A 60948-nucleotide genomic window follows, 5' to 3' on the forward strand; every position below is an offset into this window, starting at 1 on the left:
TGAGGGAGGGGGTGTTGGCTATAAATACACTGAAGTTCTTTTATCAAAGGAGGATATAAATGCAACATGTATTGCTCAAGTTATAGGAGGATATATCAAAGGAGACAAAACCAAGCATATTTCACCGAAGTTCTTTTACACTCATGAACTCTAGCAAAATTGANGTTACATCGTTCAGTATAGATGTTGAGATGAACAGGGTGACTGTGATGGGACATGTATCACCAGCTGTAGTACTTGAAAGCATTTCAAGAGCGAAAAAGGTTAAGTTCTGACGTTAACTTCTTGTATTTACATTCCACTGTGCTAATTGTTTCTTCTTATAGTAATTGATTACTGATGAGGGATGGAATGGAAGCTTGTTTCGTATTCCTTTTTTTACTATTATTAATGCTTCAATTCATAGCCACCTCTACCAGTTTACCAAGCTCAAATAAATATATACGAACTGTTGTAAACTATATGGCCATCCACCACCTTACTTTGAGGCAATGAATGAGAGAAGGTGTGTTGGCTATAAATACCCCATTCCCTTCATTTTTACTATACAATAAATTGAAAAGGCAAAAGAAGTATTACAACCCCTTGAATTTCACTTTCTTAAATTTCAATCCTTCTTAGTCTATTATACTTACACCTTTAAAATCACAACAACAAGGACGATATTCTTTTTTATTTTCTCTTTGTTTATTATAAATATTCATATAAAACCAATCAAATTTGCACAGAGGACCATAGCCAAAAAAGACTTACTCCACTAGTGAATATTGAATATCTATATATCTATATAATCCTGAAGCACTTGCTATTTGAACGCCACAAAGGACTCTATAATTGTTGCAAGTGTTTGCATGTTACCGGTTTAGGCTATTTTGTATTATTAATATCCGATATCTATATAAAAACATATATTTAATGTCTTATGGATGTGTTTAATTAGATAAATAGAAACACTTCACATTCACATTAAATGTTTTATTATTATTAGATCAAGAGAAACTCTTCACATTCATATTAAATGTTTTATGATTATACGTTAGTTTGATTCAATGTTTTTGTGTAATTGAATGTGAAGGGTCGTAGAACGTGAAAGGGTACACATATAATAATATTCATTCATATTAATATGAATGAATAAATGTGAAGATTAATGTATTGATAAGGTGTATTATTGAATTTTGTGAATGTGAAAAGATACGCTGTATCAGTTAAAGGATTCATTACTTTGAATCATATATATATATTAACAGTTTGTTACATGATTTATCTGAAGAAAGAGAGGTACTCAATTTTTGATTGTTATTTGTAATTGTTTTCTTTTGGTTCGGCCAGTGTATCGTTAAACTTTTTATTCTGATTTGATGCAGGTATATACTTTTAGTCGAAGCATAATGAAGCATAATATAATATTTGTTGTCAACATTGCAAATTACGTGCTATCAAAGGTAATGTATTTATTTGACTACGCCTCTATAATTGCGGTTTAATATTGCTATATATGTTTTGTTAGAAATGTAAAATTTGTACTCATAGTTTGAATGTTTTAGTCCAAATGGTGAACGGTAAATTCTGCTACAGAATTGTTAGATCCATTTGCCGAACCAATAATTTTGTTATTCAAATATAAGAAGACATAAGCTAGACCATTCCAAACCATTTATTTTTCTACTACTGTGCTTAAAAAATCCACGTGGCGAACTATTTGGATCAATGGTTTTGGTGCTATTTTCTGATCCATGTGCTAAACCATTTTGATCATCAAGTTGTTTACAATTGTACTATTGCATTGTAGCCACTGGCCAAACCATGCTGTTTAATTGTAAGAGGAAAGATGGAAATCTATTTAGATTGTACTATAGAATTACAAGAGACCAATTGTTGAACCATTATTCATTAATAATTGTAATATTATAATGTCCTTTTTAGTTAATACTATATGAAAAGTTAATTTCATGGTGTTGATTATAATTTCTGCAAGCAAGTTGCTAAACAATATTTCATAAGTTATATTGTTATAACATAATATTATAATTTAACAATGGTTCATTTTACTATTATAATATTCATAAACGGTTTTATGAACCATTACAATTATAATATTATATTTAAAAAAACAATATGCAACCATCAATTGTTATAAAATTCAAATACATTTAGTTTTGTTCATTTTACTATAATAATGTTCAATCCATTCATTTTGGTGGATTGTAATATTATATTATAATATTATATTGTTATATCCATGTACCATGAATAACGCATATTCATGACGAACCATTCACCATAATTATTGGAATAGAACTGGTGGCTTATTATGGGTTATAGCTTTATGAACAGTTTTAGACATTATAATCATGCTATTGATTATAATTTCTGCAAGCAAGTTGCCGAACAATAATTTAAAGCATAGATCGATTCCTTTAAAGCCAAGATCAGAGTATAGATCATACAGTTAACATGTTAAATCAAACTGAGAAAATATAAACGATCAAGACAAAGATCAAAGATCATACACACGTTTGGAGGCTCCTTCATATTGTCTCTTAGTTGGATTCACTACCGATTCAAAGTAAAATCGAACAAACGGAGATCCACATGAAGATAACCCGAAGAGCTAAAGAGGGATATGCTAGATCCTCTTTAGCTTCAAGAACCAAATTGAATCAAAGGAAATTTTGATTCAATAAACCCAAGGGGTAGCGTGAGTGTAAAGGGAGATAGAGGGTAGCCTTTTTCTTTCAATGATTGAATAATGATTGATTCAATTAATTCTCTCAATACACATGCACTTATATAGTGCATGTGTGAAACCCTAATCCCTTTAGGGAGAGGAATGGGCTCCAACCCAATATAGCCCTGGTGTCCAAACACTCTCAATTTGTATTTTATTTTGATTATTATTATTATTGTAATTAAAATCAATTAATATATTTATTAAAATATATTAACATTTAATAATAATAATAATAATCCATTTAAATGTATGTGTATATATATTTAAATATAATTTCACTAATTTAATTTTAATATTAAATTAAATCCAAGCAACAACCTCAACAAATTTAACTGCACTGTGAGACTACCAAAATACGATTTCGTCCTGAAAAGACAAAAATACCCCTTGCGCAAACTGATTCTCAAATTATCTTCTATGTGTGTGACCCGTAGGCTCCTCATCATACCGGCAGTGAGTAGTATCGTGATTAACACCAATTAATCATCTCACTACACACATACCAAGATTGGCCCCTAGCAAGGCATCATGGCTACCTGATAGATTCAGATTCAGTGAAACAGCGACTTGTCAACGATATGGCTACCGTACAATGAAATCCTTTTCATCATCTGTTATCTCATCAAGACCGAGGTATAGAAAAAGTGTCAACCTCAGTTATTATTGATATGTCTGTATTCAGTTACTGGACCAATGGCCGGAATAACAAATTGGATTGAGTAACAACTCAATCCCACTGTGGCCATAACTTTAGTGTCATCATCATTTACTAAATTGCGCTGTGAGATAACTTCTCTTGTACCCGGAAGTGATGAATCCTCTATCAATCCATCATAGTCTTGATGCACTCCTCGATGCAACAATCACTACTATATTGATAGCTCTGAATAGAACTACGTTAGGCTAGTGTCAAACTACACCAATCGGTGCACAAGGCGCTCCGGTGATTAGAGTAGGTGCCCTAGAGCCAATCAATTATTGTAGAATTGACTCTTTGTAATAATTTTCATTGATCAATTAAAGGTATTTTATTCTATATCCTGTAAATCATATTGTATGTATTGATATATGTCTTTAGGATGGTAGAACCGTGATGAGGGTATCAAGTGCTTAAAATCTTGATAGTGAGAACCCAATGATTGCATATGGTGGCCATTCTAGAAATGTCCGTAGCTCTAGTATTATTCTGACCAAGGGCACAGATAATAAGGTAAGGCTGTCATAGTGTTGAACGACCATATTGAAAGGCAGTGACTGATCTCACTTGTCAAGGTTGTTTGTCGACAACCTGATGTAACACATAGGTGCTTGTTATAGGCAAGTTCATTAGACTGACCCACTAGAGGATTCCATATAGATGGTAACTCTAGTGTCTATAGAATAAATCCTCCAACGAATGGTGGTGCATGTAATCCTTAGACTTGAGATTACCGGAGCACCTTGTGCACCGATTGGTGTAGTTTGACACTAACCTAACGTAGTTCTATTCAGAGCTATCAATACGGTAGCGATTGATTGCATCGAGGAGTGTATCAAGACTATGGTGGATTGATAGAGGATTCATCATTCTCTGGTACAGGAGAAGTTATCTCACGACCCAATTTAGTAAATGGCAATGACACTAAAGATGTGGCCATAGTGGGATTGAGTGTTACTCAATCCAATTTGTTATTCTGGTCATTAGTCCAGTAACTAAATATAGACATATGGAGAATAACTGAGGTTGACACTTTTTCTGTACCTTGGTCTCGATGAGATAATAGATGATGAAAGGATTTGATTGCACAGTAACCATATCGTTGACAGGTAGCTATTTCGTTGAATTTGAATCTATCGGGTGGCCATGATGCCTTACTAGGGGCCAATCTTGGTCTGTGTGTAGTGAGATGATTAATTGGTGTTAATCAGGATTCTCCCTGCTGGTATGATGAGGAGCTTACAGGTCACACACATAGAAGATAATTTGAGAATCAGTTTGTTGAGGGGTATTTTCGTCTTTTTAGGATGAAAAGGTATTTTGGTAATCTCATAGTACAATTAAATTTGCTAAGGTTGTTGCTTGGATTTAATTTAATATTAAAATTAAATTAGAGAGATTATATTTAAATATATGTACACATATATTTAAATGGATTATTATTATTATTAAATGTTAATATATTTTAATAAATATATTAATTGATTTTAATCACAATAATAATAATTAAAATAAAATACAAATTGAGAGTGTTTGGACACAAGGGCTATATTTGGTTGGAGCCCACTCCTATCCCTAAAAGGATTAGGGTTTCACACATGTATTAGGAGAATTAATTGAATCAATCATTGAAAGAAAAAGGTTGCCCTCTATCTCCCTTTACTCTCACGCCATCCCTTGGGTTTATTGAATCAAAATTTCCTTTGATTCAATTTGGTTCTTGAATCTGAAGAGGATCTACCAAATCCCTCTTTTGCTATTCGGGTTATCTTCGTGTGGATCTCCATTCGTTCGATTCTACTTTGAATCGATAGCAAATTCAACTCAGAAACAAAGTGAAGGAGCGTCCAAATGCGTGTATGATCTCTGATCTTTATCTTTATCTTGACATTTATATTTTTGCAAAATTTTTTATTTAACATGTAACTGTATAATCTATACTTTGATCTTGGCTTTAAAGGAATCGATCTATGCTTTAAATTTTTGTTTTTCCGTTGTGTTGGGTAGATCAGTTCCTAACAGTGGTATCAAAGCCTAGGGTACCAGATTATATAGTTTAATCTATGTTTGATAACATGTATTTAATTGATAACATGTTGTTTTGTTAAATCTATATAAATTATGTCTTGAAAGCATGTTTTGAGAAATCGATTAACTCAATACACTTGATTAATCTTGATTTGTTGATGATCTGCAACTGTGGTATATTATGATGTGGATTTTTGTTGAGATCTAATGTTAAGTTTGATTGCAAAATTGGTTTGGCATTATGTGCAACTAATTGAACTAATCTGAAGCAGATTAGTGTACACTCAGTGATATAACCCATTGCCACGATGATCGTTGTTTGGCGTACTCGCTGATTGAAACTCAGTGCTTGCCATGGCGATGTAACTCATAGCCGCGGTGATCGTTCTTCAGCACAATCACTAATTGAATATCAGTGCTTGCCTCGATGATATAACCTATCGCCGAGGTGATCAAAGTCTAAAGTGAAGCGCTGACGAAAACCAGCGCACGTTGCAGCTATATATCCCATCGCCGTAATGATCGCACATGTTGCATGTACATGACAAGAATCAGCGAACGTCATTGCGACATAACCCATCGCCAAGATGAGTGTGCTTTCGAGTGTGTAGGGGCCTAAATGAAAAGTTTCAAAACTTTTGGACCAAACATAGATCTGCAAATTGTCAGAGGGTAATTAATAATTTCACCCACCCAATTCAAATATTGATTGTTTTTAAATGTATGCAATGTACTTGTTTGAATATTGCATGGTGCCTGATACATGAGCCTTAGACCTATGGTGTATGTTTTAAATTATTTTTTGGAATGTATGATTGTAAATTTTAAATAGGGCCTGCGTGTCCTGCCTTTCTCCCTTCTCTTGATGTACATTCTCTTCTCATCTCATTCCCCTCGAATGTAAATCAAAGTTTCTAAATTTATTGATGTAAAATTAGTTTGAGATTAATTTCACTGAAAATTTTAGTATGATGTATTTTGAAATGTACTTGAAGACGGAGCAAGGACAAAGCGATCATACTTGAAGACTCAAGTTATTTGTTATAGGATCCCTAGGTGACTACCAATTCCTCTAGGCTTGAGGAAATTGGTTTTAGTTGGGCCATGTACCGGCACGTATATTTTTTGTTTAGAATGCATGCTAAGGTTGAATGTTCAATAACATGTCAAACAATGACATTCTAACAAAGATAATAATCTGGTAAGAAATAAAATAAAACCCTCAAATAAAGTATATTAAGTCATTTGTAAGCCTTCCATCACCATGGGTTTAATCAAACCACTATTCATTGGAACCTTGTTCGCCAAAGCGAAGGGTACACTTCTACCAATGGGAGATTAAATTTCATTGGAGTTTTCCTTAATGGTGATAGGTCTACTTAAAATGACGTGTTTTGTTTGTTTGCCAAAGCGAAGGTTGATAAGCATGTCATAGGCATATTAGAGAAGTACACATGTTATGTGTACAAGGCAGCATGTAGTGTCCACTCTACTGATACTGAGAAGAACACTTGAGGACGATGGCTAGGCCATTGGATGTGTGATTGGCTTGTTGGCTTGCTTCACATTTGAGCTTGATAGTGGGAGCTATCAACTAGTGTGGATTAAGTTTGTTGGCCTACCTAATCAACCCATTTTGGCTTGTTCGCCAAAGCGAAGGTTTGAAATGAGCTAGATGGGATCTCAGTCCACTAGGAAAGCCAACGGGCTTTCTCGAGTTAATAGTGAGGGCTATTGACTTGAGGAAAATAGTGGGAGCATTTTTTAATAAAAGACCATATTAAATAATAATGAACATTATAATGACTCTCACTTTTCTGTAGTTGTAGATTCACCAAAATAAGCATTATGTACCTGCGACCGATAATCGAGAAAAAAAACAGGTTGGATGGATCCAATTTCTCATACTAGTACCGTAATCTTCGGATTATACTAAAGCCCGAAAAGAGATTGTATATCCTTGATAAGCCTTATATGGTTAAGCCTGATCCTGGTGCCACTTAGGAAGTAAAGGACACTTTCAAAAATTCTTTGATAATGTTGATGGCGTTCAATGCCTAATGTTCACATTTTAAGTTTGTTATCCTAATCGTCTCCTCTGCTCCACCGGGAGCCTGGCCCCTTCTTTTATCTTATCTACTTCCTTGCTCCTCGGCTCCCTACAGCTCCAACCGCTTGCTGTAATAGGTTGCTTCTCGGGTGGATCGCACCTCGGGTGGTATAGTTAAGCCAAAGTGGGCTCAGCAGTTAGCCTATGTTTCCAAGCGCACGCATAAAGGCATGATTAGTTCCACAAATCTCACTGCACTGACCATAGTAAACTCCTTCTCGTTGTACTGAAATAGAGATCTAATTTAATGATGCTGATGGTGTTCAATGCCTGATGTTAGCATCGATGACACTTGAGTTGTAAAAGTAGCATGAGAATATGGATGCTGTTGCCATTATTCTGCACCTCGAGGAGTTTTTCGAAGTAAATGCTCGATATGAGAGGTACAAGGTGTCAAGTGCATTGTTTAAGAGCTGCATGACTGAGGGAACCCAAGTTGGCCCTTATGTGTTGAAAATGATCAAGCACATGGAGAGGCTTGAGACTTTGGGGTTTGGGGTGGATGCAGAATTACAAGTGGATTTAATTCTGCAATCCCTACCTAATTCTTTTTCATCGTTCATAATGAACTTCAATATGAACATGATGGTGAAATCCCTGTCAGAGCTTCTAAACATGCTAAGGACTGCAAAGCAGGATATGAAAAAGTCCAAGCCTATTTTATTGGTGGCTGCCAGTGAAGGAAAGGTTAAGGGCAAGGGAAAGGCCAAGGCCAAACCTAAACCCAAGCCCAAAGGACATGATGCTCTTAGGTCTGAGAGTGGCATTAGGAAGGGTGGGAAAGTAATCTGGTTCTATTGTGGCAAGTCTGGCCACTAGAGGAAGCACTACAAGGCTTTCCCCGCTAGCAAGAAGAAGTTAGAGGCTTCAACTTCAAGTATGTACATGATTGAGATTAACTTCTCTCCTTCAATATCTTGGGTCATTGACACTGGATGTGGTACTCACATTTGTACTGATGTGCAAGGACTAAGGTAGAGTAGATCGCTCGCTAAGGGAGAAGTTGACCTATGAGTTGGAAATGGAGCACATGTGGCTGGATTGGCTATAGGAACTTATATCTTTACCCACGGGCTTGTTTTTGGAACTTCATAACTATTATTATGTACCTTCTATTTTTGGAAATATTATTTTAGTATCCACTTTGGATAATATAGGGTATCATTTTGAGTTTTCTAATGGATTGTTGTCCTTTAGTTTGAATGGTATTTTATTTGGAATTGCAAGGTTATATAATGGATTATATGTTTTTGATTTAAACAATAAAGATATTCTCAATGTTAAAACCAAGAGAGCTAAACGTAGCTATATAAAGTAGACATACCTCTGGCATTGTAGATTGGGTCATGTTAATCATACTCGCATTGCAAAACTTCAAAGGGATGAAGTTTTAGATCCTTTTGACTTTCAATCATTTGAGGTGTGTGAGTCATGCCTTTTAGGCAAGATGACCAAGTCTCCTTTCATAGGACAAAATGAAAGGGCTACTAAACTGTTAAACATCATCCATAGTGATGTATGTGATTCACTAACAGTTGAAGCTAGAGGTGGATATTCATACTTCATCACATTTACTAATGATTTCAGTAGATATGGTTATGTCTATCTTATGAGACATAAATCTGAAGCCTTTGATAAATTCAAAGAATTCAATAATGAAGTACATAATATGTTAGGCAAAAGTATAAAGGCTCTTTGGTCGGATCTAGGAGGTGAATACTTAAGCTCAGGGTTTTCTGAATACTTGAAGGAATGTGGGATAGTATCACAATTCACCCCTTCGTATACACCCAACATAATGAAGTGTCTAAGAGGAGGAATAATACCTTACTTGATATGGTTAGGTTTATGATGAGTTTTAGTGATCTATCTGCATCATTTTGGGGTTATGCCCTAGAGACTGAGACTCACGTTATGAACCGTGTGCCATCAAAGTCTATAGATAAGACTCCATATGAACTATGGAGTGGGCGAAAGCCAAACTTGTCTTATCTAAGGATTTGGGGTTGTGAAGCTTATGTGAAGAAATTGACTTCAAACAAGCTAGGCCTGAAATCATGTAAATGTATATTTGTGGGGTATCCTAAGGAGACAAAAGCATACTATTTCTACCATCCAGAATAGCGCAAAATTTTTGTTGCTCATACTGGTGACTTCTTAGAAATGGAATTTTTTTTAAGAAGCACTAGTGGGAGAAAAGTAGAACTCGATGAAGTTCTAGTACCACAAGATACATTAGATGAAGGATGGGAAGATGTGCCACAAGAGGTGGTTGAACATCGTGAGAAGGTTACTCCAGAATTTGTGGATCAAAGTGAACCACCTCAGGTAGCATAAGTGCTACGTAGGTCTAGAAGAGTACGTCGTGACCCTGAGAGATATGGTTATCTTGTGACTCAGCATGGTGACGTACTGGTCTACCAAGCCAATGAACCTAGAACCTACGAAGACTCTATATCAAATCCAGATTCCATTAAATGGCTTGAGGCCATGAAATTTGAGATGGACTCCATGTATCAGAACCAAGTATGGTCTCTGGTGGATCCATCTGAAAGGGTAAAACCCATAGAGTGTAAATGGGTCTTCAAGAAGAAGACTAACATGGATGGCAATGTGCATACATATAAGGCATGACTAGTTGCCAAAGATTTCAGAAAAATTCATGGTATTGGCTATAAAGAAACCTTTTCGCTAGTTGCCATGATTAAATCCATCCAGATTATGCTTGCGATTGTTGCGTATCATGACTATGAGATTTGGCAAATGGATGTGAAAAAGGTTTTCTTGAATGAAAACCTTGAAGAGGATGTATACATGACATAGCCTGATGGTTTCGTTCTTGATGGGCAAGTTGATAAGGTATGCAAGTTGCAGAGGTCCATTTATGGACTCAAGCAAGCTTCAACGAACTGGAACATTTGTTTTGATGAAGCCATAAAGGAATTCGGTTTTATTAGGAACGAAGATGAGCCCTGTGTTTACAAGAAAGTGGGAGCATAGTGGCATTCCTAGTGTTGTATGTCGATGACGTACTTTTAATTGGGAATGATATACTGAACTTGCAGTCGATAAAGACTTGGTTATCCAAGTGCTTCTCTATGAAGGACTTAGGAGAAGCAGCCTACATCCTTAGAATAAAGATCTATCATGATAGATCGCGTAGAATGCTTGGCCTAAGTCAGAGTACATACATTGACAAGGTACTAAAGAGATTTAATATGGAAGAATCCAAGAAGGGATTTCTTCCGATGTCACATGGCGTTTATCTCTCTAAGAATATGTGTCCTAAAACAGAAGATGAGAAAGACAGGATGAAGAGGATCCCATATGCATCAGCAATTGGATCCATCATGTATGTCATATTGTGTACTCGAATTGATGTCTCATGTGCATTAATCACTTGTAGTAGATATCAATCAGATCCAGGTGAGCATCACTAGATGGTTGTCAAGAACATTTTTAAGTACCTGAAGAGGACTAAGGACACGTTCTTGGTTTATGGAGGGGAAGATGAGCTCACTATAAGAGGATTCAGTTACGCTAGTTTTCAAACAGATAAAGATGATTATTGTTCACAATCTGGGTTTGTATTTTGTCTTAATGGAGGTGCAATGAGCTGGAAGACCTCCAAGCAAAGCACTGTAGTGAACTCTAGAATGGAGGTTAAGTACATTGCATTATCCAATGCGGCTAAGGAGGCAGTTTGGATAAAGAAGTTTGTCACTGAACTTGGTGTAGTTTCCACGATTGTTGATCCAATAGACGTTTATTGTGACAATAATGGAGCAATAGCTCAAGCAAAGGAGCCACAACCTCACTCGAAGTCTAGAAACTTACTCAGACGATTTCATCTCATCAGAGAAATGGTTGAGAGGAAAGATGTGAAGATCAGTAAAGGGCATACTAATGACAATCTTACAGATCCACTGACAAAGCCTCTATCGCAGCAAAAGCATGAACAACACTTGAGGTCATTTGGTATTAAGTACATGAATGATTTGCTATAGTGCAAGGGGGAGATTGTTAGAGCAGGTGCTCAAGAGCCAATCAATTATTGTAGAATTGACTCTTTGTAATAATGTTCATTGATCAATAAAAGGCATTTTATTCTGTATCGTGTAAATCATATTGTATGTATTGATATATGTCCTTAAGATGGTAGAACAGTGACGAGGGTATCAAGTGCTTAAAATTTTGATAATGAGAACCCTATGATCACATATGGTGGTCATTCTAGAAATGTCTACAGCCCCAGTATTATTCTGACCAAGGGCACAGATAATACGGTAAGGCTATCATAGTGTTGAACGACCTTGTTGAAAGGCAATGATTGATCTCACTTGTCAAGGTTGTTTGCCGACAACCTGGTGCCACACATAGGTGCTTGCTGTGGGCAAGTTCACTGGATTGACCCACTAGAGGATTCCATATAGATGGTAACCCCAATGTCTATGGAATAAATCATCTAACGAATGGTGGTACATGTGATCCTTAGACTTGAGATCACCGGAGCGCCTTGTGCACCGATTGGTGTAGTTTGACACTAGCCTATCGTAGTTCTATTCAGAGCTATCAATACGGTAGCGATTGGCTGCATCGAGGAGTGTATCAAGACTATGGTGGATTGACAGAGGATTCATGTAATGCTTTCTTTCTAGCTAGTATACTCGTAAAATAATCACTAAAACTCATTAAAAATATATATAAGAAAATACACATATATATATACGAGTAATAAAGTATGGGCCCATATTTTATTTTTCTTTATATACAAATATTTACAAAATGTTCTCAAAAATAGCAACTTGACAGTGTAGCCCAACCCTTCCACTGTGTGATGTTCCGAGCGACCGCAACTCACCTATTACCTGCAAAACATTAAAAACAATGGAGTGAGCACTAATGGCTCAACAAGTAAACCCGCTATGCTACCCTTCTCTCTCCGTTGCTTAAATCCTGAATTTTCTTTCCTTACAACTCATTTCCCAAGTATTCTCTATTCTTTCTCTATTCTTCTGTAATGCCCCACCTGAGGTATGTAGCAAATTATGTTGTATGTTTGAATGTTTATTGCTTTTTTCTCATTTGAGCTTGTACGTCGTTATTTTCAGTTGGTTGGCCCTTAGTTGGTTTGGTTGAGTGTTTGCCCTGATTTTGGTTGAGGTTTGGCGAAGTTTGGAATTTCGGTATTTGCCGCGGCGACGTTGACTTTGTAATTGTGGTGTCGGCTCTGTAATTTTTCACCAGGGCGACGGAACTTTCTTCGCCGCGATGACGGGACGGCAGAAAAGTTTACTGAGGTTTCTAGAGAATTCTCCATAGGGGTAAAATGACCTTTCTACCCTTAATTAGTAGGAAGAGGGGGGAGTGAATTGTAAGGAAATTTTATGGAGAATATGTTAGAGTAGAGGTGTGATTGTAATGATTTAAAGGACAATGATGGAGTTTTCAAAAAAGAGCAAGGGCAATATGGGAATGAATGAAGATATTTTGAGCTAATAAGGGGTTAAGCTTAGTGAAACATTCATTCTTCAACTTCCACCGCCTCTTCCATTCTCCATTTCCTCTCAACTTTCCCTTCAACCTTTCAAGACTTTTAAAGGGCTTTTTGTGTAGTTTGAGGTAGAAAATTAATCAAAGGCATCCTAAGGTAAGGATTCTTGCTTTAGATGTGAAGTTTTGCATATATTTGTATGTTAAAATCTTATGGTGTTATTGTTTAAAGGGTAGAGAAGAGACAAGCATTGTAAAGGGAAGGAAAGTGCTAGTGAGATCTCTCCATTACAAGGTAAGTAAATCCAAATCCAAGTTGATATTTGAGAACTCTTTTGAGTAGAAATTTAGTAGAAATTATGTATGCATGTTAGATGATATGTTATGGAGAATTGAGATGGAGATGAATAATTGCTTTGTGGTTTTTAAATACACTTCAATCATGAGAAGTGTGATATGTGATGAGAATATAGTTTGAGATGAAATTGGAGGAGATTGAGAAATCTCTTTGGAAGTGTTATGTTGTGACAGGAATTATAGCTTGGCGAGGGAGTTTTCTCCCTTTTTGGATGGTTTAAGAGAGGAATAGAACCATAGATAAAGTAGATTTTATGTATGCACACTAGTTGTTTGATGAAATGCCTAAGAGAATCATGATTAGTAAACCTTAATTCTTGCAACATTGCATGTTGGCATTTCATGAGTGCATTAGTGGAGAAGATTAATTGTGCATTGAGAAGTGGCTTGAGAAAGAGTAGAGAGTTTTGTGTATGAACTACTCTAAGAGTAGAGAGAATGAGAAAACATACTAAAAGCGGGTTGGTGCTTTGTGATCTCCACCCGGTAGTTACTAAAAACGAGTTGGTGCTTTGTGATCTCCACCCGAAAGTCACGAAAAGCGGGTTGGTGCTTTGTGATCTCCACCCAAAAGTCACGAAGAGTGGGTTGGTGCTGTGTGAACTCTACCTAGTCGTGCCTTCGGTAAGATGAGATCATGACATATAGCAGAAGTTAAGTAACGAGAGCTGTGTGAAAGAGAAAATAATAAATGAGATAAGAAGAGTGTAAGGAAAGAATTAAGAGAAAGAGTTACGGGGACAGTCGAGTAGAGGATTTACTTACTGAGGATTATTTTGTGCTCAACTCGTTGTTTTCTTTATGGTTGTAGGATCTAAGTGAGAACACGATCGGATGGGCATCAGCAAGTGAGGAGCAATAGCTACACTGTCCGCTGTTTTAATGGCATTTTGTAAATGATATTCTATTTTGTATAAAGAATGTTTATATGTAATAAAAGAAAATTTTAGGCCCATTTACTTTTAATAATATAAATGTATTTTACTTAATATATTGCTATGAGTATCCTAGTATAAAGCAGTTATTACAGTTTTGGTATCAGAGCAGAGATTTTGGGATTTGACAGTGTACTATTCTTATCGCTATGACGTCCGAGAACCGACTGTGTGAGTTAATTCTTTCCTTACTATACGTGTTTCTCGAATTGATTAAATGTGATTGTTTTGTAAATGAGGCGTAGTAATCGAAAACGTGGTAAGGGTGTGATGAATGAGGGAGAATCTTCTAACCCACCAGAAGCTACGCCCCCTCCCTTGGATGAAGCTAGAGTTTGGGGGATTATACAGCAAGTTATGGCAGAAACCCAAGGGAGAGTTGTAAACCCCGTTCAGGTACCACCAACTACTAAAGTCAGAAGAGGACAACCTGTACCTCCCCCAATATAGAACAGAGTTTAACCGATTTATGGTCTTCCCAATTAACATCAACCCTCAGAGTTTAAGGGTACTACAGACCCAGGAATAGCAGAAGAATGGTTTAGGTCCGTAGAGCGAACAACAGGTTTATTCCCCATGACGGATCGGGAGAAGATCTGGTATGCGAGTTTCTTGTTTCGGGGTGATGCCTGAATTTGGTGGGAACTAATGGAAGAAACCCATGATGTGGCAACGATGACTTGGGAAGAGTTCAGGTAAGAGTTTGAGGTCGAGTATAGGACAGAGGATTGAGTTCATGAGAAGGTCCAAGAATTTATCAGTTTACAACAAGGGTCTAGTACCGTGAAGGAGTACTCAATGAAATTCAACTCCCTTGCAAGATTTACACCTGGAATAGTTAGTACTTCGGCATTGAGAAGAGATAAGTTTGTACATGGGTTGAAGCCGAAGATAGCGTGGGATATAATGACGAGTTTCGATCTCCCTCGGACTTATAGTGAGGCCTTGAGGCGAGCAATGAGGGCGGAAATATTTGAGAATAAAATTCCTCCAGTGGGTTCCTCGACAGGAGGACCAAGTGAGCCACCCTCTGCCCCGCAGAAAGAGAAATTTGAGGGTGTGAAAGGCATAGAAATGAAGAATCAGAAGAAAAAGTTTCAGCTTAGACAGAATAGGAGAGAGTGGAAGAATAAGCGGCCCCGAACGGAAGTGTTTCCTCTTTACCCTAAATGTGGGAGGAACCACCCAGGAGAGTGTCTGAGAGACCAGAGGGTGTGTTTTAGGTGCCGACAGCCAGGGCACTTGATGAGAGATTGTAAAGCTCCTCTTCCACCACCCGCACAGAGTTCTGAAGGTACTACAAATGCCAGAGTGTTTACAGTGGTACAGGGTGAAGCAGAAGCTAGTCCATCAGCCGTTACTGGTCAGTTATTATTCCATTCTATTCCTTTATATGCCTTATGGTGTGCTGTCGTAGGCAACCAAGATTAATAACCTTTACTAAACTGTAAATAGGATAAGCAAAGGTCGATCCCACGAAGAGCGTCTAGCCGAATTTTTCGATGATGTGAACAAAGCTGGGGCTTGTTTTGAGTAAACAGAAAATAGTCTTGGCAAAAATCAAAACAAAAACAATTTAAATCGAAATCAATTAATAAAATGAAACTTGGTCTCTGTCAACATCCACCATCGGAATCTTACAACTGATCATTGATGCAAAATAAATCAATTCTTGCTTTAAATATTCACCGTTGGAACTATTTTCCTATCTCTCCTTAATTGTAATTAATTAGGAAACAAGCGATCTTAATTAATCTTACCATTAAACAACCCTAGACAAGCGCTGAAGATTTAATCTAACGGCAGCCTTAAGAATTAGAGAAATCGATGAAGCTAAACAACACAAACACAAGCGGTTGTATTTAATTTAGTTGAATGTTCCTCTTAAGATTACTAATTCCTGACGCAGCAAATTATTAACCCTAATTGCTTCACAAGTTAGAGGGATCAAACAATTACGGATTTGATATCAAACTTAGCAGTAGATTGTAACAAATAATACACTAGTAGGCCTCCTAGTAATTAAATGCATCAATCATGAAGATATGGCATAGAATAACATTCAATACTCAAACACAAAAATTGAACACTAAAATAAAATAGATTAGATTACAGTTGGTTATTCCGAGGTTTCCGTTTTCTTGAACAAGTTACAACAGTTTTAGCCGCTCATGGCCATAACAAAAACTCCAAAAAGAAAGAAAATTTGTAGAGAAGAGAAGAGAGAGGCGTGGTGTCCCCTCTCCAAAACCTATATCATCCCCTTAACAAAAATCCAGTTCAAGTATTTGAATCCCACTCAATCTCCTAAAAGAAATATTCTAATATCCTAAAATAACATTATCCTAATTAATTCTAATTACTTGATAATAAGATAAAGTCCTAAAATAAAATAGGAATGGTGATTCTGAGCTGTACTCTGCATGCACATGTCTTCAAACCTTCCATATAAATGCCATTGATTTGCATGACAAGGCAAAATGTTCCGGACGTCCAGTGCAGATGCGTCAACTTCAAGCTCGATTACACTTTATGCAGCGAGTATCTCTCCAAACTCAAACATGAAGTTGTAGATCTCTTTCTTAGCGTTCCACAACATTTGTATCATCACAATCGGAGCTTGGATGAGAGAGTTATGCCCAGATTACAAAACAACATGAAACTGGCAATTCACTTAATTAGTTCCGTTTTGCAATTAACGCCTCCATTTGGCAGCAAATAAGTATAAAATACTAGACATAAGGGGGGGTAAATATGCATTTTGCATCCCATCACCTTAATTGATTAGGAGCCACTCATCTTTTATATCTTAGGGATGATAAGAGAGTTAGGTTTGAAACCTACTTAGGTGACCAACCATTAAGATAAGTACCCAATGGGTTCAGTGTTCTGATGCAAGAGATATTGTTATGAGAGTCTATAAGATCCAAGGTAGAGAATTATCAGTGAGTATTTAATAGTTTTTGATATGCCCGACTTTGATGTGATATTGGGCATGGATTTCCTAGGGAGGTATGGAGTAGAAATTGATTGTCGGAAAAAGAAAGCGAGATTCAATCTCGATAGTGGAGACAAGTTTAGTTTTGGAGAGGGCCATCAGTTGAGTATGCTGATTAGTAGTGTGAAGGCTAGAAAGATGTTGAGATAGGGGTGTTCGGGATATATTGCCCATGTAGTGCAGAGTGGTGATGTTCCACAGCCAGAGATTCAGAGGGTGCCAGTAGTTCGAGATTTTCTAGATGTGTTTCCGAAAGAGTTACCGAGTTTGCCTCCAGAAAGGGAGGTTGAGTTTAGTATTGAATTAGCACCAAGAACAGCACCAATATCTAAAGCCCCTTATCGAATGGCCCCAGTAGAGCTTCAGGAATTAAAGAAGCAACTTCAAGAGCTTTTGGACAAAGGCTTTATCCGACCAAGTCATTCTCCCTAGGGAGCTCCAATTTTGTTTATGAAGAAGAAAGATGAGTCACTACGGATGTGTATCGATTATAGAGAGTTGAATAAAGTGACTGTGAAGAATAAGTACCCGCTACCTCACATTGATGATTTGTTCGATCAATTGAAAGGCGCCTCAGTGTTCTCTAAAATTGATTTGAGGTCAGGGTACCATCAGGTAAGAGTGGCTGAGCAAGATGTGGCTAAGACTGCCTTCCGTATAAGGTATGGGCATTATGAGTTTGTAGTGATGCCATTTAGTTTGACTAATGCCCCAGCAGTTTTTATGGACTTGATGAACCGGGTATTCCATGATTATTTGGATCGTTTTATAGTGGTTTTCATTGACGATATCCTGGTTTATTCTAAGTCAAGTAGATGATGTTGACTTAGAAGAGAACCTTGTGTATGAGGAGCGTCCAGTACAGATTTTGGACCGAAAGATTAAAGAACTCCGGAATAAGAGCATTCCATTAGTAAAGGTCCTTTGGCGAAATCACAAGGCCGAAGAGGCCACATGGGAGGTAGAGCAAGACATGCAGAAACGTTACCCGGAGTTGTTTGTGTGAATTTCGGGACAAAATTCTTTTAAGAGGGGGAGAATTGTAATGCCCCACTTGAGGTACGTAGTAAATTATGTTGTATGTTTGAATGTTTATTGCTTTGTTCTCATTTGAGCTTGTACTTCGTTATTTTTAGTTGGTTGGCCCTTAGTTGGTTTGGTTTAGTGTTTGCCCTGATTTTGGTTGAGTTTTGGCGAAGTTTGGAATTTCGGTCTTCGCCAGGGCGAAGAATAGTCTTCGCCGCGGCAACGTTGACTTTGTAATTGCGGTGTCGGCTCTGTAATTTTTCGCCGAGGCGACGGGACGGCAGAAAAGTTTATGAGGTTTCTAGAGAATTCTCCATAGGGGTAAAATGACCTTTCTACCCTTAATTAGCAAGAAGAGTGAATTGTAAGGAAATTTTATGGAGAATATGTTAGAGTGGGGGTGTGATTGTAATGATTTAAAGGACAAGGATGGAGTTTTCAAGAAAGAGCAAGGGCAATATGGGAATGAATGAAGATATTTTGAGCTAAAAAGGGGTTAAGCTTAGTGAACCATTCATTCTTCATCTTCCACCGCCTTTTCCATTCTCCATTTCCTCTCAACTTTCCCTTCAACCTTTCAAGACTTTTAGAGGGCTTTTTGAGTAGTTTGGGGTAGAAAATCAATCTAAGGCATCCTAAGGTAAGGATTCCTGCTTTAGATGTGAAGTTTTGCATATATTTGTATATTAAAATCTTATGGTGTTATTGTTTAAAGGGTAGAGAAGAGACAAGCATTGTAAAGGGAAGGAAAGTGCTAGTGAGATCTCTCCATTACAAGGTAAGTAAATCCCAATCCAAGTTTATATTTGAGAACTCTTTTGAGTAGAAATTTAGTAGAAATTGTGTATGCATGTTAGATGATATGTTATGGAGAATTGAGATGGAGATGAATAATTACTTTGTGGTTGTTAAATACACTTCAATCATGGGAAGTGTGATATGTGATGAGAATGTAGTTTGAGATGAAATTGGAGGAGATTGAGAAATCTCTTTGGCAGTGTTATGTTGTGACTGGAATTATAGCTTGGTAAGGGAGTTTTCTCCCATTTTGGATGGTTCAAGAGAGGAATAGAACCATAGATAAAGTAGAGTTTATGTATGCAGACTAGTTGTTTGATGAAATGCCTAAGAGAATCATGAGTAGTAAACCTTAATTCTTGCAACATTGCATGTTGGCATTTCATGAGTGCATTAGTGGAGAAGATTAATTGTGCATTGAGAAGTGGCTTGAGAAAGAGTAGAGAGCTTTGTGTATGAACTACTCTAAGAGTAGAGAGAATGAGAAAAAAATACTAAAAGCGGGTTGGTGCTTTGTGATCTCCACCCGAAAGTCACGAAGAGTGGGTTGGTGATGTGTGAACTCCGCCCGGCCGTGCCTCCGGTAAGATGAGGCTGTGACATATAGCAGAAGTTAAGTAACGAGAGCTGTGTGAAAGAGAAAATAATAAATGAGATAAAAAGAGTGTAAGGAAAGAATTAAGAGAAAGAGTTACAGGGACAGTCGAGTAGAGGATTTACTTACTGAGCATTATTTTGTGCTCACCCTGTTGTTTTCTTTGTGGTTGCAGGATCTAGGTGAGAACGCGGTCGGATGGGCGTCGGCAAGCGAGGAGCAATAGCTACACTGTCCACTGTTTTAATGGCATTTTGTAAATGATATTCTATTTTATATAAAGAATGTTTATATGTAATAAAAGAAAATTTTGGGCCCATTTACTTTTAATAATATAAATGTATTTTACTTAATATATTGCTATGAGTATCCTAGTCTAAAGCAGTTATTACATCTTCTCTCTGTTCTTTCTCTGTTTTTCTCTTTGATTTCTAATTTTTTCACTATCCATGATAATGAGCATGGTATTATGCATATTCATGATGCAAATGCACAAATGCATAAATTATGCATTTTCTTTTCTATTTTTCTTATTCTGTTTTCTTTTTCTTATTCTTTATTTCTTTCTTTCTTTTCTAGTCTTTCTTTCTATTCTTTCTTTCTTTTCTATTCTTTCTTTCTTTCTTTCTATTCTTTCTTTCTATTCTTGCTTTCTTTCTTTCTATTCTTGTCGATCGGACTCGGTTGAGGTATGGATTTGGAGCCTTGGCCGTGTGAGTGAATTCTTTGATTCTGGGTACAGTCCTCATCCACACACACTTCTAACGAACTGTACAATTCTTCTTTCTGAATTCTGAGGCCGCTCACTAAAGGCGGCGTGCATGTGGGACTATGTCACTCATAGCTCCCCATCACAACAACCTTCTCTTCTTTTTATCTTTTTTTTTACACTTCTTTAAGAAAAATTCAGATTTGAATATCTTTAATATCTTTAATATTCTCACTTCTTTCTATTTTCTCTTTAACATACTTTAGGGCTTTTTCATGCTCTTATGAATATGTATGCATGTTGATGGTTTCATGCTTATAATTCTTTCTAAATTCACATATTTAAATGCAATTATGCATTATGGAATGCAAACATGTCATTCTCTACCATCTACAAACTCATCCCAAAGTAACACATAATCATTCTCATACATGCACTTCTCTTTGGCATTTCATCAAACAATTCATGTGCACAAATCAACACTAATTTGGCTACACTTCTATCTCTATTTTAGGCCACCAAAAATTTGGAATAAACTCCTCCATAATTAACACCAAATCTGCCCAAAATACACACTTCAAAATTTTCACTTCAATTCTTCCAAATCTCATCCAAACATTCATCAAATAACAACTACACCAACACAACTTCTCATGGATAGGTTCTAATCATTATTCAACACCAAATCCATCAACAATTTTACATATAACACATATATATGCATAAAGAAAGTTCTCTACACAACATAACTTAAATCATACTTAGGGTAGGATTTACTTACCTTGTGCTTGAATAATTCCACTAGAATCTCTCTTTCTTTGGTAGACTTGTTCTTTCTCTAAAACCCTAAGCATAAACACTATAAGAATTCAACACTTTAAAAATTAATCTCACATCTATTGCAAGAATTCTTACCTTTGGGTGCTTAGGATCAAATCTCTACCAAAGGCCCTCTAAAATCCCTTGGAAATTTGATGAAGAGATGAGAGAAATTGAGAGTGAAGTGGCATGAGAGGGAGTAGAGAATGATAGGGTCTTTTTGCTTGAACTCTTAATATCTCATATTAATATGCATACTTTCCCATTTTGCCCTTGCACTTTCTTTAAAATTCCATCTGTCCTTTAGTCAATTACCATAAAGCCCTCATTTTTAATACATTCTCCATGAAATTCTACCTCTTTTCACTCCCCACTTTTTTTAACTAATTTTGAGTGAAAAGACCATTTTACCCTTAATGCAAGTTTAAGGCATTTTCTTCACATTTTCTCAAAATAACTTTAGCAAAAAAAATCAACTAAAGGTACAAGAGCATAAATTACATTACATACCTTCATGTGGGCGTTACAATTCATCACTCCCGGGTACGGGAGAAGTTATCTCACAATGCAATTTAGTAAATGGCAATGACACTAAAGTTGTGGCCATAGTGGGATTAAGTTGTTACTCAATCCAATTTGTTATTCCGGTCATCGATCCAGTAACTAAATACAAACATATCGAGAATAACTAAGGTCGACACTTTTTCTATACCTCAATCTCGATGAGATAATAGATGATGAAAGGATGTGATTGTACGGTAACCATATTGTTGACAGGTAGCTGTTTTGCTAAATCCAAATCTATCAAATGGCCATGATGCCTTGCTAGGGGCCAATCTTGGTTTGTGTGTATTAAGACGATTCATTGGTGTTAATCGCAATACTACTCACTACCGGTATGATGAGGAGCCTACAAGTGACACACATAGAAGATAATTTGAGAATCAGTTTGTGCAAAGGGTATTTTCATCTTTTTAGGACGAAATGGTATTTTTGTAATCTCACAGTGCAGTTAAATTTGCTGAGGTTGTTGCCTGGATTTAATTTAATATTAAAATTAAATTAGTGAGATTATATTTAAATATATGTACACATATTTAAATGGATTATTATTATTATTATTATTATATGTTAATATATTTTAATAAATATATTAATTGATTTTAATTACAATAATAATAATGAAAAAAGAATACAAATTGAGAGTGTTTGGACACAACGGCTATATTGGGTTGGAGCCCATTCCTATCCTTAAAGGGATTAGGGTTTCACACATGCACTATATAAGTGCACATGTATTGAGAGAATTAATTGAATCAATCATTACTGAATCATTGAAAGAAAAAGGCTGCCCTCTATCTCCCTTTACTCTCACGCCACCCCTTGGGTTTATTGAATCAAAATTTCCTCTGATTCAATTCTGTTCTTGAAGCTAAAGAGGATCTAGCAAATCCCTCTTTAGCTCTTCGGGTTATCTTCATGTGGATCTTCATTCGTTCGATTCTACTTTGAATCGGTAGTGAATCCAACTCAAATACAAAGTGAAGGAGCTCCAAACGTGCGTATGATCTCTGATCTTTGTCTTGATCAATTATATTTCTATAGGATTTTTTATTTAACATGTTAACTGTATAATCTATACTCTGATCTTAACTTTAAAGGAATCGATCTATGCTTTAAATTTTTGTTTTTCCGCTACGTTGTGCAGATCAAATCCTAACAATCCACAATCACATTTCGGTTTCTCTTGTTTCTCGGTTTCCACTGAACAGCCAATAGTAAATTAGACATAAATTGTTCAATAAAAATCCAATTGATGAGCGGTTTGAATCTTAGGAAACTAGATAGACAAGGCTTTAATTTGATATATTATATGCTGAATTTCGATAACTGTAGACCTACTTCCGATTTCCATTGAATAGTCAAGAGTAAATTGGTCATAACTTGCTCATTAAAAATCCAATTGATAAGTGGTTTTAATGTTTGAAAACTAGACAGACAAAGCTTTAATTTTATATATTATATGCTGAATTTGGCTAATTATAGACCTACTACCGAACCATTCATTTTATCATCACACATATTGGTTTCCCCTGCTTCTCGGTTTCCATTGAACAATCAGTAGTAAATTGATCATAATTATCTCCATACAAATCCAATTGACAAACGGTTTGAATATTTGGAAACTAGACAAACAGGGCTTTAATTTGATATATTATACACTGAATTTGGATAACTATAGACCCACTTCCAAACCATTGATTTTATCTTCACATAAATTTTGGTTTCCCCTATTTCTTAGTTTCCACTAAACAGTCAATAGTAAATTGACCATATCTTGTGCAATAAAAGTCCAATTGATGAGCGGTTTGAATCTTTGCAACCAAGAAAGAGATCTACATCTTTCATGATTTGAGTTTGGAGAGATACTCACTTAATCAAGGATGTAATCGGGCTTGAAGTTGACACACCTGCACTATTGACGTTCTAAAACATTCGACCTTATCATGCAATTCAAATAGGCGGTTTATTATTAGAAGTTTTGAAGATCTGGTGCACGAAAATTACAGCTAGAAACACCACTTTCCTAGTTATATTAGGACTTTATTTTATTTTTAATTAATTAGATTTGGATAAATATTATTTTAGGATAAAACTTAGAATATTTTTAGGAGATAAAGTAGAATTCAAAGACTTGAATTGGATATTTTTAAGAGGGGGAGAGAGATCAGATTAAAAAGACTACACACGCCTCTCCTTCCCCTCTTCTTCAATTTCTCTTTTGAGTTGTCATGATGGCCATGAGCGGCTAAATTTTCATAACTTGGTCGAAGGAAACGGAGGCCTCGAAATCAATAAAACTGTGAGATCTAATCTGTTTTTAGTGTTCAATATATGCTTTGAGTATTGGATGTTCTTCTATGCATATTTTCATGATTGTTGCATTTAATTACTAGGAGGCCTACTAGTTTATTATTTGTTACAATCTATCGCTAAATTAGATATCAATTCCGTAATTGTTTGATCCCTCTAATTTGTGAGTAACTAAGATTTAAGAATTTGCTGCGTCAGGAATGATTAAATCTTAAGAAGAACGCTCAACTAAATTAAATACAACCGCTTGTGTTTGTGTTGTTCAGCTTCATCGATCTCTCTAGTTCTTAAGGCTGCTTCTAGATTAAACCTTTACCGCTTGTCTTGGGTTGTTTAGTAGTAAGATTAATTAGATCGCTTGTTTCTTAATTAACTGCAACTAAAGAGAGATAGGAAAATAGTTCCAACAGTGAATATTCAAAGTATGAATTGATATATACTTGCTTCGATGATCAGTTGTAAAATTCCGATGACGGATGTTGACTTAGACCAAGGTTTGTTCTTTTGATTGATTTCAATAATTTAATTTGAATTGTCCCTTAGTTGTTTTTTCTTGAAATTGTTTTCGTTATACTCAAATCCCCCCTATCCTTGTTCACGTAGCATAAAACTAGGCTAGACACTCTCCGTGGGAATGATCCTTACTCGCACTACATGATGTATTCTTAGATTTTAATTATGGTTGACTGCAACAGCACACCAATTATTATTAATAATTAAATGTTAATATATTATTATATATATATTAATTGATTTTAATTATAATAATAATTACTTAAAATTAAAATACCATAAAGGGTGTCTTTGGTTGCAAGGATAGATTAACTTAAGAATCCATGGCTATTCCTATTGGGATTAGGGTTTTAATTAAGTGACACTATATAAGTGAAACTTAATATAAACATAATACGACAATTTATTCATTCATTGAATAAAAGAAAAAAACCCTAGCAACCCTCTTTCCTTCTCTCGCGTTTTTGATATTAGTGAAGAGAAAAATTCTTTTTCTCTTCTTTTGATTCTTGAAGCCTCCTTGTTTTTCTTGCAAAACAACAGTAGGTTCTACGGATTATCTTTATGTAGACGACGTGAGTGCGATTCTACTTTAAATCGGGAGTGAGATCAAATCAGAGATATTGAAGGAGCCTCCAAACGTTGGTAACGTATTCATGATCATTTGATTGGATTAATTTATATTGTACAAATTTTCTGTTTATTAACTTGTAAGCAATTTGATCTATACCCGCATCTTGGTGTAAAAGGTGATTGATTTCCGTTTTTATTTTTTATTTTTGTACTGCTTTTGGAGATCAATCACTAACAACTTGAATCTTTGGAAACTAGATAGACAGAGCTTTACTTTGATTTATACGCTGAATTGGGATAACTGTAGACCCATTGCCAAACCATTCATTTTATCATTACACACATTTCAATTTCACCCGTTTCTCTATTTTCACTAAACAATCAATAGTAAATTGATCATAATTTGTTCAATAAAAATCAAATTGACGAAAGGTTTGAATATTTGGACACTAGACCGACAGGGCTTTAATTTGATATATTATACGCTGAATTGGGATAACTGTAGACCCATTGCCAAACCGTTTACTTTATCATCACACACATTTCGGTTTTACTCGTTTCATGGTTTCCACTGAACAGTAATTTGTTCAATAAAAATTCAATTGACGAACTGTTTGAATATTTAGACACTAGACCAACAAGGCTTCAATTTGAAATATTTTACGCTGAATTGGGATAACTGTAGACCCATGCCAAAGCATTCATTTTATCATCACATACATTTCGATTTCCCCTATTTCTCGGTTTCCACTAAATAGTCAGTAGTACATTGCCCATAACTTGTTCAATAAAACTCCAATAGATGAGCGGTTTGAATCTTTGGAAACTAGACAGATAGAGTGTTAATTTGATATATTATACGCTAAATTTGGATAACTTTAGACCTACTACCGAACCATTCATTTTTTCATCACACATATTTCGGTTTCCCCATTTGTCGGTTTCCATTGGATAGTCAGTAGTAGATTGACCATAAGTTGCTCAATACAAATCCCATTGACAAACGGTCTAAATATTTGGAAACTAGACAGATAGGACTTTAGTTTGATATATTATATGTTAAATTTGGATAACTGTAGACCCACTGCCAAACCATTCATTTTATCATCACACATACTTCGGTTTCTCCTATTTCTCGGTTTGCACTGAACTATTAGTAGTAAATTAACCATAACTTGCTCAATAAAAGCGTAATTGATGAGCGGTTTGAATATTTCAAAACTAGACAGATAGGGCTTTAATTTGATATATTATACTTTGAATTTGGATAACTGTAGACCCACTGCCGAACCATTCATTTTATCATTACACACATTTTGGTTTCCCCTGTTTCTTAGTTCCCACTGAACAATCAGTAATAAATGGGTCATAACTTGCTCAATAAATATCCTATTGATTAGAGGTTTGAATATTTGAAAACTAAACAGATTGGTCTTTAACTTAATATATTATATGCTAAATTTGGATAATGATAGACCCGCTGTTAAACCATTTATTTTACCTCACACACATTTCGGTTTCCTCTGTTTCTCGATTTCCACTGAACAGTCGGTAGTAATTCTGGCATAACTTGCTTAATAAAAATCCAATTGATGAGCAATTTGAATCTTTTGAAACTAGACAAAAAGAGCTTTATATACACACACACACACACGTTGAATTTGGATAATGGTAGACCCGTTGCCCAACCATTCATTTTATCATCATAAACTTTTCGGTTTCCCTTGTTTTTCGGTTTTCATTGAACAATCAATTATAAATTGGTCATACCTTAGCTCAATAAAAATCTAATTAATGCGTGATTTAAATATGTGAAAACTAGACCGACAAGGCTTTAATTTAATATATTATATGATGAATTTGGATAATTGTAGACCCTTCTAATTACGGTCAAGCCGCACTTTAGGGAAATGACAAGTTATTTAAAACAATGTATGAAACGACATCGTTTTAAAATGTTAGACATTTTGACGCTAAAAAACGACACCACAAAATAAAATCATAACGTAAAACTACATAAAATTAAAATCTTTAATTTAATAAACCTATACAATATATGTACTTCAATAGCAGATATCAACCAATTGAAACATCCAATTATTCAAATAAACGTGGTGTCAAATCCAATATCATAGGCAACCTGCGTAACATGGAGAACTTTCAACCATTGTTTTAAAAACTGAACGGTTTCTTGACCCGGTCATGAGGCCGATTCTCGGTTTAACCGATCCAATCGGTTGAATCGGTCGGTTTGACCGGTGTACAACACACATTCCTAAACAATTACTCTGTTACTATATTTATTATTTATTATTTGTTTTTCTCTCTCCCCATCACTTTCTTCTTTTTTCTATCACTTTCCACTCTCTCTACTGAAACGTTTTTCTTTCCTCTTTCTCTTCGTCTCCCCTTCTCTTTCTTCTTCCTTCCCCTCCCTCTTATTTCACTTGATGGCCAAGAAGGTCTTGGCCGCCGCAATCTGGCTAAACGAGATCCAAATCGGACCGGCCACTTCTTTCTTCCCCTCTCCTTACTTCTTCTTCTTCACTTTAACAGAGAATGAACTCAAACTCAGGGCTTTTTTCTTTTTTTCTTTTTGAAATAGAGAACCAGTTTTCCAGGCAGTTTGGTTGACTAGACGGTTTTCACTTTTTCATCCGGTTTTATAATGGGTCAAAACGGCTTTTTGTATATTACTTGGTTTTATATTAGCTTGGACCGGACACATGTCTAGGTCCTAGTTGAACTGATTGGACCGGCCAGGTTTTAAAACCAAGATTTCAACTAGTTGAATATAAAACCAATCAATATTCAATATTCATATTAAATTTGTTTCTCTTCTGAACAGATTATAATAAATTTAACTTATCATATGGGTATTATTCTCATTTATTATTATTATTTTTTTTTTTTTTTTTTTTCCAAAACAAAATACAGACTTTGTATAATAAAATTCAATATATTAATAATTTATCTTTTTATTAATGCAATTTCCTCACATCAACAAAATCTATAATTTTATTTTTTTATTATAATTCATCATTCCAGAAACTATAAATAGACATCACAACAGTTTGTATTTATAATTAAAGTAAGAAATGAAGAAAATGTTAGGTTTAAAGGTAACAATCAGATTCGTGTTTACAATTATGAGTCCTGTTATTAGGACATTCACAAAAGTTACAATCAAGATTTTACACAACACAATAACATTGACAACAATTTTCTATCCTAATGAAAATAAAAAAAAAAAACAAGAAAACACTAAGAAATGGTGGTTATTACTCTTTGCTCTTACCACACTTTAAGTATTGTGTTTTTATTGTTCTATTCACAGGCAAGTTTGGTGTCAAAGCTGCTCAAGCAGATGGCAAATGCCTGAAACGCTGAGAGAGGATATCGATAATCCATGGTGAACATGTCTTTTCCGACTTTGCCAAACTGCAGAATTATCTTATCATGGTCAGGTGGAGCTGATTGTGATGGAGTGGGTGCACCAGTAGCTGGCTGTGTAGCGGCAATTAACTGAAAATTCTTAACAGATGCAACGGTTACCCTTCCCCGGAAATTCAGGCACCAACACTGCAGTTGTTCATGCCATCTTGGGGCCTTGTTTTTGAGAATCAGGGGCCTTATTTTTCCATCCCCATTGTCATCATGAGGCCCACCGATTTCAGAAAATCGTGCGCTGCTGAATTCAACTGAGTGGTCAAGGGACTTTGAGAAGGAGATGCTGCGAAATGAGTCCTCAAGAGAGCGGGGAAGAAGCTCCAGCTGTCCAGGTACAGTGCCACCTGCATCAACTGTTGAGGCTGGAACTGAGTGCATGATACAATGCATCCTTCGCGGGCCACGGGTTCCAAGCACATTCAGCTCATATGCAATCTGGGCTATATTATAGCTGCCAGTCGGGGCTTTTGGGGAAACCTTTTTGGAATAAAATCTACGACTTGTACATCCCGGAGGAGGAATATTGGCAGAGGAATATGGTGGCTGTGTGTCATATATTATGAATTTTGTCCCAAGGAAATTTGATCTGCAACATTAAACAGTTAGATTATTTAATGTAATCTTCTGAATAGAGACCAATTTATAGCCTTTATTTTTCACAATGAAAACTTGAAGCAAGAAATAAAAGAAAAAAGAAAAAAAAAAAAAATTTATAGCCTTTATTTTTCACAATGAAAACTTGAAGCAAGAAATAAAAGAAAAAAGAAAAAAAAAAAAAAAATCTCCAATCAAGCTTGATGCCAAGCTAAAACATATGCAATATTTAACTTTAACGGAATTGTGATAGAGTAAGAAGACCATATATCCAAACAGGTTTTATAACCCACTTCAGAACAGGTTTTGAATGTTTTCTGTCTGTAGTCTTACCTCAATTTTCCAATATAAGTACTGCTTGACCTTGAAATGTTGTCAGCATCCATTGAGATTACATACTCCGTGAAAGTAGTTCGACGGGTCCTTTTCGCAGAAAGAAGAAATTTCCCATTTTCAACTAATAAGGCTGCAAGAAAGGTAAAGTTTATCTTGTCGTAAGTACAATAAGCAAGAAAAAGGAAAACCTCTTGTACTTCAAATCATGTCTAATAAAAAAGGCGGTTGATTCAAACTAGGAGATCAAGAAAGTTTAGAGCTCATTAATTGTATATATTTCAGAGTATATTAGAATATAAATTATAACTATGTACACATCCCAAAGGATTTTATATAAGATCAGATTCCACTAATACTTGAGTTTGCTCTCATACCAAATACTAATATCTAAGGGTGCGTTTGGTTTATTATTTTGGATAGGATTTTGGGAATAATATTGGGTAGTTGAATAAGAGAGTATTACGAGGTCAAATTTAAAAATTTATAAAAAAGACCCTAGGCTTACTAATTTAATTAAACACCCCAACATATAAAATGACAAAAACACGCCCACCACCTGCAGTGCCAGATTCCGGCCACCACCACCGGAATCTGGCCGGAAAATTGCATTACAACACAGACCGGTCGAATCTGTGTCATAGCGCGTCGCTATGGCCTTTTCCGGCCAGATCCGCCACGGATCTGGCCGAAAAAGGCTAGACCTACAGCCAAATGTGGCCGTCGACAGTCGAAAAAGGCCAAAGAAGGATATGGCCGTCGTTTTCGATCAACGATGGCCGTCGCTGACGACCAGATTGGTGAACTATTGGCCAGTGGCCGTCGTGGTGTAGGCCGTTGTACAGATTCCGGCTACCACCGATGGTGGTTACTGGAATTTGGCAAGTATGGGTTATTGGGGGTGTTTTTGTTAATTTTTAAACTTTTCTTGGGGGGGTATTTAATGAAATTAATGAACTTAAGGGGTCCAAAAGTAATTAAAAAATATATAGTAATATTTTTGGAATAATGTGCCAAACAACATTTTGAGAATAGGATTGGGAATACGGGTAGAAATATTGAACCAAACGCACCCTAAAGTATTCTCAAATTTCTTTTCAACTAACCTTATTTACAATAAGACTGTTACACTAATAGGTCACATCCACGATAACTGGTATCAAGCATATAACATTTATAATGATTAGTGATTAATACCCACTACCCAGCATTTGGCAAGATAATATTGGACACTTAAGTCATTAGCTGCATACTAGACAGCACAAGTTTTCTAAACACTTGAACTTAATTTCTAGGAAGACAACTTTTCTTCAGCCGGAGGGCACTGATAGATATCCTCCCAAAGACTCTAGAACCTATAATGAATTTAATCTCTAATTTCCATTCCATATACTAAAGACTCTTGCTTTTGATTTGATTTTTAATTATGCTATTTTTCAACTTTACAGCATACATTAACCAATATATCCTACTCGGTCATTTCAACTGGAAATGCAATTCAGTTGACAACCTTGTTAGTTGATGTATCATATGACTATAAGATTCACCGGAAAAAGGGATGATAGCTACACTTTTCTGTCAAACCGAATTATTGGTCCTTCATTGAATTAAACAAACATGTACGATTCAGATACTTAGGATATTTCATATTCATATGATTATCTTCTAAAAACATATTAATTAATTATTTATTCAATAATGTATCTTTATGGGCATTAGGATTAAATTTCTTTTTTAGATAGGCTTATCATATTCATCATGTTGTTTGATGGATTATTTTATCATTTTAAGCCCTATGAGTAGGCTTTCTATATATATGTAGAACAAAAAAACTTGAATGATTAATGAAAAAGAAAAATTGCTTTCCTACAATATCTATCTGATTTCTACACTTTCTTCTCTCCCAATTATCTTTGCCCTTTCATTTTCGCTGTCCTGTCCTACGTCAAAGATCTACAACCTCATAAAGATAACACGCAACGACATATATGAATTAAAAAATTTACGCTAACAAACAAGATGCAATGCTCACCAGGACTAAGACACAAAAAGAGGTGATATGTTAAATTAGATTTATCCCTTTTAATGAAGCATTGAATGGTTCCGTCACGTGACCCAGGCTGCAAATTAGAAACCAAACGAAATTAGTTATAATTATCTGCAAATGCCAGATGATGTAAAAAGTAAATTTTAACAAAAATTATATTCTTCAAATAAGTGTTTAATAGATAAAGAATAAATGTTTAATAGCTTGTATGAGGAAAATCAATTTTCCACAAGAATCCAAGAAAAACAACAGAATGAATGAGCAGTAGGCATTACCTGCTTCAGGGAAACCGGGAAAGTAAGCTTCCCACAGAACTCTGGACTTCTAACAATTTCTTTGCACATAGCCCTCCAAGCCCGGCAAACTGCAGCACATGCAACAACATGCTTTCGAGCAGGCCAAGAACTCTCACTGTCCTCCAGCCTCTTGATTACATCAAAAAGTAGTTCTGGAGGAAGACTAGCCCAGCGACTATTCTGAATTACATCAGGCTGGTCATGTAAATCATGTAAAGAACCATGTGATTTCCCTCTATGATGGCCTGTCAATCTAACATCGAAACCCCGTCTGGACAAGCTCCCAATACTATCTCTTACATCACGAACTATGCTTCGGAAAGACATTTTACAAGCTGTGGACAACCGTCGTATATATCTCTCTCTCTTCCGAATGTTGATAAATTATACTGTACTTGTGTGAGAAAAAAAAAAAAAGCAAATTGAAAAGAAAAACTAAAGCAGCCTCACATGGACTTAAAAGACGCTTGAATTGGCCAACTTTAAATATATAACCTTTTGCTTTCATAGAAGTATAGCACCATCCTTTTCAGGTACTTAAGCCTAACTTTCAACGGAGAAGCCACCTCACTTTTACTAAACTTATCACAACTATCATAAGAATTTACCTCCTTCCAATAAAAAGATGTCAAAGTAGAACCTATAATCAAAACTATTTTACCGAAATACTATGTGAATTTAGTTGGCCAAAAATTCCTATTAACTTGCAGAAGATAATACTACCCTGTTGATCCATGTGAATTAATTCAAAATTCACACAAATTCTTTTAATTTCCTTCCTCCTATTTTCTATCACACCAACATAGCTTGTATCTTACTGATTCAACGCATAGGGACTACAGTTTCTTTCAATTGCAGAAATGATACATCCAAATGAGCATATAATTAACTACTTCAAAACAGAAAAAGAAAAAAAACCAAGCAAGTGGGTTCTTACCTGTAGTGGGAAAAAATCGGAAGCCGGCCAAAGCTCTACAGCATAATCGCAACCCACCAAAGATCTGAAAACAAGAAAACAAATGCAACAAAAATGTTAAAATAAAACCCTTAACATCGCAAAAGAAACAAGTAAAACAGAGATTTGGTTTAAGCCTCAAGAACCTAAAACTTACCAAAGAAAAAGTGAAGCCTCTAAAAAACTGAAAATTTGTGAAACAGAAATGAAATAAACAAGAGATCTAAAGAAAAAATCAACAAACTTTAATCTGAGAAAGAAGAAAGTCAAGTCAGAACTGTAACAATAACAACTTTTGGTTGTGTAGGGTTCTGTCTGTCCCTCTCTCCCTAATCCGGACTCCAGAGTACCATTAAATTTAGTTTACAATAAAGAGCTAAAAGTCGTTTAACTATTCGTTTATAATTTTTTTTATGGGAGAATTTCTTAACAACCCCTCACGTTTTGCTAATCAACACTTACGACACTTTTGTGGGAAATAGTCAAAACCACCCCTGAACCCTAATTCCATTCAATTTAGACCTGGCAAAACGNATCCAAATGAGCATATAATTAACTACTTCAAAACAGAAAAAGAAAAAAAACCAAGCAAGTGGGTTCTTACCTGTAGTGGGAAAAAATCGGAAGCCGGCCAAAGCTCTACAGCATAATCGCAACCCACCAAAGATCTGAAAACAAGAAAACAAATGCAACAAAAATGTTAAAATAAGACCCTTAACATCACAAAAGAAACAAGTAAAACAGAGATTTGGTTTAAGCCTCAAGAACCTAAAACTTACCAAGGAAAACGTGAAGCCTCTAAAAAACTGAAAATTTGTGAAACAGAAATGAAATAAACAAGAGATCTAAAGAAAAAATCAACAAACTTTAATCTGAGAAAGAAGAAAGTCAAGTCAGAACTGTAACAATAACAACTTTTGGTTGTGTAGGGTTCTGTCTGTCCCTCTCTCCCTAATCCGGACTCCAGAGTACCATTAAATTTAGTTTACAAAAAAGAGCTAAAAGTCGTTTAACTATTCGTTTATAATTTTTTTTATGGGAGAATTTCTTAACAACCCCTCACGTTTTGCTAATCAACACTTACGACACTTTTGTGGGAAATAGTCAAAACCACCCCTGAACCCTAATTCCATTCAATTTAGACCTGGCAAAACGAGCGGGTGGGCCGGGTACGAGTCGGGCCCAAACTAGTATGGGTCAAACGGGTACGGGCCCAATATGGGTCGAGGTATACGGGTCCAAAATATTGGACCTTTGGACCCGTACCCTACCCTATGCGGGTACGGGTGGCTGCGGGTACCCCTTTTTTCTCTCTCCAGATTTTAATTTTTACAGTTTCAACCCCAATAGTTCTCAATTATGACAATTACACCCCAAAATATTTATAGAGCATAATTTTGACACTTAGAAGATTTGATGTGGACACTAGAACCTCTAATGCTCCTGCCTCATATAATTTTATTAACAAATGTAACAGAAATTGAGAATTAATAAACTATTATTTGACTTAATTATAAGTAGATCTAATAACTTTTACATATATACATGTCTGTCTTTCTACTTTGATCTAAGATTGCCTCTCACGTAGTTTTATCTTGGAATTATTTTTTATGCAGGAGTCTACTAGAACTTGTATATAATTATATTTAATTAGTTAAACGAACTACAATTTATATATAAGAAGACACCCAGTAATCTTCAAAAAAGCTTCATGCTTCCTGCTCTAGCTTGCCAATGAAAATGAATCCTATTTCTCTCTTTGTTCTGATACTTGTTGTTCAATTGCAGCTCTCCGTAGTTGTGTTGGCTAATAATGTGCCTCCAAAACCTGCAACTAATAAGAAGGCAAGCAAGAATCTAAGAGGTTACAAAGTGATCAATGATATCAAATCAGAAGTTCAGAGACAGTGCCCCAAAACTGTTTCATGTGCAGACATTCTCACAGCAGTCGCTAGAGATGCCACGCTTCTAGCTGGAGGTCCATTCTGGGAAGTCCCATTTGGACGAAAAGATGGAAGAATCTCCATAAATAGAGAAGCCAATCGTCTGGTTCCTCAAGGAAATGAAAACATCACAACTTTGATTAATCTATTCGAAAGCAAAGGATTAAACATCCTTGACTTGGTTGTACTCTCGGGCTCTCACACCATTGGTAGAAGCTCTTGCTCTCCAATCCACTTTAGGTTCTACAACTTTAATGGAACTCAAGGAGCTTCTGACCTTTCACTTGACAGAAAATATTTGTAGCTCATTTTCTTGAGAAGAGTCAAATTCAACAATAGAACTGGACCCATTAGTAATTTCAGCTTGATTTAAAGGTCTACATCGGCAGAAGACCCTAATATTGCCTTTCAGCTCAATCACTTCATTGTAAAGCCACTTTTGTTCAGAGGACTCATCTATGTATTTCTTTTTTAAAAGCTCATATTCATTACCTAATACCAAAAATAGCAATTAAAATCACTAAAACAAAAGAAAAAAAAAAAGGCGAGAAACAATTGCCAAAATCAGTATCTGATACTCACTGAGATTCTGAAGATTGTCTAAAACACCAGGGCCAGGAAAACAATCAGTATTCATGTTCTTCACTTGATCTGAAAGACTTGAGTGATCTCTCTTCAAATCCTATAACATAAAGCATCAACATTAATCCCGAAACCAATAAAAAAAACAAAAACAAAGAGAAGACTCTAAATTTTACAGAACTTGATACCAAACAGAGCAATTACCTACACTAACAAATAAACTGAACACAAATCGTTCATTTTCTGAAACTCAATTGCCTAAAATAAGACTAAACTATCCTACTTCTGTCAGCAAGAAATAAAGTGAAAGTGATACAAGAAGCGCCATTTTACCTGAATCTTATTGCTCAAACATATAATCTTCTGCAATATTGGAAGGGTTGGCCCTTGAGCTGGAAAAATTTCTCGGTTTGTGTTCGATAAACCATCCTCATCCATGAAATTGCTACTCTCTTCAACTAGCTCTAAAGCAACAACAAAACCCTAATATAAATATTCAAATGACAGAAATAGAAGAAGCAACAAATAAAGCAGTCAAAACCCTCACTTCGGTCACTAAAGATCTTAAAAAATAATGTTTTTAAATCACATGATTTCATCTTTTAGAGACCTTATCGAACATTAAATGAGCTCAATAGCCAATCTCACTGGTAACAAAAACAAGAACCAACTCCTTCAATCATGACGACGACGATAGAGAGAGGAGATGACGAGCCGACGAGGATGAATGACGGAAATCGGCGACGGTGCGTCTGGGAATGGGATCACGGTTCACGGATGAGAGTGATGACTGATGATGATAGTGATGACAGATGATGATAGTGATGAGTGATGACAGTTTACTGAAGTGAACACTGAACTGAGTGATGAGATGAGAGATTGAGAGAATGAATCAGTGACAGTGATGAGAGATTCAGAGGCGCGAGAGAGAAGAGAAAGTTTGTTTTAGAGTTAGGTGGCGTTAATGCCTTAGTGGGTTAGCGACTTAGGGTTTAGCTTTTAAAAAAACAGGTACCTACGGGCACCCGCGGGTTTACCCGTGTAACCCGTCAAAAAATGGGTCGGGCTGGGTACGGGTGGGAATTAAACGGGTCCAACATATTAAACCCATACCCTATATTTTTTACCCGGGTACGGGCTGACCCGCGGGTCTAGACCCGTTTTGCCAGGTCTACCATTCAATTCTCTTAACTTGCAAGTTGAAATTTATATAAAATTACTATTTTGTCCTCACTTAAATATATTTGAAATTGTTTTTGCTATTTCCAAGATTCACACCCAACACTTCTAAGCAATCAATTTGAAACTTTAACCAAAGCAATGTTAATAATATTTTATATAACTTATTATACAAACATAAAAAAATTAAAAATATCATTCACACATATAACTTAATTTCACTTAAGTAGTGAACTAGTGATGAATAAATTTGAATCTTCATTAAGAGGAAAATCTTTTTAATAACACTTCACGTATAAAGAAATCAAAGAATTTTATTCAAAGTAATGTGACAATAAGTTTAATTAGCAAAAAGTAAAGGGTAGTTCAAAGGACGAAATTGGATGGGATTAGGACTAGGACTGTTTTAAACTATTTCCCGTAAAAGTGTCATAAGTAATCAGCAAAAAGTAAAGGGTATTTTCTAAAATTCTCCCATTATATTTTATTTTATTAGTGATTTGTTTTTTTTTAATATTGCCCAGTGGATACATGTGTGAAGTGAAGGAAGCCCGGCCCCAAAGTCCAATTTAAAGGTGGAAAAGTAACCCGCACGGCCCGCGACGGGTTATAGGAATTGGCGGGCCGGGCCTAACCCAGCTAGCCAACAAGGGCAGGCCAGGTTAGGCCCGTCTCTTGGCCAAAAAGGCTAGCACAGCCCAGCTTGCCAACCCTAACCCGACGGGTTTTGATGCGGGCCGGGCCGCACTGGGCCGGGTTAGCCCATAATTTTTTTTTATTTTTTTGTTTTGTGTAATTGTTTTTACTTTTTAGTTAACTTTTCAAATATCAATAATTTAATTAAATTAAATTTTTTTTGTTAACATTTCAAATATTAATTCAATTTTAATACAATGAAATTGTAATATAAGAAAAATTAGATTTATTCATTTATCAAAAAATAAAATAAGAAATTATAACAATTATGGCCTTGTTAAAAACCTTACCAAGAAAAACCCAATGAGACAAAAACTTGGTAAGGAAAAAAGAGTGCAATAATTGACAATTAATTTACAAATTATAATTTACAAAACAACTAATTTGGGGGTTGACTAAGACCTCCCTCATCCGTATCATCTATATTACAAAATTGAAATGATACTATTAAAGTATCGTCGACAACCTTGTATTGATCTTGATGGTACGACCGTTCCCAATCTCGAAGACATTTGAGGACTTCAATCATTTTTTGTGAAAATTTAGTCTTCCTTTCATTTAAAATTCTTCCACTTGCACTAAATATTTGTTCGGATGAGACGATTGAGATAGGAACAAAGAAAACATCCAAGGCAAGTCTTGATAATACCGGAAAAATACATTTTCTGGTTTTCCAATATTCTAAGACATCAAAGTTGGCTCTTTGTTGTGGATTTGCTGGTAACACTTTGGGGGTTCCCAAATATTGGTGAAGCTCATTACTTTGTAACTGCATGGACAACAGTACATTCATTGTTGGTGCTCTTGAAGAGGAGGTTGTGCTTCAGGTTCGGGTCCTCTTCGGCCTATTAAGTGCACTCTAGGAATCGAAGTCTTCATTTGTTTCTTTTGATGCAACTTCCCTGGGTATTTCGCCTCTTTGTTGGTTCCCATACCTATTTTCATATTACAAATATACATCTGCAAGACACTCTCTTACCTCTCCTAGTTGATTGGCATATGCTTCGTTTTGTAAATTTTCAGTTAATGTGTCTAAACCACTTTCTGAACCTACTACTTTAATTCTAGGATCAAATATAGCATCTAACCAATAAAGAAAAGGAATGGGTTTACAATATTTTTTTAAATTTTATTTCCATTGCCTATACTATAAGGAAACGATCCATATATGCAGCAGAAAACAAAAAAGCATAATACAAGGATTGTTCCAAAGAGCCAAGATCAAATAATTTTACAGTTTATTTCAAAGTAGAAATCTGCAGAAAAATTAATCACGAGTTTAGAAAAACATACGCATGTTTGGAGTCTCCTCCAAATTTTTCTATGAACGTTTTTGCTACGGACCCAAGTGTAGGATCGAACCGACGTTGTCCACACGAAGACAATCACAAAGAACTAAAGAGGGATTTGCTAGATCATCTTTAGCTTTAAGATCAAAGAAGAAAAATCAAATAGATTGATTTTGGACAAAAAATGAATTATGTCGTGGGAGAGGAAAAATGGGGCTGCTGTGTTTTTCTTTTTCAAAGAGAAAAATGAAATTATTAATTAACACTTACATTTTACAAAAAACTCTTTTCTTTTATATTGNCGATGGTTGACAACTTCGGTTTTCACAACAATATGTGGAAGAGTTTTGCACCAGATCACATATCTAATTTTAAGTGTTTGGATTCCATGTGGTTTTATCTGTACTCAAAAGAATGTCACAAACAGAAGGTTCTGAAATGGATAAAGAAAGAGGACATATTCTCTAGTAAATATGTATTTGTTCCCATTGTGCTATGGTAAGTGAATCGTATTTAGTTATTTACAAATGATGGAGTTATTTTTAACTTGAGCTTAGTGTGCTGTTAAAAATTTTGAGGTGCAAAATTTTGTAGGGGTCATTGGGTTGTATTGATCATATGCAACTTTAGCTGAAGATCACTGTTGCATCCCAAAACACACTACATGATGCTGCTAGATTCACTGCGAACGGTTGACCCGATGAGGTTTGAACCACTAATAAGGAAGTAAGTTTTACGAAACTTGAAATCTAATTTTTAACATGATTAGTAAGTACATCAGTATTTTATGAATTAGTGCGCTAGCATGAGCATACTTTCAACTGAAAAAATGACTTGGCAGGTTTGCCATGGACATATATGAAGCATAAACAATGCCAAAACTTAAGAATAGGGTTGCTGGGATACCTTTACTAGTTCCTAAGGTGATGACAACGTAGTTCAAAAGTTAGTTATTTATCTTGCCCTTCTTTCATTTATGTCATAGCTGACTAAATGTAATTGCACCTAGGTTCTCAAGCAAAGGAACCAAACTGATTGTGGATGTTTTATCCTTTACTACATTTATAAGTTCGTTGAACGTGCCCTAGCGAGTTTTTCATTTACTGATGGCTACCCTGACTTTGTAAGTTTCGGACTATTGTAACATAATGGACTTTGAAAATAAAATTCCTCTGTAATTTGAATACATTATTCAATTTTTTAAAATTCTTTTATGTTGAACACTGCAGATGAATGAGGATTGGTTTGGTCTGGAAGACGTGCAATCCTTTCGTAACAAACTACTCATTGACGTTGTGTAGAGTGAGGTGTTGGATTCCTTTGCTTATTCTTTCAGTTTTTTTCTTACGGAGTACCATCATGATTGTTAAAGTACGATCAGTAACAACTGAGTTATGTATTCATGTGTTATAAAATTCAATTTGCACAAAATGGGAAGATGATTGTAGATGCAAAAAATCTACTGTTACGGAAATAGGGTCTGATCCCATAAAGTTGAGGTCATTGACAATCTGTTAGACCTGCACACATAAAAAGACAAGCATGAAGCTTACAGAAAACACCAGGGTGGTGTTTGTCATTGGCACTTTGACGCTCAAGTCAACAAGGCTAAAAGAGACGATTTAATGAGAATTATGAAAAGAAATATTACCAGGAGTCTTGTCGGAGGCCAGGACCACGACAAAGGTGTAGAATATTGGAGATTGAATGAATTATGTGAGGGCAAGCCTCTGTTTATATAGTGAACCCAAGGGGTTGCAATCCCAGTAGGATATCGAGTCCTACTTCAGGAGATAATCACTATCAGGAAAGCAATAAGATTTCTTGCCTTTATCAGATTAAGTTTACTAATTTGAGTAAGATTTTGAATCTTAGTAGAAGAGGAAATAGAATAAGATTCTGATTTTCTATTTATGGATTGTTATAGGCTGATGGGTCGGAACTCAGTTCAGTTTAACTTGTAAGATAACTTAACTCATAGAGTGAACAGTTCACAATATGACTCTAAGCATAAGCCTAACCATAATTAGGCTAAGACATTGGACCGTAATATGTTTATTTCGGCCTCGTTAGGCTGAAGACAATTTTTTGCCCATTCAATGATTATATTCTGTCTTAGCAATAAATGAGAGAGTGCCTGATTGGATATGGGTGGTGTGTGCCGATGTTTATTCAGTTTCATTAAATCCATGGTTGTATTATATAAAGTCAATTGGCAGCTGTTGTATTTATTTATTTTGCGCTCAAATTGAATGAAGAATATGTTTGAGACAATATACAATTGGTTAAGAATAATATGTATAGGAAGTTATTTATTCACCCATGATTAAAGTTGTTATGGTGAAGTTATCAATTTGGCATTCAAGTCTCAGAAATTGTCACACCAAAATCTCACCTCCAACTACACTATGAAAGAGTATTTAAATTTTATTATAAAGTTGGATTTCTAAAAAAAAAATTATAAGATTTTAAGGAAAGTCAGATAAATGGGGTTTTAAGTTAATAACTTTTTATTATAATTTATTTAAAAAGTTTAACTCTTAGTTTTGATTATTTTTCTTAATAAAATGAATTTTATAAGGAAGAACCTTATTATTATTATTTTGTATTTGATGAATATAATACTATGAAATTATTAACACCATCCAGTTAAAAGCAGTTGGTAGTTAAGTTGATTCATGGCTTCTTCTTCAATGCCAAGCTGTAGTTTCTACTGCAACTCAGCTTCAACACCAACCACTCGTTCACCCTTATCTTCTTCTTCTTCTCTTTCATTCTTCAATGGCTACAATGGAATTTCACTCAAGACACCACCTTGGTCCACCTCATCAACAACTTACGCCAAGTTTGAGAAGTTCCAAGGTGATGATCCTCTTGAAGACTCTTCTTTTCAAGCACAACCACAAACAATTCAACAACAGGTACAAGAACAAGAACAAGAAGAAGAAGAAGATGACAGGTTCCATTGCCTTTAAGCTCTTTTTATATACAAGTGCTCATCTGGGTATTTTTTTTCTTCAGATTTTTATCTTGTTTCATCTATAAATGGTGTGCCTTTTGATGGAGGGTGATATCATTTTGACCTTTTGATCATTTATTGATTAGAGAGATTACTTTGATTTTTGTATAATTATGTAGATGACCCCATTTGCATGAACAAATTAAGAGAACAGTTCGTAAAGAATCTATAATTGGATGCTTTTATATACTGAGGGGTGAATATTCTGCTTTGTAAATCTTGCAAAACGTTTCAGATGTATAAACCCTAAACAACCTTGAAATTTTAGATGGATTTGGGAAGTTGATATGCTTTAATATAAAAGTTTCTTTGGGCTTGAAATGTTCTATCCAGATTGAAACATGGGGTAGAGTGATTGATGCCCTTCACTTGAGAAAAGGAGAAGCAAAAAAAATTGATGGTCTCTATTTGATGTTTCAGCTGCTTGCCTTCAGATTTGGAAGGTGCCGTCCGGCAATCAAGTGAAGCAAGTTCGTTGTTCGTTTCTTCAGGAGGAATGAGAGCCATAGTATGTGCCAAATATAAGAGTTAAAGAATCTGTGGTCTTCCTTTTTCTTCTGCTATGGATCATCTTTATGATACTACTTGACTAACAAAACGTTTGTAAATGATGTAGCCAGTACTTCTGCTAGTTTACAACAGTTTTGCAAAATTTATCTTGTTTCCAATCAGTGGATTCAGCTTTGACCTGTCCACAGTGAGCTAATACAATTTGTGGAAAGCGTTGTGTAGAGAAATTCTCCCTGAGGGATTCTGATTTTATGTTAGCTTGGGTTTATTTATTTCACTGTGTTTTTCTCTTTCTGTTTTCTAGTTCTTTCATTAGATTCTTAACTATTTTGCAGGTTGAGCTCTTGATCCCCCAGCTGCAGTTTCTAGATGACGAAGGAGCACAGAGTGAACTCTGGGAATTGTCTAGGACTTTTTTGGATACTCTTATTGAGGAAACAGGATGTCAGGTTAGTTTTAAGAGTTACTTTAAACAAGTATAGTTTGGAGGAACTACTTCCATTGATGCTAAAATATGAAAAAGCCTTGACAACTATCAATTTAAACTTCTGCCAAAACACAAAATAGAAGTGTGTTTTCTGTACTAATGTAAGATAGTATTATATGAACAGCTGAAGGTGCTCTTGCTTTCTTTATATTGTTTTTTAGCTTTTACTTATTCAAAATGTAAGCTCAGTTGCTAAAATGTTAAATATTGCATGTTAGAAAGTAAAAGCCATATTTCCAGATGCCGGTGCTGCTGCACTGCTAAAATATCGGTGGAAAGATGCTGCTTTTGGATTTTCCAGGTAACTTTCTACATATTGATGAGATGTAAATATATTATGTTTATGTTTTAGTTCATACTAATGTATCTAATAACTCACTAATATGCAATTCTTTTGTCTCATTATCCAGTTTAAGTGACCGAAAACCTGTGGAGAATGAAGATGAGATTGTTGTTATGGTTGTTCCTGACTATCAGATGTTGCAATATGTAGAGAAAATTGCATCAAATCTCTCCGATGATCCAGTATGATTCCTACTACCCCTTTCCGTATTACAAACAACCCTTTTCAGTCATTTCTCCATGATGAAAGACACTGATTTTGGATATTAAAGGAAAAAAATTATCTGCCATCTTTATTTTAAAAAACTCTCATCCTACTGGATGAAAGGTGCTCATTTGTATCTTTATACCAGCAAGGTTTACATCATTCAGATAGTATCATGTCAGCTCAGCACCTTCAGCTGGCCGTATTTCCATTTAATTATTTCTTTTCCTCTATTGTCCAACTTAAGCTAGAGGGACAATCCTCCTTACAGTATTTCTTCATATATTGCTAGCCAAGGCCTCTGATCATGTGGAATCCGCGTCTCATCAGTGAGGATGTTGGAGTTGGGATTAATGTTCGCAACTTAAGGCGGTACTTTCTGAGGTAAGATTAGAATTATATGTTTTCGCGTTCTAATTGCTTACAAACTTCATCTTTTGCCAAGGCTGTTGTTTGAATAGATTTCTTAAACTATTTAGCTTTAAATTTACAGTGGCCAATTCATACATTTTCTAATAATAATTTCATTAGTTTGCAAATTGTAACTTTAATTAACTCTATCATGGTTTATGTGCAGCACTTTCACTACAGTTTACTCGATGAGACCTCTGCCAACTGGTGCTGTGTTCAGATGTTATCCAGGGTAATGTTCATTTTACATTCTGATTAATTCCTTACATCTCCTCGACCTCGTCTGGTTTAGCTTCTGCAAAGTGAACCAGGCGAATTCTGTTTGTGCAAAACTCTAAAAACTCGACACCAGCACTTAATACATCCAATGCGTGCTGCAAAGACTTGATCTCATTTTAAGTTTTGAGTTTGCGACATTTCAGTTTCATGGTGCACACCATTGACTCTATCTGATAAGACTCTATTACCAATTCCCTCTTTTCTGATAATGAACCAGATTATGGAAGGTGTTTTATGATGATAAAGATAGGCCAAATAGGTATCTCCTAGCTAAAGAATTTATAAGCCGTCCGAATGCTGAAGACCTTGAGGTTAGTCACCACCAAAAATTTATGTTCAAACTAATTTACATTGGTACAGTTAAAGATTCTTGTTGAAGCCTTCGAGATCATATTAAAGTTCCATCAACTCTGTTTGATCCTTGCAGATACTATTTGGAGATGTAGAAGCAAACTCAGAGGACGGCCCTTCTTTGTTTAGTCAAGCAGCAAGCATTTTCTCCTCACTAAACCGATTCATGAAAGCCATCTCAAAATAGTTTTGTTCTTTACCACCCTCCTCCATTGGATTTGGGGTTAATGTTTTGCAATTTTATGCTTTGTTCCAGTCATTGTTTATTAGCACTAAACTACATTATGATGTATAATACAAGATTTTCACAATAGAATCTTGAGATATGCCTTCCTTTCTCTGGGCTCTTTTGTGCTGTTGCCAAAAATTTCCCCAGATAATGCATGATGTGGGAAATTTTTTTACATTTCCTGTCTCTAATTACACATAATCTTCATCACTACGTACATTTCATTATAAAAACTGTACTAATATAGAACCTCTTACAAGAATAATTTCTCCCCTCATCTTATGACCTTTTTATTTGAGAACAAAGCTAACTTCCGGCAACCAGATATGGGATCATATAGTCCAAGCATCACACTGATGCATTTTGATCTTTGGCTCAATTCTGGTATTGCTTACTTCTACCTAACATCAAAGAAGCATCGGCACTGAAATACAGAAAATGGACATCAACATCTCATTGAATTTGCTTCCATCTTCAAGTATTTGACCGTGATGTTGAGTACATGTCAAGTTTCTGAAGATAAGTTTTAACAGCACATAACTAGATGGTATCCAGAAGTCAGAACCAATCAACATGTTTGGAGGAAGTTTTGGGTTGCTTTTTTGGCTTTTGATACCGATTGTTCTCGAACTTAGCTTTAGTGATTAGAGAATAAAGCAAGTCTGCCTCAGCTGATATATCATAAGGCACATTCAAGATACTACAAAATCAAGATAAAGCATGTTAATACAAAGTAAGAATAAGCTTGTTAACAGAAGTAAATAACCAGCTATAATGTTGTTCATAATCACAATTAATTGTTTGTTTGCTTTATTAGCAGCTAAACGTTAAGTTGTACTATATGGTTATTTCAATCAAGTCCATAACACTGCACGTATAAAACAAGACTTGAAGGAGGTTCAAGAGATGACTACCTCTCAAGTAACTCCTCGAGAATAATTCTCTGGGAAGGCGTGACATAATGAATGCAACTTCTTGGGCACTGGCCAACTGCAAGCTGGACTTGGTAATCTTCACCATGTCCTGATCAAAATCGCACAAGGGCAGTTTCAGTTGAAAATATCATAGAATAATATACTCTTCATAACAATTACAAAAACTTAACTTACATTACATGATGATCACTTTTATGAACTAATTCACTAAGACTATAAAACAGTACAAGCTTATGCACTAGGAACTGAACAAACCTTGAGAAGTTGCCCTTGCAGTTCCAGTTGAGGAAACATATGTGAAAGCATGAGGAGCTGTTTTGACACATGAATATGGGCATCCTGCACATATATTGGCATGGTTGAGCGATCAGTAACAATAAAATAGAATCATAGAGAAGTTAAAACTGTGTAGACATGCTCATTCAAGTAGATTAAACTTAAAAGGATCCACAAAATCACAATCCATGACAGAGTAAAAATTGCTAGCTCGAATATGTCATTGAGAATTGTCTAATTGATGCTCACGAATTAGCCCCTTCACATCCAGGTATACATAAACAAAATATTTCACAAATTATATACTCAACAAATTTCTCTTCTAATGCTCAAGATGCGAAAGAATAGACCAGAAAAACATATAATGAAATCAACCGGTTAGAGTATCAAGTTAAACAATCTTCTGCTAAACTTCAGGGTTAGGTTGAACATAACAAATGAAGAAAAATCTTTTGTACCTCTGCCAACACAGAGAACCTCATTGACGAATATATCAAATGCTTCACATTCTGGATCATCAAAAGGATCTAAACATTCCCTACAAATGAATCTCCAACAATAAGCAATGCACACAACATTCTCTAAAAAACAAATTGAACAGCAATTTCACCTTTCAATGATTTCCGATCGGCTGTATTCCGATAACATCTGCACATATATATTATTTACCCACAACCACCAATGGAAAAAAAAAATATTTTTTAATATTCAGGTAAATATTGGTACCTCATAAGCTTGAATTACAAGTCTAATCATTGAATCAGAATCTTTCCCATCTCTATTCAAATCTGGATGGTATTGTTTAACCTTCATAAAAAAATAAAATAAAAAACTAATTGTCAATTCAAAATTTTGAAAATATTAAATTTAATCAATTGAAGTTGAGGGAAGATGATTGTACTTTGGAACGAAAAGCAGCTTTAAGCTCCGCGGCTGAGCAGCTTGGCTCGACGCCGAGAATGGCGTAAGCCGAAGAACTGGAGAGAGGAGAAGGAGGAGCGCTGTCTCCGGTTGTCTCTTTGCTGTTTCTTACGGTGAAGGTTTTAGAAGGGCAACGAAGTGGAGTCCTTGAGTGGGAGGGAAAGTTGTGACGGTTGGGTTTTGCAACTGCTTTTTGAATCGAAAGAATTAGAGGAAGCGAACCGTTGAGACACAAATGTTCCATTTTTTTTCTCAGGTTCTGGTGGTGAAGCCGTGGAGGGAGTTGCTCCGTTTTAACTACATAACTGCTACTGGTTCACGAAGACTAAACTGAATAAAACAGTACCGTTTTGGTGAATAATATAGCTTAGTTTAATAAAATTTTCATGATAGTTAAAAAAATAAAGCACTAACTTTTTCTATGTGAATATTATCAAATTTAATTAAATAATTATCCATTTTTTTCATATTAATTGCCATTAACACATTCTTTAATGGACTAACATATTATATTATCTCTACATTTGTACAACGTTTTTATTCCCAAACCGGACCTTGACCCGATCAAAGGACAAACCCCTAGATCGGGTGAACCAATTAGCAAGTTCGACTGGTGATGTTAATATAACGTAATAAAATTTTAAAACTCTAATAATTAATAAATTTCATGCTAACATCATATTAGCGTCACCAATTCGACATCAAGATAACATCACTAGTTCTCTGACCCAGCGATTGAACCGACGATTCAACACTGTTCCGCCAATTCAACCCTGGGTCAATTCGATCCAATGACTCAGTGGACCAGATTAGGAACCGGTTCCCGGTCCGTCTGGTCAGGGTTTTTAAAACCCTGCATTCGTATAAAAGAAATATATTATATACGTATTTATTTTCTCTTTTTAAAATTTATTATCATCACAACCGATGATATATTTATTCTTAGAAATAAATAAAAAATATTGTGATATGTTTGTTGTACCTAAAACTCTTTCGAGAAAATAGGAAACAACCAAAATGGTAAGGAACAACTGTAATTCTCTCAAAAATCTCTATCCAATTGTAATTCAATTAGTAGTTAGTAAATCCAACAATTGGCTACTCCTTATCATTTTGATCCAAACAATGAAGTATAAACCTCTTATCTGGTTGATATCCCTCATCAATCATGTGTCTAAACAACTCTGCTAGAACTTCATAAATGATCTCAGCATTTGGATGACTTCTATCATCAACAACAAAGCTATGGACTGCATTTTCTATCTCAATCCAACTAATACCAGTCTCTTTATCCACCCCCATTTCCTTCATTCTTCTTATAGTTCTTGCTCTTTCTCTCCATCTACCTTTGGATGAATATATATTCGCCAGTAAAATGTACGGTGCTGGGCTGTTGGGTGCAGCCAGAATTAACTGATCAGCAGCATATTTTCCCATTTCAGAATCGCCGTGAATGCTGCAAGCACCAAGTAAGGCTTGCCAAACCAGTAAATCAGGCTTCACGGGCAATCCTTCAATGAAGCTTTTAGCTTCGTTGAGAAGTCCTGCCCGACCCAACATGTCGACTACACATGCGTAATGCTCTGTCCTGGGACTGATTTTGTGAACTTCAGTCATTGATTTAAAGAATTCCATGCCCTTTTCAACTAGGCCAACATGGCTACAAGCATGAAGCAAAGAGAGAAATGTGACATCCGTTGGCTTGATACCTTCCAATCTCATCTCTTCGTACAACTCTAGTGCTCTAGAACCATTTCCATGACGAGCAAAAGCTGCAATCATGGTATTCCATGAGATTGAGTTCTTATCAGACATTCGACTGAAAACTTTGATTGACTCCTTCAAATCTCCACACTTGGAGTACATGTTGATCAGCCCATTGCTTACGAAGGGATTAGAGGTGAAGCCTCTTTTAACAATCACGGAGTGAATTTGCTTACCGAGACCCAAAGAAGTATCAACACCAAATACCCCAAGAACAGCTGAAACCATATTTGGATCAATCTCAATTCCTGCCTTAACCATTTTCACGAAAAATTGTATCGCTTCATCCTCAAACTTATTTTGTGCAAACCCCACAAGAATTACAGTCATCGAAACCTCATCAAGTTCCTCAGCTGACTCAAAAACCCGCCAAGCATCTTCCACACTTCCACATTTCGAGTACATGTCCATCAGTGCACTCTCGATGCGCACATCCGACTGACTCCCCAACTTCCACAGAATTCCATGGATTTGACGCCCTTCCCTTAATGCCTGTAAACCCGAACATGCCATCAGTGAGCTCAAGTACGTTAGGAAATTTGGATTAACCGATCCACAACGCATTTCTGCAAACAACTTCAAACTATCATCATACAACTGATTTTGCACTAGCCCAGAAATAACAGCTGTCCAAGTAATTACATTCCTTTCTCTCATCTCACCAAAAACCTGCCTCCCTAAACCACAACTCCCACATTTAAAATATGAAGTAATCAACGCATTACCAACTGTTACCTCTTGCTCATACCCACTTAAAACAACTAAACAATGTATAATTTTAGTGACAAAACTATACTCCTGTATATCACAAGCCGATAACATTGTAGTAAAACTAGCTTGATCTAACCAATCAAAACCTAATTCAAGCAATCTCTTAAAGTACCCAAAACCAGTATCAAAGTCCCCATCTCTCAAAAACCCAGATATCATTATATTCCACGACACTGTATCTCTAATCGGCATTTCGTCGAACAATTTAACGGCATCATTTATGGGACCACATTTTGTATACAAAGACAAAAGAGAGTTCCAAATAACGGCAACATTATGAATGTTACATTGGTTCTGGACGTCAAAATACTGGGGGCCTTTGACGAAGAAGGCGTGAAGAGAAGGACCCATATAAAACTGGCCGTCTTTTGCAGAAACAGATAAGAGGTGGCTGATTTGTACATGGTTGAGGACGTGTTTTGCAGAGCTTGAATATGGGTGTTGAGAGGTTGTTTTGGTTTTGAGTGGAGAAAAGAGAGAAGACAAAGAAGGGTGGCGGGAGTTTAGTTGGTGAAAGACCCATTTGGATTTCATCCATGAAAGTGAACCAGAGATGCAAAAGCTGTTTTGAGAAAGTAACGAATAAATAACTAATAACTATAAAAGTACACAAAAAGCAGAATTGAAGTGTACGTTTCTTTTATTATTTTGGATATGATTTTGAGAATAATATTATGTAATTGAATATGAGAGTATTATGAGGTAAAATTTAAAAATTTTAAAAAAACGCATAGGTTTGTTAATTTAATTAAACATCTCAATATATAAAAAATTTGTAAAATAATAAAAACACCCCCACCACCCGCAGTGCCAAATTTCGGCCACCACCATAAGAATCTGGCCGAAAAATTATTTAACGACATATACCAGTCAGATCTAGAGGGTATGACATCGATATGACCTTTTTCGGCCAGATCTACGGTCAAATATGGCTGTCGACAATCACAAAAGTCTATCTTTGGTTAACAGCCAAAGCCGTTGTCGATCAACAATGGTCATTTCTTTGGCCGTAACTGAAGGCTAGATCGCTAAATTACCGACCAGTTCTGATCGTGGTGTAGGCCGTTGTAATAGATTCTGACTACCACCAACGTTGATTGTCGAAATCTGACAAGTATGGGTCGGTAAAAGTGTTTTTGTTAATTTTTAAACTTTTTTTTTTTCTGAAGATATTTAATGAAATTAATAAACTTAAGAGGTCTAAAAGTAATTAAAAAAATATAATAATATTTTTTAAATAGTGTACCAAACAATATTTGAGGAATGGGATTCGAAATATAAGTAAAAATATGGAACCAAACGCACCAAAACTTTTACTATTGTTTCAATATAATATTTTTTTTAACCTACGAACTAATTATTAAATTTTTGCATTACCGTACTTTCAATGAAAGAGATTCATGAAATTTTCATAAATGGGAAGATATTGGCTCCTTTTGGTTTATTTTTTTGACACTTTTGAGAAATTTTTTTTTGAAAAAAGTTAAAAAAAAGTTGAATTGGACGGGTATTACGATGTAAGATTTAAAAATTAATAAAATACCCCCTATGTTTGTTTATTTACTAAACACTCCTATAATAAAACATTAAAAGTTAACAAAAGTACTTCCAATCCACCCATTGAATATAGACAGCTAGCCACCACTGCCAGAGGGTGATCGGAGTATTTTTGTAATTTTAAAAAAATATATTTGAAGATGTTTAGTTAAATTAATAAATTTAAGATGTTTAAAAGAAATTAAAAAATATAGAATAATATTTTAGAAATATTGATATTTTACTGTTTAACTTTTTTAGGAATTCTAATAATAGTTTTCCAAAAATGAAACAAAGAAGCCATTATTATTCTAAAATTTGTCAGAAATCTTGTCTCTTCCATAATAAAAAGAAATAGATTTTTGACAAATTCTGAGAGATTCAAAACTAGTTGCTGTATAAGTAAATTCAACATTAACTAGCTTCTCTACTCTTCCTGTATCGCCTACAACATATAACCAATTGTATTTATGTAAAAAACAAAATCATCATTGCATTTGTCCAAGCCAACTTATACACACCTCAACAATCCTCAGGATAGACTAGCGCAATAACTCACCGTCACAACCCCACACTTAAATGGTAAATGCTCAGATAAAAAATCGAAAAATCGAACCTAAGACTACGCATCACAATAATCATATCTTTTCATTCCATTTCTTTAATCAAATAACCGTTCAATAAATATAATATGGATGAATAAATAGAGTAAAAGCAAACAAAAGATCGATCACTTTGATCTTTCAATGTTAAACGCTGTCCATCTGTAAACTTTACTTACAATTGAAACCAAGATAAAATGAAAAACAACTGTTCTAGATATGAGGGCATTTTCTTGAACACAGTGAAACAAATAAATAACAAACTCAAATTTTCCTCCAATTGCCGACGTTATTTTCCCTTATACCAGAGAATTTTCAGTAATAAATATTTCACCAGGAGCAAGAAAGGGCAATTATTCATTTATTTATTTGTATAAAAGTTGAGCCTCAATTCTGAAACCACGGAGAGATCAGATTTTGCAAGCTACAAAAGCAGAGAAGAATTCTTACCAGCTTAGAATATAGTATGTCCAACATGGTAGTTCCAGCCTTGGAGCGTTACTCGAGGGGTGACACCGTGAGGAACCTCAAAAGTGATCTTGATGGGTATCTGTTCACCGGGCACAAGTGAAAAATAGTTGTCTGAGTAATGAACTGGAAGAATTCTTGTGTCTTCGCCTTCCTTGTGTTCTCTACTTGAGGCATGAATGGAAAAATGAAGGAAGAAAGCAACTCCTTCGTCAGTTCCATTCAGTTCAGCAACCTTTAAGTTGTCAGTGTCCTTTGTAAAACGGCTGCATATTCTCCTGAAGAAACCAGCTTCTTGCTTTTCCTCGACTTTACGTGCAGCAGCTTCTGTCGAAGCCATATCAAAATCACCATCAGCAATTATAGGAGCGAAATTATTTTTATATGTCAAATTTTCAGATTCTGTTTTCTTCGATTTGTTCTGCACGTGCATTTCAATTTCATAAGTGGACCCTTCCATAAAAACCTTTGATGTTATCTTGAGGGGTATCTTTCTCTTCCTGTATGGCTCCAACAGCTTGTAATCTCCACCAGGTAGATGCAACCAGTAGAAGTTCCGAGATATAATGCTGTAATCGGACATTTTGTAGAGTTTGAGAAGAAGAAAGTAGACTGGCTTTGGGTTTTTAGACTTGGGATACTTCATCTCGCAAATGGGTACTGTTTTCTTCTGTTGCACAGAAAGCTTATCATTAACTTTGTAATATGGGCATGCTCCTTCTAGATCCCACACTGATGCTTCAATAGCCACGTCAGAGAGTTCTTGTGATGTAGTGTTAACAACCTGTCAAAATAATAAATCAGTATGCATTTCCAACCCATCTTAAATCGACAATGTAGCTGACCCTTGGTGTATTATGGATATGAATAATAAAAAAATTGATTATTCTAAAAATTCAATTTAGAATAATCAACTTTAACTGTAAGTTCTGTAGAGTCTAGTTACCTCAATATAATATGAAGAGAGGTTCAGCTGGACATGAATTGGCTCTGCAGCACATCGAACGCCATAGAATCCAGCATTTTGGTCATGGAGATGATCATAAAACTGACCTCTAAGACCTGTCCATGGATTCTGAGTCTTCCAAATCAAGAAACCAGTGTATTTGCTCCACATGCGAGAAGTCCAGCCCTCCAGTAGAGCTCTATATTGAATGTAGTTGACAAGTTGAGCCTGTGAAGGTCGTTCCAGACAAGTAAGTGGCATAACCATAAGGTAAAAGTAACTTGAATAAATGAAGATTTCTATAATACCTTCAAACAAAAATCATCGAGGTCCTTTGGCAATCCATACAGTTCAATCTGATCATGAACCTTGCCTGGTTTTGAATAAGGAATGTATTTATGGTATGTCCAAGTAGGGTTTGGAACTTCTTCTATGTAACCATCAGAATTCTTTTTAAACACTGGAATTTGCCATCCTTCTGGAGGCATGGTTGCTCTGATGGTGGCTGCAACTGGGATTCCCACACTACCAACCTCAGGATTGAATCCATACTGGTAAAAACTATCCTTAAAAAAGTCTTCAGGATATTGGATTTCATAAGGACCATCAGTCCAGTTCCCCTTTCCATCTGCAAAGCCATCCCACATAGATCCCCGGACATAAATGCGGGTACCATCAAGATATTGGCTAGGATCACTGGCTGCCAGGGGCAAATCTGGCATAGAATTCTCAGTTTCACCGGAACTCTCAAAATAAGGATGGAGTTTCAGGTCATTCTTTAAAGCATCATTGAGGTCTTTTGGTGGAACCTGTTCATTTCCACCCACCCAGAGTGCAAGACTGGCATGGTTCCTGAGAAGCTTGACAGTATCTCTTGCACATAGCATAAATAGGTCATGATCAAGGGGACCATTTGGGTTTGATACTGGGATACCTCTTCCATCCACATCTCCGGTAATCCAAAACTCTTGCCAGACCTACATAAATTAAATCCTATAGATGGTTAAATTCATCCACAAAGATTTTGTTGCCCGTTACCTTTGAATACATTGGTCCAGCTATCCAGGACTAGATATTTATTACAATCTATAAAATAAAGTATTGACATTGAGTAATGCTACACTTACATCACTCTTTTAGACAATTTTCATTACATCATGATGTGATATATGTCACAACCACACAAATTTTTAATTATTTTGAATTTTTAATATTATAATAGAATTTATTTTGTTGTAGCATATGCCACATCATGATGTTTACAAAATGGTGTAAAAAAATGATGTAAGTGTAACATTACTCATTTACATTTATCCCCAAAAGAGGGACAAGGAAAAGAAGTAACTCCTGATAAAATTCTTAACAGATGTGAGACTTCATCTCCAGCATTTTTCTTTCAGTCATACTAATTAAGAAATTCCCCTTACTAATTATAAATTAGATTATAGGTAACAGTAGATAACTCACATCAATGTTCTCAATTTAATTTCATAGTGGCAATGACCATCAATGCATTAATTTCAGAGATCAATATATCATCCAGCTCATAAAATTCCAAGCATCAAAACATTCTCAATTACTTTATATATTTTATAAATTAAAGAAAAATAAGCCTCTTCTTTCACTGTCCTAACCAGGAAAGATTCCATAAATATAGAAGAGAGCATTCTTTATTTTTAGAACTCTTGACAGAAGTATTCTATCACAAGACAGCTGGTTCCCTACCAAAACAATTCCAATGATATTGTGCCCTTGGCAATCCCCATGGTTTGGCCCCTGCTACCCTACCCTAATAAAAGAGTCAACCACCCTCCTTATTTGTGCAGCAGGGCTTCACTGACAAGCACTTTTGCATTTTGGTCAATCCACATGGATCTCAACAGAAATCCTGGGATAAAGGTGAACTAACAATTCTACTACTCATCAACTTAGATACTGCAGAAGTTGATCAAACTTTACCCAAATCGTCCCCACCCTAATCCACACAAACAAAAAGACAAGCAAATATTTCACAGAGAGGGACAGCATATCTTACCAGCAATCCATAAATATCACAATAATGATAAAACTCCGGCCTCTCAGCCAAGCCTCCAGCCCAACAACGGATCATGTTTAGATTCATATCTGCATGGAACTTGATGTCTGTTCTATAACGTTCTTTAGAAAGCCGTAGTAACCCATCTGACAAAATCCAATTACCACCACGAATAAATATAGGCTGCCCATTGACCTTGAACAACCTGTCAAGAAGAGAAGTGCAGTTTAGAAAACGTGTATAGACAGTTAACATCAGAAGTACATCCATTGACGAGATTGCAGAATAAACTATACCTTCCACCTGTGGCATTATCAATGTAGGACTCTATTTTGCGGAACCCAAATAGATGGCTCCATGAATCAGATTTTCCATATCCCTTTACCTCAACACTAATCTGAACATTGTATAATGCTTGCTTTCCCATGCCATTTGGCCACCATAAATTGGGCTTGTAGAAAAACAGCTGCCAATTCACATTGTTAGCACATGAAGACTATTGGCTTCCTGATTACATAAATGAAAGTTAGTGGAACCTGAGAAAAGTGGAGGCTCCAAACAGTTGAGTATTCATTTATTATACACATTCTAATTTCTAATGAAAATTTTATGCATAAAATTAAAAGGTTGGTAATCATGTTTTCATACCTTAAAAAATCAATAAAGAAAGAACGCAGTAAAAGTTCAACAAAAGCATGCTGTAACATTCTTGTAGCTCAGTCTGGCTTCTTCATTTGCTCACAAGTTTTCTACATGCCTACTTATTCGCTCTATGTGAAACGGGCACATTCTCTTGTATAAACTTCATCTAAGATTGAAAATTACCTTTACGGTGGCAAAGAGACATAACAAAACCCTTTCATACACTAAGCTCGACAAAGTCACATAAGAACACTGACCTGAGGAAAAGTATACTGTACACGTGCTCCAGGATGGATCAACATATGTTGAGTCTGAAGATGCTCCACTAAGCAAACATCTCCTTCCAGTTCTGTGGTCACTTGGATGTTCAAGGAACACTCAGCAACCCATTTGCTTCTGTTCTCAAATTCAGTTGTGGCATGCAGATAGACCCTTTTGTAATTGTCAAAAAATGACGAAACCAAGTGGGGATCGATTATTTTCACAGGCTGCAGCAAATGGTAATGCATCAGTGAACTAGATCAAATACTGTTATTTCTGATTCAAATAATCGAAGCACCAACAGCACTTGATAACTTTACTTTTACATAACTGCATAAAAAAATTGTGCAATTTTTTTGCAGGGAACTATGTTAAGATATGATGAATATTGAGTATAATTTTCTTTAAACAAATATAATTAGGATCAGTAATAGTTATTTGTTTCCTTCCAGTACCCCACTGAAATCAGATTTCAAAAATCTTTAGCCAATCTAAGAAATGCTTAGATAGATGAGATTGACAACATTTCATTTTAAGTCCATACAAATAACATCATAACAAAAAAAAGAAAAGTTGAATGCTATAAAGGCAAGCATTATAATTGACGACAATAATTAAGAAAGGAACTTAAATATTATTATAAGACTCACCCCTGTGACAGAAATTGACACTTCATCCCATATGCCGGTATTCCTATCCCTGGAAGATCAGTTCCGTTAGGTATCAAAATTTTATTTATTTCAGCTTTAATTTATCCTTACAACCATAACATGCAAATAAAAAAATATGAGAAATATTTTTTCAGAAAAAAATTTAAGAGAGAGAGGGGACTAAATTACACTAGAGGATCTATGTATACTTTTAATGCTTTAGACTGAAGTTTTAGAATGAAAAAAAAAATATGTAGTTTTTGGATCAGTACATCACCTTATGGAAACATAATACATAACAGAAACAAGAAGTATCAAATCAGAAATCACACTCTTTAGTCTCAAAGTACAGAACTGTTACCTTATTGGAGCCATCCAATCCCAGCCCTCCACGTATTGTGTTGCAACATCTTTTCCAATCTAACAAAGAAATGATTGACAAAAACCTTTTCAGTCATCTATCTTAATTGGGAAGTAGTCTTTTTGTATATTTTTGTTCTCTTTTGCTTTATATGAATTGACATTGATTTTGCAGTCATAGGTTAAGAGTTGTTCAGCGTACAGATTGTAGAGTTCCTTTTAATTTTCACCAAGGATGTTCCCAGTTTTGTTGGAGACCTTGTTCACTTTTTATACCTCATTTTATTCAATACAAACCTTCAATGTTTTTTTATCCAAAAAAAAAAAAAAACAAAAGAAAGAAAGAGAAAATGACATTTGCGCATTACACTCATATTTCATTATGAAACACTAAGTTATAACCTGAATTGTCTGAGATCAAATATACAGCTATGATTCTGCAAAAAGATGATTACCTCATGATCCCCACCTTGCCCACCCTCAGGAGGAATTCGCCCAGGATGATCAGGAGGGTGTATAAGAACAGCTAGCAAGTTTTGACCATCAGGATGCAAAATATCAGTAACATCAAGAGAATGTCTTCTAAACATTCCTTTTGGGAGAACCTTTTTGTGACCATTTAAGTATAGTTCACCCGAGTAGTTTATTGCACGAAAATTCAGATCCAACTGCTGTTCCCCTAACTACAAAAAGCCGGCTAGAAACAATCACTTACAGAAGAAAAATGAAGATGAAAATATTTAGAACTATAGCAAAGTCTGAGAAAGTATGTCTCAGTTGAAATGTTAAAATCACACAGCAATTCGTTAATTATATAACTAAGGTAGTATGTTACTTCAACTTTGACTCAAAATCAGAGACATCATTACATTTAATTTTTAAATAAAAAGTATTGGTGAAAGCGTTATAACAAGTAAAAATTTTCGGGCATACGAACAATAAACAAAATTATACTATTCAATGAAATAATTCACAATACTCTCTAAAAGTTTAGTAAATCATATGTCTAAGCAATACATACCAGCTTACACTGAAAAGTTGTAAAAAACCAGAAAGTGTAAAATTCCCTTCCAGAATCGGCTATATCTACAATCGTCTCATTCTCCAATCCATAAAAAGGATCGGGCACAACTTTATTCTTTACAAGGGTTCCCAAAACACTGCCAATGAGATCATTGTTAGCTGTGGTAAGTAAACTATTGCCATGTATATAATAAATAAACTCAGGCTAAGATGTGAAACCAGAGACAAATGAATATCATGAGCAAGAAAACCAATAATCCATATTTCATGTTTGCAAGCACGTCATGGTACCAGCTAGCTTAGCTAGTGAGATTTATTTTAGTGGTATAACTGCAAGGGTTTTGGGGATCCAATCTTGCTCTCCATAAGGTTCCTGTTTCTTTCAATGGCTTTTAAAAATAGAAAATTTCCAAAGTTCTTCTACATATATCAAAATTCTTCCCCTGGTCTTGCAAGCTTTCAAGCACCATACCGTATGTTGTCCAGCCTAACGACAGTATGATCTAGCAGATAGTACTCCACAATATGCTAGGAAGTTTAATGCATCGAGGGATACCTTTGTTAGTGCGACCAATTATTTGCATAGTGTTGTAAATGTTTTAAAATATAGAAATTTTCAAAAAATAAATAAAAAGTAAACACTTCAAATGTAGTGATATTGGCTAAAAACCAGTTTTAAAATCTCAGCTGATATTGATTCCACCAGAAATTAGAAGTTAGACAGTAAATCTAACAAGAAACATATTCATCCAATGTAATATCAAAATAATTATCACAAAATCAGAATTATCAATACTAAAAAAGAAACTTTTCATTAACCTTTCCCCTTTTTCACCAAACTTGGCAAACCCCCTAGTTTGAAAGTCAGAAAAACTCCCTAGAGTCTTCATGAGCCCCAAAAATTGTCAGAGATCTTCCCAAAGTTTCGTATATGTTCTAAGAAATCTTCTCTTTTCAAATTAAGGGGGTTTAACTGCAATTATACCAAACTTTAGGAGAGGTCAATGAAATTTTAACCCGCTAAAGACTTTAAGATTAGATTACTTTTATCATCATCATCACCTTACCCCTCTAAAGATATCATTCAAATTAAGTGACACAAAACGAAAAAAAAAATGTTGAACTAGTTATCAAACTTTTCCACTTGTGCATCAGAATTCTCCATGTTTCTACTTAAATTGCAATATAGTACTAAAAGATTAAAGAACTATCAGCCAACCATATGCAACATCCACACGTGTGCAACACAATTATCTAATTATTAAATTTCTACTCGCCATTTTAATATTGCACGAAGAAAAAGGGAAATTAAAGAATGATCAACTGAACAAGCTAAGTCAACGGAGTCGATTAAACAAATCAAACAGAACATCAATTGAAACGATTAATGAATGTCATTCAAATTAAAATGACACAGTATACTAAAATATAAATCCTTGATATCAAACTTTCACACGTGCCAATTTCTATTAAAATCTTCAACATTGCAGCAAAAAAGAATTAAAGCATATGATCAGGCAAACAAGCAGAACCAAAGTCAATGAAAGCTTCAACGCGGAAACGACAATTCGTATAAACCGAATCAAAGTTAAGCAAACAAAATGTGACAGAGTATATTACGTTCCGGGGACAGCGGCCTCCATCCACGGCGCGGTGGACTTTGTCGGCGGGTGAGTAGTGGTGAGCTGAGTGCCGGTGAGCTGAATCTCGCTCGATCTGGCGGCGAGCCATCCGGAATCAAGCTTAGTTTTACCAATCTCCGCCGTCAAGACTCGTCTCATCGACTCGGTGGAGTCCATGAGAGAAATGAAATGACTTTGCTGAATGCTGTCGCGAGAATCGCGAAGAACCTGTTGTTTATGGTCTTATTGAGTTGACTCAGTTGGGTAAAAAGACAGCGATCGATCACTTATCATTTAAAACTATAAAAATTGGATTTGCCTTTGTTTTCGTCACGCGCCTTCTGTCCGTTGAGACGGCTATTTCAAGTAAATACTTTTTTTTTTTTAATACAAAAATAAAATAAAACAAAACACAAAATCCCTTTTGCCTTTTTACTTTTGTACTTGAGTTCAATTTCGGAGTAAATAAGAAAAAAAAAATAATGAAAAACGTTTTTATATCATATTATCTGTAAATTAAATGTAGCATATCATATTTTCATTGATGTTTATCCACAAATTCTTTATAAAAAATAACTATAATCTAAATCCTCTGATGTATATCCTTACCAATAAACCCCCTATGGTTTTGGATACTGTTATCAACCCCTTGTCATTTATTAAACGTTAGTACGTCACCATTAGGGGTGTTAAAAAAAATACAGAAATTGAACCGAACTGAAGTTACTGAACCAATAACCAACTGGTTTTCTAGTTATCCAAAAAACCAATTCGGTTTTGGTTCAAAGAAATACAAAAATCAATTTTCTAATTCGATTACCAGTTTATAAGAATATGAGAATCGGTTAACTGAAACAAGTTTTATAAACTGATTTATTATAAAAATATTAAATAAAAAATTATTGTTTATTATAAAAAAAATTAAATTAAAAATATATATAAAATATTAAATTAAAATCGATTCAAACCGTTTAGTCGGGTTTTCCCTTAACTAGTTTGGTTTCAGTTCAGAACAATTCCTGAACCGAAAAATTGGTTCGGTTCACAAAATCGGTTAACCAGTTTTGAACACCCCTAGTTATTACTTCATTGTTAGGGTGTGTTTGTTTAGGGTTAATATCTTATTACTCTAGTAAAGTCATCTTATATTACTAACATTATTATGTTTAGCTATTAAGTAAAAAAATTTATCAATAATCCTCCAATACCATATAGTAATTAGTAATTATTGTAGATTATATAGATGGTCATCTGAATACCACTATTTTCTTATGTATTATAAAATTAGTTACAATTTTACCCCTAACTAATAAAATTTTTGGATAGTTGTTTTGAAAACAATTTGCAAGAATATTTATGGACCATTTTATCCTTATACACAAGATTTTAAGACATTATTACCCTCATACTTCAACCAAATTACTTGAGACTACAACTGGATGTGGCCACCATTGTCGGTCGACATTGCTGGAATGGCACACAACCCGGTCGGATATGGTTAGTTGTGCGCCGATTTGGCCTTTTCTGGCCAAATCTATTCTAGCCTTTTTTTTTTTTTTTTTGCCAGATCCCCGACCATGGATTTGAAAATGTCAGATCAATGCACGATCGACCGACCAGATCCAATTGATCATGCACTGTTCTAGCGATTGTCAATTGAGACCGGTGATGGTGGTTGGA

General features: G+C 35.4%; 5 protein-coding genes across 8 annotated transcripts; 1 reads left to right on the forward strand and 4 right to left on the reverse strand.

Annotated features, from left to right (window-relative positions):
- Positions 1 to 28358: 28358 nt before the first annotated feature.
- LOC116118846 (tubby-like F-box protein 8) lies at positions 28359 to 33893 on the reverse strand. Of its 3 annotated transcripts, XM_031404807.1 has the most exons (7): positions 33850 to 33893; positions 33714 to 33740; positions 33539 to 33602; positions 31959 to 32368; positions 31669 to 31756; positions 29637 to 29769; positions 28359 to 29295 (listed from the first exon to the last, which is right to left on the reverse strand). In XM_031404807.1, exons 4-7 carry the CDS (start codon positions 32304 to 32306, stop codon positions 28587 to 28589), a joined length of 1278 nt encoding a protein of 425 aa, XP_031260667.1. In that variant the 5' UTR covers positions 32307 to 32368; positions 33539 to 33602; positions 33714 to 33740; positions 33850 to 33893; the 3' UTR covers positions 28359 to 28586. The 3 variants fall into 3 exon arrangements, with proteins under 3 accessions (XP_031260667.1, XP_031260666.1, XP_031260665.1); XM_031404806.1 differs by lacking the exons at positions 33539 to 33602; positions 33714 to 33740; positions 33850 to 33893 and adding exons at positions 32917 to 32980; positions 33092 to 33229 and having other exon boundaries at positions 31959 to 32355; XM_031404805.1 differs by lacking the exons at positions 33539 to 33602; positions 33714 to 33740; positions 33850 to 33893 and adding exons at positions 32917 to 32980; positions 33092 to 33229.
- Positions 32699 to 36084, reverse strand: LOC116118828 (kinesin-like protein KIN-14S). The gene is made up of 8 exons (XM_031404786.1): positions 36070 to 36084; positions 35793 to 35923; positions 35460 to 35559; positions 35162 to 35369; positions 33539 to 33602; positions 33092 to 33118; positions 32917 to 32980; positions 32699 to 32703 (listed from the first exon to the last, which is right to left on the reverse strand). The coding sequence occupies exons 2-8, from the start codon at positions 35895 to 35897 to the stop codon at positions 32699 to 32701; spliced, it is 573 nt and encodes a 190-aa protein (XP_031260646.1). The 5' UTR covers positions 35898 to 35923; positions 36070 to 36084.
- A 5145-nt stretch (positions 36085 to 41229) lies between these two features.
- LOC116118848 lies at positions 41230 to 44565 on the forward strand. 2 transcript variants are annotated; one of them, XM_031404808.1, is made up of 9 exons: positions 41230 to 41582; positions 42063 to 42150; positions 42488 to 42601; positions 42858 to 42940; positions 43050 to 43164; positions 43479 to 43570; positions 43764 to 43829; positions 44094 to 44187; positions 44304 to 44565. In XM_031404808.1, exons 1-9 carry the CDS (start codon positions 41302 to 41304, stop codon positions 44412 to 44414), a joined length of 1044 nt encoding a protein of 347 aa, XP_031260668.1. In that variant the 5' UTR covers positions 41230 to 41301; the 3' UTR covers positions 44415 to 44565. The 2 variants fall into 2 exon arrangements, with proteins under 2 accessions (XP_031260668.1, XP_031260669.1); XM_031404809.1 differs by having other exon boundaries at positions 41515 to 41627.
- A 134-nt stretch (positions 44566 to 44699) lies between these two features.
- LOC116118829 (pentatricopeptide repeat-containing protein At3g05340-like) lies at positions 44700 to 49657 on the reverse strand. Its single transcript, XM_031404787.1, has 8 exons — positions 47688 to 49657; positions 46569 to 46893; positions 46394 to 46474; positions 46278 to 46315; positions 46126 to 46205; positions 45647 to 45730; positions 45371 to 45479; positions 44700 to 45156 (listed from the first exon to the last, which is right to left on the reverse strand). The coding sequence occupies exons 1-8, from the start codon at positions 49655 to 49657 to the stop codon at positions 45015 to 45017; spliced, it is 2829 nt and encodes a 942-aa protein (XP_031260647.1). The 3' UTR covers positions 44700 to 45014.
- Positions 49658 to 51288: 1631 nt separating this feature from the next.
- On the reverse strand, positions 51289 to 59547 carry LOC116118844 (mannosylglycoprotein endo-beta-mannosidase-like). Its single transcript, XM_031404803.1, has 11 exons — positions 59267 to 59547; positions 57645 to 57783; positions 57079 to 57306; positions 56625 to 56683; positions 56264 to 56312; positions 55610 to 55840; positions 55007 to 55176; positions 54711 to 54915; positions 52984 to 53652; positions 52676 to 52903; positions 51289 to 52513 (listed from the first exon to the last, which is right to left on the reverse strand). Exons 1-11 carry the CDS (start codon positions 59443 to 59445, stop codon positions 51716 to 51718), a joined length of 2955 nt encoding a protein of 984 aa, XP_031260663.1. The 5' UTR covers positions 59446 to 59547; the 3' UTR covers positions 51289 to 51715.
- Positions 59548 to 60948: the final 1401 nt, after the last annotated feature.

The sequence above is a fragment of the Pistacia vera genome, unplaced genomic scaffold, assembly GCF_008641045.1.
Source record: "Pistacia vera cultivar Batoury unplaced genomic scaffold, PisVer_v2 Contig860, whole genome shotgun sequence".
In the NCBI taxonomy this organism is placed as follows: Eukaryota; Viridiplantae; Streptophyta; class Magnoliopsida; order Sapindales; family Anacardiaceae; genus Pistacia; species Pistacia vera.

Bases quoted from the DNA above. Each gene is read 5' to 3' on its own strand.
- LOC116118829 (XM_031404787.1), bottom strand. From the start codon at position 49,657: ATGAAATCCAAATGGGTCTTTCACCAACTAAACTCCCGCCACCCTTCT. The intron at 46,316-46,393 runs GTACCAATATTT...ATATATGTGCAG, and splicing joins TTGTAATTCAAGCTTATGAG to ATGTTATCGGAATACAGCCG. The intron at 46,206-46,277 runs GTGAAATTGCTG...ATTCATTTGTAG, and splicing joins CGATCGGAAATCATTGAAAG to GGAATGTTTAGATCCTTTTG.
- LOC116118828 (XM_031404786.1), bottom strand. From the start codon at position 35,897: ATGGATGAGGATGGTTTATCGAACACAAACCGAGAAATTTTTCCAGCT. The intron at 35,560-35,792 runs GTAAAATGGCGC...TTTATGTTATAG, and splicing joins GTTTGAGCAATAAGATTCAG to GATTTGAAGAGAGATCACTC. The intron at 33,603-35,161 runs GTGAAAGGTCAG...TCTTGTTTTCAG, and splicing joins CTACAAATATTTTCTGTCAA to ATCTTTGGTGGGTTGCGATT.
- LOC116118846 (XM_031404807.1), bottom strand. From the start codon at position 32,306: ATGTCTTTCCGAAGCATAGTTCGTGATGTAAGAGATAGTATTGGGAGC. The intron at 31,757-31,958 runs GTAATGCCTACT...TCTAATTTGCAG, and splicing joins TCCCGGTTTCCCTGAAGCAG to CCTGGGTCACGTGACGGAAC. The intron at 29,770-31,668 runs GTGAGCATTGCA...CCTTTCTTGCAG, and splicing joins CTTTTTGTGTCTTAGTCCTG to CCTTATTAGTTGAAAATGGG.
- LOC116118844 (XM_031404803.1), bottom strand. From the start codon at position 59,445: ATGGACTCCACCGAGTCGATGAGACGAGTCTTGACGGCGGAGATTGGT. The intron at 54,916-55,006 runs GTATAGTTTATT...TCTTCTTGACAG, and splicing joins GATAATGCCACAGGTGGAAG to GTTGTTCAAGGTCAATGGGC. The intron at 52,514-52,675 runs GTAACTAGACTC...TTATTTTGACAG, and splicing joins TCTCTTCATATTATATTGAG to GTTGTTAACACTACATCACA.
- LOC116118848 (XM_031404808.1), top strand. From the start codon at position 41,302: ATGGCTTCTTCTTCAATGCCAAGCTGTAGTTTCTACTGCAACTCAGCT. The intron at 42,151-42,487 runs GTATGTGCCAAA...ACTATTTTGCAG, and splicing joins CAGGAGGAATGAGAGCCATA to GTTGAGCTCTTGATCCCCCA. The intron at 44,188-44,303 runs GTTAGTCACCAC...TGATCCTTGCAG, and splicing joins CGAATGCTGAAGACCTTGAG to ATACTATTTGGAGATGTAGA.